Source organism: Tachyglossus aculeatus, chromosome 3 (genome assembly GCF_015852505.1).
Source record: "Tachyglossus aculeatus isolate mTacAcu1 chromosome 3, mTacAcu1.pri, whole genome shotgun sequence".
NCBI lineage: Eukaryota > Metazoa > Chordata > Mammalia > Monotremata > Tachyglossidae > Tachyglossus > Tachyglossus aculeatus.
In genome coordinates, this window is record NC_052068.1 from 107,770,658 (window position 1) to 107,842,746 (window position 72,089).

Below are 72,089 nucleotides of genomic sequence, written 5' to 3' on the forward strand. Positions count from 1 at the left end.
ACTCCAAGACTTAGTACAATGCTTGAAACATAGTATGCGCTTAATACCACAATTATGGTTATTATACTAGCTATATCATAAATTAATATATGTATATTCTTATTATAGAACTTATAAAATACTCTAGGTAGCTTACTGATGTGCAAATTGTAAAGTAAGGAAGAGGGGCAGATTTGAGCCTAGGGTGAGGGATAGAAATAAGTTAAACTGGTCTCTAGACTGAGAACTCATTGTGGGTAGGGAAAACATCAACCAATTCTGTTGCATTGTCCTCTCCCAAGCGCTTAGTACAGTGCTCTGCACACACTAAGTACTAAAAAAATACCATCAACTGATTGAATGTGGGCAGGGAATGCGTCTACCAACTCCGGTGTATTGTATTCTCCCAGCCACTTATTTCAGTGCTCTGCACACAGTAAGCACTCAATAAATACCATTGATTGAATAATTGTTTGATTGTTGAGCAGGGAAGTTGTCTGCCAACCATGTTGTATTGTACTCTCCCAAGTGCTTAGTACAGTGTTCTGCACGGTAAATGCTCAATAAGTATCACTGATTGATTAAGGTTGTCTTGTGGTTTGAGACGGGTTTAGGGATAAGGAAGAAGTCATAATCAAGTGTTGTCCTATGGCGAGCATAAGACCAGTATTCACACATTCCCTGCCCACAAGGAACGTAGACTCTGATCAATCCATGAATCAATGGTATCTATTGAGTGCTGACTGGGTGCAGAGCACTGTTCTGAGCACTTGGGAGAATACAATAGAGCAGAGCTGGTAAGCATGTTCCCTGCTCGCAAGCTTACAGTCAAAAGGGGGAGACAGACATTACTAAAAACAAAGCAAAGGGGAGACAGACAGAAACATTTACAGCTGAGCAATCTAGACAGGTGGCTGTGCAATGGAATAAAAGAATACACACGGCAAGAAGGAGTATCAGTCGGTCCATGATGGGTACAGATGGTGGATGGGTTTTTCTGCCTGAGAGTTAACTGGGAAAAGCTTATTGGAGGTGGCTTTTGTGAGGGAATTGGAATATTGAAGAAGTGTGGTCTGTCAGGAGGAGTAGCATGGTCGAGTGGATAAACCACGGGTCTGGTAGTTAGAAGGTCATGGGTTCTAATCCTGGATCTTCTACCTGTCTGCTATGTGACCTTGGGCATGTCACTTCACTTCTCTGGGCCTCTGTTATCTCATCTGTAAAATGGAGGTTGAGACAGTGAGCCCCGCATGGGACCAACCCTATTTGTCTGAATCTGCCCCAGCCCTTAGTACAGTGACTCGTCCATAGTAAGTGCTTAACGCATACCGTAATTATTATTTCAAGGAGTGGGAGTTCTAAGATGGGGGAACAGCCTGAGAGTGGGGAGAGATGTGGGAGTAATGAGAGGGAGGCAGAGCTGAAGATTGGCCATGGATGAATTAACAGAATATGTTGGGGAATAGAAGGTGAAGCGAATAGATATGAAAGGTTAAAGAGCTATTGAATAGGAATAAAGGGATAGGAAGGGATTTGACTAGTTCATAATTAAAAATAACAATGATATTTGTTAAGCACGTACTAAGTGGCAAGCATTGTACTAAGTTAACCACGCCGGTCATGGATCTCACAGTCTAAATAGGAGGGAGAACAGGCACTGAATCTCCATTTTGCAAATGCAAGAACTGAGGCCCAGAGAAGGGAAGTGACTTGCCCAAGGTCACACAGCAGGTAAATGGCAGAGTGGGGATTAAAAGCCAGGTTCTCTGATTTCCAGGTCCGAGCTCTTTCCTCTAGGTTGCACGGCTTCTCAAATCATGTGGAATTAAGTGACTACAATCTTTGCCGATATTTGCAAATGGAACAGACACCTAGGAGTTGAATGGAATGGTTTCTGTGCTGGCCTGAACAGGGCAGGTGAACTGAGGGAGATGAACAGCATGATTAGCTTGCAGTTATCCTAGTGCTTAATATAGTGCTTGGTACATAGTAAGAATTTAACAAACATCACAATAAAACAAAAATCTGAGATTTCCCTCCAACTCAAGATTTCCCTTCCTCCTCCTCTGTGCACTTTTCTCTGAATTATTATTCTCGTCCCTAATTGAAAATACTTCTCTTTTCTAAAGGTCTTTAGGCAGTCAATGTCAATTCCCAGAAAATGGCCAATGTAACCCTGAAGACAGAATTCCTCCTGCTGAGATTCTCGGAGGTTCGGGACCTGCATCTGGTCCACGCCATGCGTTCATCCTGGTCTACATGGCGGCCCTAATGGGGAATCTCCTCATCGTGGCCTTCACCATCGTCGACCTGCGCCTCCACACCCCCATGTACTTCTTCCTCAAAACCTGTGCGTCCTCGAACTCGGCCTCATCTCCATCAGGGTCCACAGCTCCGTCCACAACTCCTTGACCAATAATAACTCCATCTCCTTCCTAGGCTGCATCGCTCAACTATTTCTGTGGATCTTGATTGCGGTTGCTGAGTATTTCTTCCTCACGGCCATCTCCTACCACCGCTATGCCACCATCTGCATCCCCCTGCGCCACAACGTCATCATAGACCGAGGGGCCTGTGGGAAGATGGCCGCCACCTCCTGGCTCAGCGGAGGACCGATTGGTCTTGTTTTCAGCTTCGACCTTCTCCATGCCCTTCTGCGGGTACAACGTCGTCCTCCAGTTCTTCTGTGACACCCAAATCTACATCTTTGCCCCTACTCTCTCTCCCTCCCTTCAGGCTCGTGTCTCCTCCTGCCTTCAGGACATCTCCATCTGGATGTCTGCTAGCCTTCTAAAGCTCAGTAGGTCCAAGACTGAACTCCTTATCTTCCCTCTAAAACCCTGTCCTCTCCCTGACTTTCCTGTCACTGTAGACAGCACTACCGTCCTTCCCATCTCACAAGCCCATAAACTTGATGTCATCCTCGACTCCGCTTTCTCGTTCACCGCTCACATCCAATCCATCACCAAAACCTGCCGGTCTCACCTCCATAACATCGCGAAGATCAGCCCTTTCCTCTCCATCCAAACCGCTACCCTGCCTGTTCAATCTCTCATCCTATCCCGACTGGATTACTGCATCAGCCTTCTCTCTGATCTCCCATCCTCCTGTCTCTCCCCACTTCAGTCTATAATTCATGCTGATGCCCGGATCATCTCTGTGCAGAAACGCTCTGGTCATGTTACTCCCCTCCTCAAAAATCTCCAGTGGCTGCCAGTCAACCTACGCAACAAGCACAAACTGCTTACGCCTTCCTCCTCCCTCCTCCCTCCTCACTCCTCAAAAACTCTTCATTCATAGCTTCAAGGCTCTCCATCACCTCGCCCCCTCCTACCTCACCTCCCTTCTCTCCTTCTACAGCCCAGTCCACACCCTCCGCTACTCTGCTGCTAACCTCCTCACTGTACCTCGTTCTCACCTGTCCTGACGTCGAATCCCGGCTCACGTCCTCCCCCTGGCCTGGAATGCCCTCTCTCCGCACATCCACCAAGCTTGCTCTCTTCTTCCCTTCAAAGCCCTACTGAGAGCTCACCTCCTCTAAGAGGCCGTCCCAGACTGAACTCCCTTTTTCCTCTTCTCCTCCCCATCCCCCCAGCCCTACCTCCTTCCCTCCCCACAGCACCTGTATATATGTTTGTGCAGATTTATTGCTTGTACATAGTTACCATTCTATGGATTTTGTTAATGATGTGCATCTAGCTTTATTTCTAGTTATTCTGACGACTTGACACCTGTCCACATGTTTTGTTTTGTTGTCTGTCTCCCCCTTCTAGAGGGTGAGCCCGTTGTTGGGTAGGGACCGTCTCTGTATATTGACAACTTGTACGTCCCAAGAGCTTAATACAGTGCTCTGCACACAGTAAGCGCTCAATAAATACGATTGACTAAATCCCTGCTCTGCTGAAGATCTCCTGCTTCGAGGACCACGTCGCCACGAACATGGGCATGACCACAAGGATAGTGTTAGCCATCGTCTGCTTCATGCTCATCATTGTCTCGTACATCCACATATTCTGGGCCGTGCTGAGGATGTCGGCCACCGAGGGCTGGGCCAAAGCCTTCTCCACCTGCCTGCCCCACCTCACCGTTGTCATCGCTTTTTTCTCTACCGGGACTTTCGCCTACCTCTAACCGTCCTCGGACTCCCCCTCAACACTGGGACTGCTGCCGTCCGTGTTCTACACCGTGGTGCCCCACACCCTCAACACCCTCTCATCTACAGCCTGAGGAATAAGGATGTGAAATCTGCCCTGGGGAGGGTCCTAAAGGGTACACTTTCCCAGCTCCCTTTCTGTTATAAAACGTGTGTTCCTCTGTGCCAATGATCCCAGCCATTTTAAGAGGGATTGTCCACGGATTTGTCCAGATTTACAGTCGTCCTCTGGATCTAAAGATAGGAAGGTTTTTTTGTGTGTGCTGCTGTGGCTGAGAAGGCCCTTCTTCATAATCAGAAGATATAGATCTTTCTTTGATCCCTCTTAGAGGAAAAATAAAATGCAGGTTTGGGAAAGCAATAATGATAGGTATATAAGAACAGTGAGGGAGATAGTATCCAAGTGCTTAGGATGACAGGGAAGTACCGATGTGGTAGTTGGGGGTAGGGGTGTGGCAGGAAAAAGGGAGTGTGTAGGAAAGCAACTGGTAATGAAAGAGATGAGAATGTCACAGTGAGCAGATTAAATTGAGAATAATAAAGTGTGGTTGTTGGGATGTAGTGGGGGAGGCAGAGGATGAATTGTGGAGTAAGAACCGATTGAGTGCCCTAAGCTAATGATCAGAAGTTCCTGCCGACGGGAATGGACAACCAATGAGAAGTTTACAGGGGTGTAGAGATATATGCAATACGATGTTTTAGAAAAATGATACAGGCAACAGGGTTTACTATGAACTGGAGAGGAGAGAGACTGGTGGCATGGAGGTTGGCCAGGAGGCTGATGCAGTAGTCGAGAGGGGACATGATCAGTGCTTGCACTGATGGAGAAGGAAGGGCAGATTATGGAGATGCTGTTGGGGAAGAATTGGGAGGGGAGAGAGAGAAAGAGAGCTAGAGAAATTGGGAGGAAATCAATCAACCAGTCACTAAAGAAGGGGTCCCAGAACTGAACCCTAAGGGATTCCCAAGGTTACATGATGGGAGGCCGAGGAGGACCCAGCCAACAAAGTTGGAGAAGAATTGAGGGGCGGGGGTACTGAGGATTCTTTTCCACTTTCCCAGCTTCCTCTCTAGGACATGGCTGGTGTCATCAGGTCAGTGATAGACATCCCATGAAAACAGCTGGTATGCCTGGGACCCCAGCTTCATTATTCTCCTCATGGAGAAGCAGTGTGGCTTAGTGGAACGAACACGAACTTGGGAGTCAGAGTTCTAGGGTTCTTTATCCCGGCTCTGCCACTTGTCAGCTGTGTGACTTTGGGCAAGTCATTTAACTTCTTTGGCCCTCAGTTGCCTCATCCGTAAAATGGGGATGAAGACTGTGAGCTCTATGTGGGATAACCCAATTACCTTTTATCTACCCCAGCGCTTAGAACAGTGCTTGGCACATAGTAAGCGCTTAACAAGTACTATCATTATCATTATTATTATCAGTTATCATTCAGATCCACCTGTGGAGTGATCATTAGTCCGTGTACGTCATTTCAGGAAGGAGTCCCAGAGTGGGAACCACATCGGAATGGGTAGTAATTTAGGTTGTTAGGGCCGGGACCAAAGACAGCCAATCATCCGGGTCTTCCAAGATTCCCGATGGTCACCTGTCTCAGTGGAGCCCCGGGCCCCACCTCCCACGGGGGATCCCCCAGGAAATAACCCTGCTATCTTCTGAGGGGACGGCTCAGCCAGCTGGAGAGCCGAGACAGGGAGGGAGGATCCTGACAGCTCTCACCCTTCGCCCAGACCTTTCTGTCACCGCCACCCACGTCCAGGATGGACGAGATGGAGTGAGCCTCTCTCTAAGCAGAGGTCGATGCTCCCCAGCCCGCTGACTCCGGAGAGGAGCAGGGGAAAGTTGAGGGGCAGGGAAGGGAAATTTCAATATAAGCCCAGGATATAACAGGAATTTTCCTGTTCTTCTTTAATAATAAGAATTGTGCTATTTGTTAAGCGCTTACCATGTACCTAACACCATACCCAGTGCTGGAGAAGATATGATATAATCAGATTGGACACTGTCCCTGTCCCACATGGGGCTCATCGTCTTAATTACTATTTTAGAGATGAGGAAACCAAGGAACAGAAAAGTTAAATGATTTGTCCCAAGTCGCCCAGCAGGTAAGTGGCAGCCGAGATTAAGACCAAGGTCACCTAGACTCCCAGGACCATGCTCTTTCCACAAGGCTGAGTTGATTCTCCGATTATGTAAAATTGTGTGACCACAATCCTGGCAAATCTTTGCAAATGGAATAGACTTCTAGGACTCAGGAATGGTTGCCCCTTTCTCTATCTCACTTTTTGTGGGGGAACACCACGATTCAGGCCACCGCCATCTTCTGCCTGCTTTGCTGTGGATACTGGCGACTTCCCCACTTCCTCTGTGAGATGACCACCATGCTCAAGCTGGCATATGTGGATGTCCGGGCCAATGAGATCCATCTCTTACTGGACACTTTGGTCCTGATTCTCCTGCCCTTGAGCCTTATCACAGTTTCCTATGGATCCATTGCCCGGGCCATGCTGAGGATCAAGTCGCCGCTGGACTGGAGGAAGTCCCTGGGCACCTGTGGGTCCCACCGCCTGGTGGTCACTCCCTTCTACGGGACCAACACCGTGGTCTACATCTGGCCTTACAGCTCCTTCTCTGGGACTTTCGACAAGTTTCTGACCCTATTCTACACTGTGGTCACCCCCACCCTCAACCCGCTGATCTACACCCTGAGGAGCAAGGACGTGAAGGGGGTGGTGAGGAGAATTCTGGGAAAAGACCCGAGTTCAGAAAAGGGCTAACATCTTTAATCAAACTGTTCTAGAGTTCTTGAGAAGGGCGGGAAAAGTAGCAGCTAAAACAGAAAACTCTCCACCAAAAGATAATAGATATCTGGACAAAAATCAGGTAATGAACATAATTGTGGTATTTGTTAAGCACTTACCATGTGCCTAGCACTGAACTAAGTGCTGGGTTAGGTGCAAGACAAGCAGGTCCCACATGGTGCTTACAGTGTAAGTAAGAGGAAGAACAGATATTGAGGGAACTGAGGCGCATAGAAGTTAAGTGAGTTGCCTAAGGTCACACTGCCAGCAAGTGGCAGAGACAGGATTAGAACCCAGATCCTCTGGCTCCCAGGCCCATGGTCTCTCCATTAGGCCAAGCTACTTCTCTAGTACTTTTTTTTTGAAGGTCACTTAGTGTAGGTGGATTTTAATTAGAAGCAGCTTGTGCTCAGAGTTTGAATACAAAGAAAGAACAATATTCTGATGTGTCTTTTTTTGTTGTCATCAATCACAACTAGTTTCCCCTTCCAATGGGCCTTAGGAATGATGCCTCTAAAATTGCGGGTCACAATTCACACAAAATGTCAGTCACAAGTCACCAAATGTCTGATTCATTGTGCTTTGGTTATTGAAGCATGACACAGGCCACCCCGTGATCTTTCCTTTGCAGACTTAAACCCATATAATCGGAAAGAGAGATTCGACTTGCTTTAGGACATTCTTGCATGTCTCAGTGAATGACAGGGAAAATGTAAGTCAAATTTGAAATTATCAAAATTAAATTTCTTTGAATATATTTGAATTATCACACATTTCCAACATAATTACAGAAGAGGTGGAAAAATAAGTCATATCACTTTATCAATAGCCCAAATATCTGTTTTACAATTAAAGTACAACTAGGAATTAGCCTGTATTTCTCAAATTTAATCTTGATAAAATAGCCCTGTTTTCTCCTTCAGTTATTTCATTTTCCTAAGATCTGTTTCAAAGATATCCTTAACAACGTTGATTAAACGAGTGGATTTACTTCTTAAAATAATGTTCATTTGTGTGAATTCTGGAGTCTATAAAAATCACTTCTCACTGGGCAAATCATTTTATTTCCTTTACTAAGAGTATGATTTGCTCAATTACCAAAGAATAGTACCGCAGTTGCTTTTAGGCTTGTTAAGCAGAAATATATTTTTGCAATAAAAAACAATAAAACAAAATATATTTTTGGTGGGAAGTATTTCTAAAGAATACCTTCCTTTCAATGCAGGTGCTTCCATTTTAATTAGCTGTCTTGTTCACAACTACCTAACAGATATTTGTTGTTTTAAAGATATGCTAATAATGCCTCAAATTTAGTTCCTTTTATGCTGTGGGGGGCAAAAAGAAATATGTTGATAACATGTACACATAATTGCGCTTGAACAATTAAATCCTATTTCTACAATGGTACATCTCAAACTTCAAAATACAATAAAAACATAGTAAAAAGTAAAAGTAACAAGTAAAAACATAGAATGAGGTATCTTCTAAATGTCCAAGAGAACTGACAGTTGAACTTCAGTATAGGAAACAAGCGATCACAATTTCAGATTTCACTTGGTGTCATCCTCGATTCCTCTCTCTCATTCACCCCACACATCCAATCTGTCACCAAAGCCTGCCGGTCTCACCTTCACAACATCGCCCAGATCTGCCCTTTCCTCTCCATCCAAACCGCTACCTTGCTGGTTCATTCATTCATTCATTCATTCAATCGTATTTATTGAGCACTTACTGTGTGCAGAGTACTGTACTAAGCGCTTGGGAAGTACAAGTTGGCAACATATAGAGACGGTCCCTACCCAACAGTATATAATAGATATGTACAAGTAAAATAAATAAATAGAGTAATAAATACGTACAAACATATATACATATATACAGGTGCTGTGGGGAAGGGAAGGAGGTAAGGTGGGGGGATGGAGACGGGGACGAGGGGGAGAGGAAGGAGGGGGCTCAGTCTGGGAAGGGCTCCTGGAGGAGGTGAGTTCTCAGTAGGGCCTTGAAGGGTGGAAGAGAGATAGCTTGGCGGATGTGGGGAGGGAGGGCTTTCCAGGCCAGGGGGATAACGTGGGCCGGGGGTCGACGGCGGGACAGGCGAGAACGAGGCACAGTGAGGGGATTAGTGTCAGAGGAGCAGAGGGTGCAGGCTGGGCGGTAGAAGGAGAGAAGAGAGGTGAGGTAGGAGGGGGCGAGGTGATGGAGAGCCTTGAAGCCGAGGGTGAGGAGTTCAATCTCTCATCCTATACCAACTGGATTACTGCATCAGCCTCCTTTCTGATGTCTCTGTCTCTCCCCACTTAAGTCTATACTTCAATCTGCTGCCCGGATTATCTTTCTACAGAAACACTCTGGGCATGTCACTCCCCTCCTCAAAAATCTCCAGTGGTTGCCTACCAACTTTTGAATCAAGCAAAAACTCCACATTCTTGGCTTCAAAGCTCTTCATCGACTCACCCCCTCCTACCTCACCTCCCTTCTTTCCTCCTACATCCCAGCCCACACCTTCCATTCCTCTGCCGCTAACCTCCTCACTGGACATCGTTCTTGCCTGTCCCGCCGTCGACCCCCGGCCCACGTCCTTCCCCTGGCCTGGAATGCCCTCGCTCTCCACATCCGCCAAGCTAGCTCTCTTCCTCCCTTTAAGGCCCTACTGAGAGCTCACCTCCTCCAGGAGGCCTTCCCAGAATGAGCTCCCCATAGTTCCTCTCCTCCACCTCCTCCCCCCTCCACTGCCCCCTCTCCCTCTCTCTGCCCTACTCCCTTCCCCTCCCCACAGCACTTGTACTTATTTGTACATATTTATTACTCTATTTTATTTGTACATATTCCTTACTCTATTTTATTAATGATGTGTATATGGTTATAATTCTATTTATTCTGATGGCATTGACACCTGTCTTCTTGTTTTGTTTTGTTGTCTGTCTCCCCCTTCTAGACTGTGAGCCCGTTGTTGGGTAGGGATCATCTCTGCATGTTGCTGATTTGTACTTTCCAAGCACTTAGTACAGTGCTCTGCACACACTAAACGCTCAATAAATATGATTGAATTAATGAATAATAAAATACCCACGGGGGCACCCATCGATGGAATCCTAAGCTTCATACCCTGGATAACACTCAGAGAGGTATGTATCAATTGATGGGATACTCTATAATACACAATGTGTGTTAATCAACTTTCCCACCTTCACTATGATTTATGCCTGCTTTCTCATATAGACTGCAAGCTCCTTGTGGGCAGAAAACCTGTCTGTTATATTGTATTCTCTCAAGTGCTTAGTACAGTGCTTTGCACACAGTAATCATTCAATAAATACCACTGATGGACACATTAATGTCTGTGTCCCCCTTTTATTGTATGTTTGGTGTGGGCAGGGAATATGTCTACCGACTCTGTTTTATTGTACTCTCCCAAGCGCTTAGTACAATATTCTGAACACAGTAAACGCTCAACAAATACCAATGATAGATTGATTGATGTGTGTTTTCCCCTCTAGGCTGTGAGCTTCTTGGTAGGCAGTGGACATGTCTACCAATTCTGTTTTATTGTACTCTCTCATGTGCTTAGTACAGTGCTCTACACAGAGAAAGCGCTCAATAAATACAATTAAGTGTTTAATTGATACTGATCTCAGCCCCTCAGTACTTACTGAAAATATTCTTAATCCTCTACTATTTCCCCTTTCTGCAGTCTATTCTTATATCTATCTTCCCATGAATATTCTTAGCTCGTTGTGGGCAAGGAAAGTGTCTACCATCTCTATTGTAGTGTACTTTCCCAAGTGCTTAGTACAGTGCTCTGCGCACAATAAGTGCTCAATAAATAACATTGATGGTTGATTTATTACAGTACGTATACCCGGATTGAGGTTATTATATGCCATAATTTGTTAAAAATGTAGCTATCAAGGTGAATACCCTGGAAATACCCGCTGGGGGTGAGACTCAATGAAAGGGCAGAAAAACCCAAGACAGAATAGTAGGAATTCTGTTCCATCGGACATTCCCAAGTAATAAGTGCAGTGCACTGTGCACAGTAAGTGCTCAATAAATACCATTGATTCATTGATTGATTGATAGTGTGCCTAGTGGCCATGAGATTCAGGAGAACCTTGTTCAAGTCTCTGGTCTATTGTGCGACCTTAGGAATGCCAATTTCCCTTACTGAGCAACAGTTTCTTCATCTGTAAAATGGGGTTAAGATAGATTTTGTGAACCCTGTGTGAGCCAGGGACTGTTTCCAATCTCATAACCTTGTATCTACCCCAGAGCTTAGCATACAGTAAATTCCAGATAATTATTTTAATGGAATTTGTTGACTTATTATGTGTCAAGCACTATTATAAGCACTAATAAATAGTAAATATTACTATTCTTATTATTAATGATGATGATAATATTAATCTTAGGACCAATATTAATATTCATAGGACCAACCTGTTCCATTTGTAGGACCAACCTTTTCCTGTTTCATGTGCCTTATTTGCAGGTGATTTGATTAATGTACTGAATTTTCAGTGACGGAGAGTGAGCAGTTCATTTGCACACTTAATCTGTTCTCAATCCTGAAAATTGAAAACAGTTGAAATTTTGATTTCAGCCCTAACTCAATGCATTCTTTTGAAATAAATCTTTGAGTGGCTAGAAATGTTTCCTAGTAGGTAGACCCAAATGACTCCTGTTTGAATGGGGATTTAATAGTCATTGCCTTTTGTGAGGTTTTACCATGAGAATCAGCATGGCCTAGTGGAATAAGCCCAGGCATGGGAGATGGAGGACATGTTTTCTCATCCCAGCTCGACCACTTGTCTGCTATGTTACCTTAGGCAAGTCACTTCACTTCTCTATGTTTTATTTCTCCTGTTATGCCTCCTATTTATACTGTGAGCCCCATGTGGAATGAGATTCATTCTTTCAGTCAATCACATTTATTGAGCACTTACTGTGTGCACAGCACTGTACTAAGCGCTTGGAAAGTACAAGTCGGCAACTTTTAGAGACGGTCCCTACCCTACATTGGGCTTGTCCAACCTAATTGACTCCTATCTATTCCAGCTGTAAGACGAGTGTATGACACATAGTAAGCATCTAAGAAAGAATATTTAAAAAATCCCTGCCTCTGTCCCCCAAGAATGTGTGACCCATTGGTAAGAGGTGGAATGTGGGAGGTCAGCAAAAGGTTAATGATTATGAGTCATAATAATGGTAATAATAATTATTATGGTATTTGATAAGAGCTTACTATGTGCCAGGCACTGTACTAAGTTCTGGGGTGGATTCAAGCAAATCAGGTTAGACACAGTCCCTGTCCCATGGATCACAGTCTTAATCCCCACTATACAGATGAGGTAACAGGGGCACAGAGAAGTGAAGTGATTTGCCCAAGGTCACACAGCAGACGAGTGGAGGAGACAGGATTAGAACCCATGACCTTCCAGGCATGGGCTCTATCCACTAAACCATGCTGCTCCTGAATCATGAAGATTGGTTAGCAACAGACTAGGACAACAAGGTTTTGATTTCAGGGAAGGTAATAAAATGCATTTGATAAGCACTTACTCTGAGCCAACTATGCTGAGCACTGGGGTAGATACACGGTAATCAGGTCAAACACCGTCCATCTCCCCCTACAGGACACTCACAGTCTAAGCGGGATGGAGGAGAGGCATTGAATCCCTGTTCTACAAGTGAGGAAACCGAGGCACAAAGAAGTTAAGTGACTTCCCCAAGACCACCCAGCAGACAAGTGGTGGAGCCAGAATTAGGATGCAGGTCTGGCAGGGAAAGTGGGTTTTTTGCTGTTATACTGTTCTCTTCCAAGCGCTTAGCATAATGCTCTGCACACAGTGACCACTCAATAAATCCTACTGATTGATTCTGACTCTGAGGCCTATATTTGTTCCACTAGGCTCTTGTTTGTGGGAAGGAAACATATCTATCAACTCTGTCATATTGTACTCTTCCAAGCGCTTAGTTGAGTGCAGCAAGCACTCTATAAATGCAATTTGATTAACTGATGGATTGCTGCTTTTCCAGCCCATGAACAATTCCTCTCCCTTCCTGATTCTCTCTGAAGCCTGCGGCCATGCAAGACTGTGATTCTTCCCACAGTATTGGAATTTCCACCTTTCGTAGGAATTCACAAAGCCTTCAGAAAACAGAGAAGACATCTCAGTGTCTGTTCCCTGCTCAATAATGCCCTGATGGTTTAGTGTGCAAAAGGTACTTTTAATGTGCAATATATTTTTAATGGTATTTGTAAGTGCTTACTATGTGCCAGGCATGGTACTAAGTGCTATGATATATACAAGATGATTCGGTTGGACACATTCCATGTCCCATTTGGGGCTCACCATTTTCATTCGCATTTTACAGATGAGATAACTGCGGCATGGAGGAGTGAAGTCACTTGTCTAAGGTTCATCAAGACTCCCTGGCAATCTATTGATTTGAGCTCGTTGTTGGGCAGGGATTGTCTCTATTTGTTGCCAAATTGTACTTTCCAAGTGCTGAGTACAGTGCTCTGCACACAGTAAGCGCTCAATAAATACGATTGAATGAATGAATTTCATGAGAAGCAATGTGGATTAGCTGAAAAAGTACGGGTTTGGGAGTCAGAGGACGTGGGTTCTAATCCCGACACCGCTACTTTGCTGTGTAACCTTGGGCAATCCACGTAACTTCTCTGTGACACAGTTACCTCATGTAAAATGGATTAAAATTGTGAGCCCCACGTAGGACAACTTGATTACCTTGTATCTACCTCAGCGCTTAGAACAGTGCTTGGCATACAGTAAGCGCTTAAAAAATACTGTAATTATTAATTATTATTTTTTTTAATTTCAGGGCATCGGTCATCGACAACACTCTTGCTCCCAAGGAGATGCCAATCTAAAGGAATCCCAGGGGCAGCTTCTGCCTTAAAAGTTTTTACATCATAGCCTTCATGTCCGGGTTCCTCAGGCTGTAGATGAGGGGGTTCAGGATGGGGGTCATCACAGAGTAGAACATGGACAGCATCAGTTGGAGCACTGAGGGGGAGTATAATATCGGCTTCAAGTAGGCAGAGGAGCCAGAAGTGATGAAAAGGGTGACGATGGCAAGGTGAGGCACACAGGTGGAGAAGGCTGTGGCCAGGCCCTCCGCAGCCAGCATCCTCAGCATGGCCTGGAAGATTAGCACGTAAGAGACCATGATGAGCACGAAGCAGAAGAAGGGTAAGCCAAAGGTCGTGACTAAACTCAGGTTTTCATGCCATGGCTAGAGGAGCACGGGAGCCTCAGTAACTGGGGACCGTTGCAGAAGAACTGGTGGACAATGCTGGGACCACAGAAGGACAGGGTGAAGACGCTGGTCGTTTAGAGGGCAGTGTTCGGAGCGCTGCTGAGCCAGGCAGGGCCAGCATGGAGGCACAGGCTCTGTGGTGCATGATTGTGTCAAAGTGTAGGGGGCGGCAGATGGCCACGAAGCGGGCATGGGGCATGATGGTCAACAGGGCCGTCTCCGTTCCTGCCAAGAAAATCACGAGAAAATTACGAGAAGTGCCAGCCGGCAGGGAGATGGATTTCACGTTCAAGAGGGTGTTGAGGTTGGATTTGGGGACGTGAAGGAGACGTAGAGCCCCGTTCCTGAGGAAGAAGTACATGGGTGCGTGGAGGCGCCGGTCGAGGGCGATGACGGCAACAATGAAGAGTTTCCCCATCAGGGCCGCCAGGTAGAGCAGGAGGAACAGCGTGGTGTGGACCAGCTGCAACTCCCGGGCCTCTGAGAATCCCAGAAGCAGGAATCACGTCACTGCCGTGCGGTTGGCCATGTCGTCTGACATCTGCCCGGAAGTCCATTCTGAGAACCTGAGCATCACCCCAAGGACGGCACTGTCAGAAATATTAAATTGCTGGGTTGGAAGGAGCACCTCAGATTCCTTTTCCCTCTACCTCTTGCCCTGAGTGGGATTCGGTCACCGTGCAGACGTGGAACATGGCTGGGAAAGGCAGGGAGCTTCCTCTGGATGGAGAATTGTCAGGACAAAGGGACCACAGCCCGAGCTAAGCTCCTTGCAGATAGGGAACCCGTCTACTGACTCTGCTACAGTGCACTCTCCCAAGGGCTCAGTACAGTGCTTTGCATCCAGTAAGCGCTCAATTAAAAAGATTGACTGAGCCATCATTTCTATTTGTCTACTACTAATAATAGTATTTGTTAAGTACGTAGTATGCTTACTTGAAGAGCAGCGTGGCTTGATTCTCTGTCTAGACTGTAAGCTCTTTGTGGGCAGGGAATGTTATACTGTGGTATTGTAATAATGATAATGGTGTCTGTTAAGGCCTTATCATGTGCCAAGCATTCATTCATTCATTGATTCAATCGTATTTACTGAGCGCTTACTGTGTGCAGAGCACTCTACTAAGCGCTTGGGAAGTACAAATTGGCAACATGTAGAGATGGTCCATACCCAACAACGGGCTCACAGTCTAGAAGGGAGAGACAGACAACAAAACAAAACAAAGCACTGTTCTAAGCACTGGGATAGATAAAAGAAGCAGCTTGGCTCAGTGGAAAGAGCACAGACTTTAGAGTCAGAGGTCATGGGTTCGAATCCCGACTCCACCATATGTCTGCTGTGTGACCTTGGGCAAGTCACTTAACTTTTCTGAGCCTCAGTTACCTCATCTGTAAAATGGGGATTAAGACTGGGAGCCCCACATAGGGCAACTTGATCACCTTGTATCCCCCCAGTGTTTAGAGTAGTGCTTTGCATATAGTAAGCACTTAACAAATGCCATTATTATTATTATTATTATTATCTTCTAGCCCGTGAGCCCGCTGTAGGGTAGGGACCGTCTCTATATATTGGAAACTTGTACTTCCCAAGAGCTTAGTACAGTGCTCTGCGCACAGTAAGTGCTCAATAAATACGATTGAATGAATGAATGAATGAATAAAAGGTAACCAATTTGTCCCACTTGGGGCTCACAGTCTTCATCCGCATTTTAGAGATGAGGTAACTGAGGTGCAAAGAAGTTAGGTGACTTGCCCAAAGTCACACAACTGATAAGTGGCAGAGCTGGGATTAGACCTGTGACTCCCAAACCCGGGCTCTTTCCAGTAAGCCATGCTGCTCCCGCAGAGAATATTGTACTCTCCCTAGCACTTAGGACAGTGCTCTGCACACAGTAAGCACTCAGTAAGTATGACTGACTGACTGGTGAAAAGAGCTCAGGCCTAGGAGTCAGAGTACTTGGGTTTTAATCCAGGCTCCACCACTTGTCTGCTGTCTGACCTTGGGTAAATCACTTAATTTATCTGTGCCTCAGTTCCCTCATCTGTAAAATGAGCATTAAGACTGTGAGCCCCATGTGGGACAGGGACTGTCCCCAACATGATTACCTTGTGCCTACCTCAGTGCTTAGTACTGTGTCTGGCACATAGTAAGCACTTAACAATTGCAATTATGTTTCACGCACTGTTCTAAGCGCTGCGGTTGATACACGTTTAACAGGTTGGATGCAGTCCCTGTCCCACATAGGGCTGACGGTAGAATTCCTCATCTACCTTCCGAGTCGCACCTCTCCTGGCTTCAAATTCCTTCCCTTGGATATCCAGATACCTCCTAAATGACGGGTTTTTTTAGAGGCATTTGTTAAGTGCTTACTATGTGTCAGATGCTTTTCTAAACACTGGGGCAAGTACAAATTAATTAAGTTGGACACAGTCCTTGTCCCACAAGGGGCCCGCAGTCTAAATAGGAGGGACAACAGGAGAACTAAGGCACAGAGAAGTGAATGGACTTTCCCAAGGTCACACATTCAGCAACTGGAAGAGCCGGGTTAAGAACCCAGGTCCTCTGACACACAGGGCTCTTTCCACTAGGCCACGTTGCTTCTGGTTTAAAACCAAATACTCATCTTCCACCCTAAGTGCATCCACATATCTAACTTTCTGCTCTCTGAAAATGATACCCATTCTTGCTGTCCCAAAAATCTGGGGACCTCCTCTACTCCTCATTCAGGGTGGAAATTGAAAGACAATTTCCTGATAAATCTTGCCTATTCTTACTCTTCAGTAATTCCCAGAATCTCCCCCCCCCAAAGAATTACCTCCCTAACCCAAGCTCTCAATGTATAGCCACTACACTATTGTATCAGCCCTCCACCACATTGCTTCTGGACTGTGAGTTTGTTGTGGGCAGGGAATGTGTCTTGTATTGTTGTAGTGTACTCTCCCAAGCACTTAGTACAGTGCTTTGAACACGGTAAATGCTCAGTAAATGCGATTGAATGAATTACATCTATCCTCATCCTTTTCCATTGTTTTATAGATCTTTTTTTTGAAGTGTCCAACCCAATTAGGATGGTCACGTCCTGGGAGTCAGAGAACTGGCTCTGCCACTTGTTTGCTGTGTGACCTTGAACAACTCACTTATGTTCTCTGTACTTCAGTTTCCTCATCTGTAAAGTAGTGATCAATACCTGTTCTCCTTCCCTTTTGGGCTCTGAGCTCCATCTAGCATGGAGTCTGTCTGACCTGACCATCCTATGTCTACTGTAGTGCTTGGTACAGAGTAACCACTTAATACAAAACCACAATTATTATTACATATCATTTCTCTTCTCATTCTTTGTTCCATGCAAGCTAACTGCCTAATTGTACCTCCCCTTTAATCCTCTTTCCTTCATCTCCAGCCTCACAGTGTCCTTAATTTGAAAGTCCAGACCTTAAAAAATCCACCGAACTTAGTCTCCCTAAAATCTCACCTCCTCTAACAAGCCATCTTTTATCAACTGCCACATTCCTTCAAATCAACCCCAAACCACTTATACAGAAGAAGGAACCGAGGCACAGAGAAGTGAAGTGACATGACTTGCCCAAGGTCCCACAGCAGGTAAGTGGTGGAGGAGGGATTAGAATGCAAGTCTTTCAGCTTCCAGGCCTGGGCTCTTTCCACTGGGCCAGGCTGCTTGAATAACCACCCAGTATGATACATATCTTAACCAACTTATCAGCCTCTCTCACCCTCTAGATTGTAAGCTCGTTGTGGTCAGGGAATGTTTCTACCAACTCTGTTCCACTGTACTCTCCCAAGGGCTTAGTACAGTACTCTGCTCACACTAGGCGATCAATAAATACCATCAACGATGGTTAACCTTGCTTACCTGCTGTAGTTTGGAGTCCTCTGGTCTCTGCTGCTTTCTCCTTTACCTCGCTGATTGGTTGGTCTTAGGTCCATCAATCCTGGCTCCCTAAGGTGCAAGACCGGAAAATAACTCGGATTTTAACCACGGTGGACTCTACCCCAAGGGCAGTACTGTTCTCTGACTGGACCTGTCTTATCCACCGAACAGCTCCAGGGGTGGGGACCCTTGGGAGGCTCCCACAAACAGGGCCAGTCCTGAGCCTGCCCCAGGGAGCCTCATTAAAGCTCTGCAGATCTCCGGCTCCGGGCCAACTGGGCTACCTGCCTGTTTCAGGCCGCGGGTCCTCCCCAAACAGAGAAGGAGCAGAGTCGCCTGGTGGTTAGAGCCCACACCTGCGACTCAGAAAGACCTGAGTTCTAATCCCGGATCTGCCACTTGTCTGCGGTGTGACCTTAGGCTAGCCGCTTTACTTCCCTGGGCATCTATTTACCTCATCTATAAAATGGGGATTAAGACCATGAGCCCTATGTGGTATGTGAACTTGGTCCAACCAGCTTGTTTCTACCTCAGTGCTTAGTACAGTGCCTTACACCTAGTGAGAACTTAAAAAATACCACAGCCTAGTAAGGCCTGTGACATTTCTGAAAATTGCAGGCTGCTCTTCCGATATTTCAATGTCTTGCCAAAGGCATCTTTTAATAATGATAATAATAATAATTATTATTATTATTATTATTATTGTTGTATTATTTAAGCGCTTCCTATGTGCCAAACACGGTTCTAAGCACTGGGGTAGATACAAGGTAATCAGGTTGTCCCATGTGGGGCTCACTGTCTTCATCCCCATTTAAAGATGGGGTAACTGAGGCCCAGGGAAGTTAAGGGACTTGCCCAAAGTCACACAGGTGATACGTGGCAGCTGTGATAAGTGATGTTTCACTTCTTGCCTCAGCTACCTCATCTGTAAAATGGGGATTAAAGCTGGAAGTCCTATGCGGGACAGGGACTGTGTCCAACCTGATTAACTGCTATGTACTTCACTTCCTTGAATGGTCCCTGGAAAATAGTAAATACTTATCACGTACCATTATGAAAAAAAATCAGGGAAGGTCCCGTGGATTTAACAGAGTTTCAGGAAGGAGTTTTGAAGATGGGAAGCCCTGTGGTATGGTGGATATGAAAGTAGAGGAAATTCCAAGCAGAGGAAAGGTGATGAGGTAGGGGTCAGAGTTGGAGGATCTGGGAACGAAGCACTGTGCAATGGTGAGTTTGGGAGGAATGAAGAATGTAGGTAGAAATTCAGTAGGGGAAAATGATGCATATCAACTGATCGATCATATTCATTGAGGGCTTACTATGTGAAGACCTTGGTACTAAGCGCTTGGGACAGTACGATTTTATAGTATAACAGGGTTTGTAGCCACATTCCCTGTCCATGATGAGCTTACAGTCTAGAGAGAAATGTCTAAGTTGGATTGCTGCAGTTTTCAGAAGGTCCCAAACCCTGGCATGGAATGAAGCTCCAAACCTCAGAGCTTAACCAGAACACTATTATTAATGACAGAAACGGAATAATGAATACAGGTCTTCTGAATCCTTGTCCTTCCTTGTATCTTGTAGATCACTCAGGATTAAATAGCGGAGAGAGAGAGATGCAGACAAATGTTAGGAAACAATGGTGCCAATTACACTCATTAAAAAAGACAAGAAATTCAGACATGATAGCCTAACGTATGGGCACAATAAAAAAAACTTATTTCTACCTAGTCCCAACCCAAAAAGAGCTGCTTTTTAATGGCTCGTTTTGGCCCACCTCAACTTGTTTCAGCCAGTCAGTCAATCGTATTTATTTAGCATTTACTGTGGACAGAGCACTATACTAATCTCTTGGGAGATTACAATATAGCAGCATAACAGACACATTTCCTGCCTACAACTAGCTTACACTCTAGAGCTATAGACTTGTTGCAGACTTCCAGAAACATTGCATAATCCTAGATGCTTTGTTAAGCTTTGTTTGATCCTTCAGTATGTTCTCCCATTGCTTCGGGCTTTCAGACATAGTGTCAGGGACTCCTTCCCTCCACCCTTTTAGGAATCCCTTTGACTGTAAACTCAGCTTATTGTTATATTGGACTCTCCCAATAACTCAGTACAGTGCTCTGCAAAGACTAAGCCCTCAATAAATACAATTAAATGGATGAATGAATTCAAACCCTAGCCTCAGTTTCCTGGAACTCAGCTGCCATTTCCAACCTCAGTTCAGTTTACCTCTGGGGCTGACTATTCTAGTCAAAGGCAAATTCCGATTATCCTCCATCTGGTTGTCAGAGAGTTTCTTTAGATCTACATCAGAAGATCAACTATGATGTTAAAGCAAAAATAATAACAATAATAATAATCGTGGCATGTATTGAGCACTTACTGTGAGCCAAACACTGTACCTAACCCTGAGGAAGATACGCGGTAGGTTGAACACAGACCCTGTCCCATATGGGGCTCACAGCCTAGGTAGGAGGTATTTAATCCTCACTTTTTAGCTGAAAATGCTGAGGCACAGAGAGATAACATGACTTACTTAGAGTCTCCCAGCAGGCACGTGGCCAAACTAGCATAAGAACCTAAGACTTCTTACTTCCAGGTCCGTGCTCTTTCCAATAAATCACTGCCTCACAGTTTGAAAACCCCTAAGAAAGTGATGCTTGGCTAAATGAGTACTTTCTTCCCTAGAAGCTCCCATTATCCACTACACTTGTCTGCTGAAAAGGAGATAAAGGAATTTTTGAGTAAAGACCCTTGGTAAAAAATCAGAACACAAAGGAAAAAAAGATTTGGATTTCTTACAGGCAAATAGAAAATAGACATCATCCATTGCAAGTGTCAGCCAAGGCCTCTAGGCTGTAAGCTCTTTTGGGACAGAGAATGTGTCTGTTTATTGCCATATTTTACTCTCCCAATTGCTCAGAACAGGGCTTCTGCACAAATTAGGTACTCAATAAATATGATTAACTGACTGACTGACAAAGCACTGGTGCATTTAGAAGAAAATAAAATCAGACACAATCCCTGTCCCACATACTGCTCACAGACTAATGGAAGAGAGAGGACATGTATTTTATCCCCATTTTACAGATGAGGAAACCGAGGCATTAAGAAGTATCTTGTCCAAAGTCACATAGCGGGCAAGTGGTAGAACTGGGATTTGAACCCAAGTCCCCTGACTTTCAGTCCTGTGCCATTCCCACTTAGTCCATGCTGATTCTCCATAATAATGCATCATCCATAGTATTAATTGATCAATCGATGATATATACTGTGTACTAACTGTGTTCAGAACACTGTATTAGGTGCTTGGGAAGGTTCAATACAAGAGAATTGGTAGATAATAATAATGATAATAATAATAATAATGGCATTTGTTAAGCACTTACAATGTGCAAGGCATTGGTCTAAGCGCTGGGGGAGGGGATACAAGGTGATCAGGTTTTCCTACCGGGTCCTCACAGTCTTAAGCCTCATTTTACAGATGAGGTAACTGAGGCCCAGAGAAGTTAAGTGACTTGCCCAGTCACACAGCTGACAAGTGGTGGAGCTGGGACTAGAACACATGACCTCTGGCTCCCAAGCCCGTGCTCTTTCCACTGAGCCACTCTGCTTCTCAGATACATTCCCTGCCCACAGTAAGTTTAGAGTCTTGTTGCGGGCACAGAATGTGCCTACGAACTCTGTTAAATTGTACTCTCCCAAGTGAGAACCAGCGTGGCTCATTGGAAAAAGCCCGGGCTTTGGAGCCAGAGATCATGGGTTCAAATCCCGGCTCTGCCACCTGTCAGCTGTGTGACTCTGGTCAAGTCATTTAACTTCTCTGTGCCTCAGTTCCCTCATCTGTAAAATGGGGATGAAGACTGTGAGCCCCACGTGGGACAATCTCATCACCCTGTAACTTTCCCAGCGCTTAGAGCAGTGCTTTACATTTAGTAAATGCTTAATAAATGCCATCCAAAATAGGTGCTCCACACAAAGTAAGTGTTCAACAAATACCACTGATCGAGAATGGGGGAAAGAGACAACAATAAACAGTTTATACCTGAGAACCCTAGTGGTCGATATGATGACCAAAGAAATAATGCCTGGCAGGTAGGCGTTCATCTTGGAATGCTTCTCAGAGGTGACTTAATAAGATAACTTGGAGGATGGAAAGGTATATGGTTCGTCAGAAGCAGAGATGAAACTTGGCTTAGTGGATGGAGCGTGGGCCTCGGGGTCAGAAGGGCATGTGTTTTAATCCTAGCCCCGCCACATGTCTGCTGTATGACCTTGGAGAAGTCACTTCACTTCTCTGGGCCTCATTTACCTTATTGTAAAATGGGGATTAAAAAAGTGTGATCCCCATATGGATAGGGGCTGTGTCCAACCTGCTTAATTTGTTTCTACCCTAGTGCTTAGAACAGTGCTTGACACATAGCAAGCACTTAATAAGTACCATAATTATTCTTATCATTATTTAAATGGAGATGGAGTTCCACGCAGAAAAAAGAGTGTGAGCAACATGTTAAATACGGGAGAGTCCCAGGTGTGGTCCCATAATCTTGGAAAAAATGCATAGTGTTAATTGGGTTGTAGTGGGAGAAGAGAGAGGATAGAGAAGCAGCGTGGCTCAGTGGAAAGAGTACGGGTTTTGTAGTCAGAGGTCATGGGTTCAAATCCTGACTCTGCCAATTGTCAGCTGTGTGACTTTGGGTGAGTCACTTCACTTCTCTGGGCCTAAATTACCTCATCTGTAAAAGGAGGATTAAGACTGTTAGCCCCACCTGGGACAACCTCCCCAGCGCTTAGAACAGTGCTTTGCACATAGTAAGCACTTAATAAATCTATTATTATTATTATTATTATAGAGTTACAACAGGTATAGGGCCATAACTCCAACTGATGGGAGTTTGTGTTTATATAGTATAGTATACTCTCTCTCTCTCTCTCTCTCTCTCTCTCTCTCTCTCTCTCTCTCTCTCTCTCTCTCTGTCTCTCTCTCTCCTTATATGTATAAATTTTTATGGTGTCTGATAGGCTCTTATTATGGTCCAGGCACTGTATAAAGTTCTGGGGTAGACAGAAGCTAATAATAATAATAATAATGGTATTTATTAAGCACTTACTATGTGCAAAGCACTGTTCTAATCCGGTTGGACATAGTCCTTGTTCCATATGGGGCTCACAGTCTTAATCCTCATTTTACAAATGAAGTAACTAAGGCAGGCAGAAGTAAAGTGCATTTCCCAAGGTCACACAGCAGACAGGTGGCAGAGCCAGGAATAGAACCCAGGTCCTTCTGACTCCAGGGCCTGTGTTCTTTCCACTAGGGCACATGGCTTCTCCTGGATACTATATATCTCTGTCCCATGGTGAGTTCAGGGGCTATGGTTGGGGTTGGTGGCACTGTGGGGAAAAGTCCAAGTAAAGTACTGCATTAATGTTACTCGATTTAGTTTTCAGGGCACACCCAGTGTGAATAATACAAAACAGGGATCATTTTTTATTTGTTTGGATTTGATTTTACCCATTCTGTTTGAGCTCTAATTGCACTAGAAGTTTTCATCAGGAATCAGTAGTTCCTGAGAATAGAAATCCAGCTCCAAAATGCCCCTCATGTCTGAAGTTGGTGTATTGTTTATTTTAGAGAATCATTTTGATCAGCATTCTCACAAGCTCAAAGCCTAAGCTGATTATTACCTGTCTAGTGGAATCCAATTCCTGTGAATTTTTAAGTGGTGATGCAGTCAGGTTTCATAGACTTTTCTTTCACTGCACGGGTTTCTCCAGATTTCATTAGGGAGTAGTAGTTTCTCCTTATAGAGAGCTGTTAAGGCCACTTTGGTCTAGCACGGTGGGAAAAAAATAGAGATAGAAATTGCAGTACATGCTAATAAATACCATTCGTGCCCTAGACATTGTGTTAGGTTTCATCAAAGTGAAGTAGCCTTAATTCTCAACATACTTGCAAACTATTTTATTGTTTGAGAATTTCTTTGGGCATTTCTATGCTCCATGCCTATGTTTTTGTTCATAGTTTTGAAAGAAAATCTGATTTTTCCTCCTGATGGAAGCTTCATGGATCACTTTTCTAAAAAAAAGTCTAGTCCATGTCTCTCCACTCCTCAAGACTTCTAATGGTTATCCATCCACCTCGGCATCAAATAGGAACTCCTTAACATTGGCTTTAAAGCTCTGAATTGGCTCATCCATTCCTTCCAGTGCCTGGCATGTAGTAAGCACTTAACAAATACCACAATTATTATTACTATTTTTATTATGGCATTTATTAAGTGCTTACTATGTGCAAAGCACTGTTCTAAGAGCTGGGGAGGTTACAAAGTGATCAGGTTGTCCCACCTGGGGCTCAGAGTCTTCTTCCCCATTTTACAGATGAGGGAAATGAGACACAGAGAAGTTCAGTGACTTGCCCAAAGTCACACAGCTGACAAGTGGCTGAGCCTCTAGGCAAGAGAAGTCCCTCCCCCTCCATATTCACCAGGCCACCACTCTCCCAGCCTACAAAGCATTATTAAGGTCACATCACCTTCAAGAGGGCTTCCCCAAATAAGCGCTCTTTTCTTCAGCTCCCTCTCCCTTCTATTATTATTATTATGTTATTTGTTAAGCACTTACTATGTACCAGGCACTGTTCTAGTGCTGGAGTGGATACAAGCCAATCGGTTTGGACATAGTCTCTGTCCCAAGTGGGGCTCACAGTCTCAACCCCCGTTTTACAGATGAGATAACTGAGGCACAGAGAAGTTAAGTGACTTTTCAAGGTCACACAGCAGATAAGTGGCAGAGCCGGGATTAGAAAACATGACCCTCCGACTCTCAGGACTGTACTCCACCCACTATGCCATGCTGCTTCTTGTCTGCTTCTGCATCACCTATACACTTGGATCTGTCCACTGTTGGGTAGGGACTGTCTCTATATGTTGCCAGCTTGTACTTTCAAAGCGCTTAGTACAGTGCTCTGCACAGAGTAAGCGTTCAATAAATACAATTGATGATGATGTAATATTTGGACAACTAATATCTGCCCTACCCTAAACCCTGTAGCATTTATGTACATATCTTTCAATAATATATTATAAACTATTTATGTATATTATTGTCTGTCTCCCCCGTAGACTGTAAGCTTATTGTGGGCAGGGAACATGTCTGCCAATTCTGTTGTTGTGTACTTTCCCAAGTGTTTACTAGGGTGTTCTTTACAGAGTAAGCCTTCAATAAATACCACTGATGATGATGATGATTCATTCATTCAATCGTATTTATTGAGTGCTTACTGTGTACAGACCACTGTACTAAGCGCTTGGGAAGTACAGGTGGCAACATATAGAGATGGTCCCTACCCAGCAACGGGCTCACAGTCTAGAAGGAGGAGACAAACAACAAAACAGAACATGTGGACAGGTGTAAAGTCATCAGGATAAATAGAGGTAAAGCTAAATACACATCATTAACAAAATAAATAGAATAGTAAATATGTACAAGTAAAATAAATAGAGTAATAAATCTGTACAAGCATATATACAGGTGCTGTGGGGAGGGGAAGGAGGTAGGGCGGGGGGGATGGGGCGGAGGCTGCGCACAGTAAGCACTCAATAAATACGATTGAATGAATGAATGAGGAGAGGAAAAATGATGATGATGATGATGATGATGAAAGGTGGAATCAGGTTTTTCCATCAGCTTGCTCCTCTAACTTATTTGCCTTAACGTTTTGTTTTTCTGCAGTCTTCAATCAATCAACAATATATACTGAGCACTTAGCTATGTGCAGAACACTGTACTACATAGGGAGACTGATATTAAAATAAATTACAGATGGGGAAATAATGGAGTTTAAAGGATATGTACCTAAGTGTTGTGGGGCTAGGGTGAGTAAGTACTCAGTCATATTTATTGAGTGCTTATTGTGTGTAGAGCACTGAAATAAGTTGTGGGGAGAGTACACTACAATAAACAGACCCAGTTCCTGCCCACAGTGTGCTTATTCCTTCAAAGAAACTTCTCCCACTGGCACTTGCTCTTACCAATCCTGCCTCCAGTCCCTTTCTCAAGACTGCTTGGCATTTCCTCTCCTTTAAAATGTGCTGGACCACAGATCTTCCCATCTTCCAATCTCCTTTGACATCCCACCCCCTCCAGTAAGACTTTCCTGATTTATTTTCTTCTCCCCAGAATCATTTTCTTCCAAGCACTACCTCAGCACTTCACTCTCAATCAATCAATCAATCAATCGTGTTTATTGAGCGCTTACTGTGTCTGTGTCACATCCTCCTGCTTCAGCACTCACTTATTCACCTTTCCAATCTCTTTTCTTCTTATCTAATTATTTTTCTTTCTGTCTTCCAACAGACTGTAAGGACCCAAAAGCCAAAAGTGGATTTTACATCTTTTGGATCTCCCAAGTGCTTACTGCACTGTTGTGCATACAATCTTTGCTCAGTAAACACTATTGATTAGTTGCTTGATCAAAAACCATGAAAAAGTTTCCACTCAATTCTAGGCTACGTCTGTAAAGGGAAAGTGCTTTTAAAAAGAAATTTGTGGGGGAAAATTCTCATTTTTGGGGGTTAAATGAATTAGCCTTCCCTCCTACTTTGCACCCTGTGGGACAGGGGCTGTGTCCAGCCTGGATATCTTGTATCTGAATATCCTGAGGGGCACGGTGGCTTAGTGGTTAGAGCACAGGCCTGGGATTCAGAAGGTCATGGGTTCTAATCCTGGTTACACCACTTGTCTGCTGTGTGACCTGGGTCAAGTCACGTCACTTATCTGGACCTCAGTTACCTCATCTGAAAATGGGGAATAAGATTGTGAGCCCCATGGGGGACAAGGACTGTGTCCCACCTGATTAGCTTGTACTTACCCCAGCACTAAGAACAGAGTTTGGCAAATAGCAAGCACTTAACAAATACCATATTTATTATTAACTATCATTACTATTATTATTATCATTATATCTTCTTCAAATGACGTTGAATCATTTCCAATTCATAGGGAATCCATGGACACATTTTTTCCAGAAACGTCCTATCGTCTGCCAGGTATTCTGGGCTATACATCCATGGAGTTTTCTTGGTAAAAAATACAGAAGTGGTTTATCATTGCCTTTTTCCCTGAAGTAAAAGCTTAAGTCTCTGCCAGTGTCTTCGATCAATATTTTGATCACTCGATCACCCGCCTTTGACTCTTTCCCATCAATCAATCAATCAATCAATCGTATTTATTGAGCACTTACTCTGTGCAGAACACTGTACTAAGCGCTTGGGAAGTACAAGCTGGCAACATATAGAGACGGTCCCTACCCAACAGTGGGCTCACAGTCTAGAAGTGGGAGACAACAAAACAAAACATATTAACAAAATAAAATAAATAGAATAGATATGTACAAGTAAAATAAATAAATAAATAGAGTAATCAATACATACAAACATATATACATATATACAGGTATATATATGTACATATATCGTCTTCCTGCCCAGCACAGGTGAATCAACTCTGACGCTATGGCTTAGACCTTGCCATTATGGGTAACTCTGATGAGAGAGTATCTCTCAATGGCATAGCATAGTGGCATAGCTTATTGTCGTACGCAAACTCTCCTGCCACGGTAAAACGTCAATTTATAGGAAATAGGTTTTATCTACCCCAGTGCTTAACATAGTGCTTTGCACAGATTAAGCGATTAACAAATACCATAATAAAAACAACTCAAAAAAGGAACAGAAAACATGATTGGGGGCCTTATTGTATTGTCACACCCTTAGAAACAGTAGCCAAACTTGGCTTCACTGATACTGTCCTCTCCTTGTTCACCTCCTATTTCTCTGACCTTTCATTCTCAGTCCCTTCCATGATGATGATGATGATGATGATGATGATGATGATGATGATGATGGCATTTATTAAGCGTTTACTATGTGTAAAGCACTGTTCTAACCGCTGGGGAGGTTACAAGGCGATCAGGTTGTCCCACGGGGGGCTCACTGTCTTAATCCCCATTTTACAGATGAGGTCAGTGAAGCACAGAGAAGTTAAGTGACTTGCCCAAATTCACACAGCTGACAGTTGGCGGAGCAGGGATTTGAACCCCTGACTTCTGACTCCAAAGCCCGCAATCTTTCCATTGAGCCACGCTGCTTCTCATAAGTTCCTCCCCTGCCTCCCACCACCTAACTGTGGGAGTCATTTAATATTCATTTCTGCATCCTCGTCTGCTTTCCATCTACAACTACTCCCTTGGAGAACTCATCCCCTTCCATGCTTCAGCTACCCTCTCTTTGCGAATGATTCTCAAATCCAAATCTCCAGCCCTCATCTCTCTCCTTCGCTACGGTCATTCATTAATTCATTCAATCATATTTATTGAGTGCTTACCGTGTGCACAGGACTGTACTAAGCGCTTGGGAAGTACAAGTTGGCAAAATATAGAGAGGGTCCCTACCCAACAACAGGCTCACAGTCTGGAAGGGGGAGACAGACAACAAAACAAAACATGTGGGCAGATGTCAGGTCGTCAGAACAAATAGAATTAAAGCTAAATACTCATCATTAACAAAATAAATAGAATAGTAAATATGTACAAGTAAAATAAATAGAGTAATAAATCTGTACAAATATATATACGGGTACTGTTGGGTTGGGAAGGAGGTAGGGCATGGGGTATGGGGAGGAGGAGTAGAAAAGGAGGCTCAGTCTGGGAAGGCCTCCTGGAGGAGGTGAACTCTCAGTAGGGCTTTGAAGGGAGGTAGGGAGCTAGCTTAGCAGATGTGCAGAGGGAGGGCATTCCAGGCCAGGGGGAGGATGTGGGTCGGGGTCAACGGCGGGACAGGTGAGAAGGAGGTACAGTGAGGAGGTTAGTGGTAGAAGAGGTTAGTGGCAGAGGAGTGGAGGGTTTGGATGCTGGGCTGTAGAAGGAGAGAAGGCAGGTGAGGTAGGAGGGGGCAAGGTGATGGAGAGCCTTGAAGACAAGAGGAGTTTTTGTTTTGATGCGTAGGTTGACAGGCAGCCATTGGAGATTTTTGAGGAGGGGAGTAACATGCTATTCCAAGGTGACTCTGGGGTACTGGCCATCTCATGGTCAAAGGCTATCCCGTGACCACCTGAACCAGCAGGCAGAACTTGGAAGTGAGAGTGGGATACCGATCCCCACAACCAAATCTGCTAGATTGACAACCCAATCCAGGAATACAGAAGGTGTCCCTCGCCCCCGTGCCAATCAAATTATGTACGGAGGAGGGGGGAGTGCAGAGATTGGGTAGACTGAGCCCGGAAGGTGGAATGGCCTATGAGCGCAGGTGATAAATACCTGTCGACTCTGACCTTCGGGGCCAGAACACCAAGACAGGCAGCTGCAGGAGGAGCAGCCGCTGCAGCAGCAGCAGCCCATGTGTCTTTCTCTGCCCAGAAGGCCAGATGCCCTCTCTGCAACCAGAACCAACACACGGAGGCAAGAGCCGCGGGACGGGTGAGCAGGGTGCCCCGCTGCTGATGGGAATCATGAGTGGATTCCTCCCATGTCGGGAGAGCACATAGTGAGAGCTAGCCGCCCACCACATGTGCGGGTAAAGGAATGGCATCTTCCCGTGTGGGAAAGTAAGTGGTTTCGTCCCGAGTGGGAAGTGCACATGGGTGAGAGCTAGCCACCTCACCCAAGTGCGATTAACATATGATTGTGTTCCTCCCGTTAGGGAAGCTCAAATACTGCTAATTAATAATAATAATAATAATAATAATAATAATAGCATTTATTTAGCACTTACTATGTGGAAAGCACTGTTCCAAGCGCTGGGGAAGTTACAAGGTTATAAGGTTGTCCCACGGGGGACTCACAGTCTTAATCCCCATTTTACAGATGAGGTAACTGAAGCACAGAGAAGTTGTGACTTGCCCGAAGTCACACAGCTGACAATTGCCAGAGTCGGGATTTGAACCCAAGACCTCTGACTCCAAAACCCATGCTCTTTCCACTGAGCCACGCTGCTTCTCTTGATTACATTCCTCCCGAAAGGGAAGCTCAATCCATTGCGCCTAAACAACTAAATAATTCAATTCTCCTCGCGGAATAAATTTTCTATAAAGCTCAAGCTTTCCGTCCCCGGTATCCCCCCCCCCCTCTCTCTCTCTCTCTCTCTCTCTCTCTCTCTCTCGCGCCTTGCCTATTACTGAACGAACCCACCCCTGACGACGGGTGGGATCGGCGATAGGTGACAGAGAGCCGAGAGGGCTGTTGGAATTCCTTGCGGATCAGGGATGGAAAACCCCGAGATGGGGCAGCCGCTGGGTGGAGGAGCACTGGGAGGATCTGGACAATCTGGTCAGGGAATTTTGTGATTGGCGGCGGGAGGCTACCCAAATCAGGAAAAGGAATGGAAGGGCCGCCCTCCTCGGTCTCCTAGCAACGGCGCTGCAGGCCGCCGCCCGGGACCGTCGGCGGTGGCGTCAGGAAAGAGACGCCCTAGAGGCAAAACTAAAGGAACGTGACACGAAATGCCTCCTATTGCAGACAGCGGCAGAGGTAAAAATGCAACAGGTGATCCTTTTAGAGCAGAAATTGGCACCCCTGGTGGTTAAGGAGTTAGAAGAGCGGAGGAAACTTCCTGTAACTGAGCAGGAGATCAAGTGGGTGATGTACTCAGAGCTGGGTGGGAAGAATTCCTCTAGGGAGGAGAACGAGGATCCCGATCCCTTACCACAACCGGAACCGCCCTCTTCTCCGCGGGAATGGGAGGTGCCCCCGCAGAACCCCGAGGGGCAGCCCCAGCCCCTCTATTCTATTGTCAAGGAAAAGTGGAACCTCCAGGGAAAGGTCACCACCCAAACTACAGGCTTCCCAGCCACTGAGTTCAGGCAGCCCTCTAAGAAATTTTCCCCAGATCCCGAGGAACCGGTGATAGGCTGGCTGGCCAGGGGATGGAAAGTAGCGGCCGCCCAGGTGGACCTCAGCCCAAATGAAAGCAGCCGCCTCGATTTGGGCCCAGGGGTGGATGTGACCCACACTCACACTCAAGGTCGTACCCTCTGTGCCCTCGCGGTACATTGGACTCGGACAGCCCCCCAAAGTGATCAGGGAAGGGCCGGCACCCTCCGGTGGACTGACCCAGCTACATTAAACCGGCAACTCCTGCTGCTTGGAACTGAACAACTCCAGGATGAGAGGGAGAAAACTCAGGAACCTAGCCCCTGGTCCCTCCCCGCTCATGAGGGACTACTTCGTGCAATAGTAATGGGTGCACTCTCAGCGCCGGAGCGTGGCCTGGCCCACTGTTTGAGGGATAGGGCAACTGGGGTACAAACCTGGAGCACTTTGGCCAACGCTGTCAACAGCGACTGGGCCCTATTCCAGTCCCCTGAGGTGCCGATTACCCGGCGTGTAGCAGCCATGATAAGCGCTTAATACAGTGCTCTGCACATAGTAATCACTCAATAAATACGGTTGAATGAATGAATTAGGAAAGGCCTGGGGTTCAGGAGGGCAAAGCTGGTTCCAACGAATAGCAAAAGGGACCCCACCGACCCCCACAGCGGGTCGGTTCAGCAAAACTAAACACCCACCGACCCCCACGGCAGGTCAGCTCAGGAAGATTGGGCCTAGGGGAATGGGTGGCCATATGGTGGGAGTTAAGGGAGTGGGGCTTTCCTATGGACGAGCCGGATGGGTTGCTCACGCATATCCTGAAGCTGCTCACTCAGTAAGGTAGACCAACGGCCCCAACCACCACGGAGCTGGGAAACTAGAGGGGGGATCCGGTGGGCCGGGCCGTTGGATGGCGGCCACGGCCCTCTCACAAGCCGGGTGCTCCCTGCATATGACCGTCCTAGTAAATGATCGTCAGGAAGTCTCCTTACCGGTAGACACCAGGGCCCGGATATCCATGATGAGGAAGGATGCTTGGCAAGGAGGCCAACCATCAGTTACATTAAATGTTGCTGTAATTGGTGTCCCTGAGAAACGGGGGACCTTCCCATTCACACCAGCACCCAGCTACTCACAAGAAATTTGCAAGCTAAGGCATGGGGATAGGAAATTTAACCACTTTGCCTTCAGGGTGAGAGCTATCAGATTGGGAGATCAAAAGGGAATTTCTTTGCGAGAAGGCACCTCCCTCCTGCAAAGAGTTGCCTCCCTCTCAGTGAATGGCTGCCTTCCTCAATCTAAGGTACCTCCCCCTAGAAACTACAATGGCGGTAATTAGGAGTGAATTTTGTGTGAACTTGCCATTGTTCTCCCAGCCTAGGAACAACTGGAGGGGTGGTGATTCAATCAGGGTGGTGATTTAGTCATTATTTCTGAAATGCTGCTACATAAAATTTCACTAAATTAGTAAAAGGTAAAAGCAAATCAAATACAAAATTCATCTTGATATATTTGAAATGATATATGAACCTGACTGGGCAAACCTGTACAGTTAATACCAAATGAGAGCTGCCCACTAACTTTGGTAGAGTCTTGGAGATCCTTCAAGACCTAGAGGGCCACACCACGCTTGGGAGAGGGGGAATGACAACACATCGCTCTATGAAACTGCTCGGCCTGCTCGTCACTTAACGTGTTACATATTATTAGCACACGCAAAGTCCACCTGCCTTGAGGACATTTTTACTTAATAATAATAATAATAATGATAATAATAATAATAATAATAATAATAGAGTCACAATAGTGGGTGCAACGAAAGCTGATAACCCGAGAGGGAGTCGTGGGTGCCTTGGAAACCGATAACACGAAAGGGAGTCTAGGGCACAGAGGGTACAGTGAAAGCTGATAACACAAGAGGGAGTCGTGGGTACAGCAGAAGCTGATAAACAAGATGGAGTCAGCACATCTCGGATGACCATGCGACTACTGAGTCACTGCAAAGATAACCAGTCAGGTTTCTGCCCCGCCTTTCTGTGGCAACCGATAACCAATCGGGAGTGACCAACGAAAAGAAAAACTATAAAAATGCCTGCACGTGGACTCTCGGGACTTCCTCCTCCCATAAAGAGAGGAGCCTGCCAGGAGTGTGATCCCATTTGGCTAATACTTGCATTAAAGACTTAAGGTGGGAATAAAATCTCCCTGACCCCCCTCATGAATCGCAATTATTTGCATCGCGAGTCGGCCCTGCACGTCAGTTGGGTGAGTGGGAAGACCCTCACGCCTCACGCCGCCAAGAATGGTATTTATTAAGTGCTTACTATGTGCAAAACACTGTTTTAAGCACTGGGAAAGTTACAAGGTCATCAGGATGTCCCACAGAGTGTTCACAGTCTTAATCCCCATTTTACAGATGAGGTAACTGAGGCACAGAGAAGTTAAGTGAATTGCCTAAAGTCACACAGCTGACAACTGGCGGATCCGGGATTTGAACCCATGACCTCTAACTCCAAAGCCCAGGCTCTTTCCACTGAGTCATTCTACTAGACTGTGACTACAACACAACACATTTATCCAGTCCAAAACAGAATTCCACATCTTCTCAACCAAACCCTGTCCTCCCTCTGACTTTCCTACCTCTATAAACAGCACCACTATCCTCACTGTCTCACAAGCCCATATCTTTGGCAATATCCTTGACTCATCCCTCTCATTCAACATGCATATTCAATCTGCCACCAAATCCTGTGAGTTCAACCTTCACAGCATAGCTAAAATCTGCCCTTTCCTCTCCATGCAAACTGCTACCATGTTAATCCAAGCATTTATCCTATTCCACCTTGATTACTGCATCAGCCTCTTTGCTGACCTTCCGCCTCCTGTCTCTCTCCACTTCAGCCCATACCTCACTCTGTTGTCTGAATCATTTTTCGACAGAAACTTTGAGTCAGTGTTTCCCCACTCCTCAAGAAAACTCCGTTGGCTGTTCATCTACCTCCACTTCAAACAAAAACTCTTTATCAACGGCTTTGAAGCACTCAACCACCTTCCCCCTAATCTACCTTACATTCCTGAGTTCCCACTACAACCCAGCCACATACTTAGCTTCTCTAATGCCAACCTACTCACTGTACCTTGATCTTGTCTTTCTCACTGTTTCACCCTCACTAACTCATCCTGCCTCTAGCCTGGAAAACTCCCTCCTCCTGCATATCAGAGAGATGATCACTCTCCCCAACTTCAAAACCTTATTAAAAACACATTTCCAAGAGGTCTTTCTCAAGTAAGCCCTATTTCCTCTTCTTCCACTCCCTTCTGCATCACCTTTGGATGTAACTGGACTGAAAACTATATTAATTCCACCTTCAGCCCTCAGCACTTACGTACATATCTGTAGTTTATTTATTTATCAATAAATCAATCAATGGTATTTGTTGAGCACTTACTATGTACAGAGCACTGTAATACGTGTTTGGGAGAGTACACTACAACTGAATTGACAAAGATGCTCCCTGCCCACAAGGTGCTTAAGGTCTAGAAGTGGATAGAGCACAGGCCTGAGAGTCAGAAGTTCATGGTTCTAGTTCCTGCTCTGCCACCTGTCTGCTGTGCGGCCTTGGGCAAGTCACTTTTACTTACCTGTGCCTCAGTTACCTCATCTTTAAAATGGTGATTAAGACTGTGAGCTCTATATGGGATAGAGGCCGTGTTGAATGTAATCTGCTTGTAGCCACCCCAGTGCTTAGTACAGTGCCTGGCACACAGAAAGAGCTTAACAAATACCATTAATTGTTATTATTATTAATAAGTAAAAATACATATATGTAAAATTGAGGAGCCCCTGCCTGCAGGCTCTTTAAGGAAACTTTGCCAGTCATCAACTGGTCTGTCTTGTGCATATTCACTATTCTATTTATTTTGTTAATGATGTGCATTTAGATATAATTGTCCTTGTTCTGACTATTTTGACACCTGTCTACATGTTTTATTTTGTTGTCTGTCTCCCCCTTGTAGACTGTGAGCCCATTGTTGGGTAGGGACCGTCTCTATATGTTGCCGACTTGTACTTCCCAAGCGCTTAGTACAATGCTCTGCACACAGTAAGTGCTCAGTAAATACGATTGAATGAATGAATGGATTAGTTCCATGTGGTCCACATTGGAGGAATTAGGCCCAGGGAGCCAGCTACCTCAAAGGAAACTTCAGAATTAAAAGGGTCTTGGGCCAGCTGGCCATCCAAGAGATACCTTACTGGATAGGGAGGGACATTTCCTGGCCAGAAAACAATAGGAGTGAGAAGAATGTGAGGAATTCACATCATCCATGGGCTTGGCTGATCACAGAAGAGTTGGGGTTATCGGACAGTGAAAATCCAAGGAAGGCTGTGAAGTCCCAGCTTCAGGGAGACAGGAGAGAATGGCGAATTATGTGTGAGGTAACAGATGAGGGCCTCAGACATCTAGGCAGTCTTCAGAGAAAGCCCTGTGCTTCTGTTATTGGGAAAAGTCATTCTTTCTTCCCATCAGTTTCATCAGTCAATTGTATTTATTGAGCACGTACTGTGTGCTTAAGAGTATGATATAATAGAGTTGAGAAGCAGCGTGGCTTAGTGGAAAGATCATGGGCTTGGGAGTCGGAAGATGTGGGTTCTAATCCTGTCTCTGCCACTTGGAACCTGTGTGAACTTGCCTTCTCTGTGCTTCAGACTGTGCTTCATCTGTCAAATGGGGATTAAAACTGTGAGCCCCGCGTAGGACGACGTGAGTACCTTGTATCTACTACAATGCTTAGAACAGTGCTTGGCACAGAGTAAGAGCTTAACAAATACCATAATAATTATGATTATCATTAGTATTAGACACGATCTTACAAGGAGCTTACAGTGTAGTTTACAGTGTGTTGCACCATGTGGGCACTAAATAAATACCATTAAAAATGAAGGGCCTATGATTAGGAAATATACTGAGCAATAACTCCGTGTTAGGTTTGAGGTAGATATAAAATAAACCAATTTGACAATCTAAGGGTGGAAGTGTGCATCAGTCATTCAGTCAATCAATCAATCAATCATGCATTAATTTTATCCCCATTTTACAGATGAGGTCCAGAAATGTTAAGTAAATGAACTTCTTAACTTGGACTAGCAGTGTGGTCTAGTGGAAACACCACTGATTTGGACACTATAAGAACCAGGTGGTAATCCCAGCTCTAATACTTGTCCATTGTGTAATTTCGGGCAAATTATTTGAATTCTCTCTCCCTCAATCTCCTTAGCTATAAAATGGGGAATAAGCACTTGTTCTTCCTTTCCCTCAGACAGTGAGCCCGTGAGGAAGCGGGTCTGTGTCTGATCTCTGAATCATTCATATTTATTGAGTGCTTACTTTGTGCAGAACACTGTACTAAACACTTGGGAGAATACAGTGTAACAGACCTGATAGATGTGTTCCTTGCCCACCACGAATTTAGTTCTCTTCTTTTTCACAGTATTTATTAAGTGCTTACTATGTGTCAAGCACTGTTCTAAGTGCCAGGATAGATGCAAGTTTATCAGATTGAACACAGTCCCTGTCCCACATGTTGCTCACCATCTAGGTTGGAAGGAGGAGCATTAAACCCCCACTATATAATTGAGGAAACTGAGGCACAGAGAAGTTAATTGATTTGCCCAAGGTCACACAGCAGACAAGTGGAGAACTGGGGATTAGAACCCAGGTCGTCGACACCCATGCTCTTTCGACTAGGGCACACTGCTTCTCAGTGAAGAGGGACTTAATGCATAGCTCCTAACAAACACTGCTATGATTATTATTACGTGCCTAAACTCACACAGCCAGCCAGTGACAGGTCTGAGACTAGACTTGACCTCACTAGCCTTCATTGTTGCTGCAAATGCTAAGTATCATGTCTGCCTACTCTATTCTATCATTCCATCAGGGAAGCAGCATGGCTCAGTGGAAAGACCCCGGGCTTTGGAGTCAGGGGTCATGGGTTCAAATCCTGGCTCCGCCAATTGCCAGCTTTGTGACTTTGGGCAAGTTACTTCACTTTTCTGTGCCTCAGTTACCTCATCTGTAAAATGGGGATTAAGACTGCGAGCCCCCGTGGGGCAACCCGATCACCTTGTAGCCTCCCCAGTGCTTAGAACAGTGTTTTCAACATAGTAAGCACTTAATAAATGCCATTATTATGAAACTTTACCTAGCACTTAGAACAGTACTCGGCACACAGGAAGTGCTCAATAAATACGATTGATTAAATTTTATCTTTTGGAGCTTTGAATTCCTGCCTCAGTAAGTACTATTAAATGATTGATTGACTAATACTTGGCCGGGGTAACCATTGTTATCTGGCCTGATCAGAGCAGGAAAAGAAATTTCCATGTTGCTTCATGATAGAGATGTTCCAACAAAGCAGTAAGTTTTGCAGAAGATCCTATTGTAAAGTAGCATTGAAGAGTACAATTTTGATTTTTCTTTCTGTAACTTTACCTGTCAGCTCAGACTGAATTCAGTGGTCCACAAACACTTTGATACTGTTTTCCAACTAAACATGCACCCAAAAAAATCAGGTCAGGTTGTTTCTGCATTTTAAAATAATAATAATAATTATTATTATTATTATTACTATTATGTACTAACTATTTTTCAGTGGTATTGTTAAATGCTTACTATATGCCAGACATTGTTCTAAACATGCCTCTGCTTTTGAAATTATTATCATTACTATTATGTATTTACTATTTTTCCAATTGTATTTAAGTACTTACTATGTGTCAGGTAGATACAATGTAATCAGGTTGGAAACAGCCCATGTCCCTCATGGGGCTCCCAGTCTTAATCTTCATTTTATAGATGAGGTAACTGGGGCACAGAGAGGTGAGGTGACTTGCCCAAGGTCAGACAGCCGACAGGTGGAAGAGCCAGGATTAAAACCCAGATCGTTCTGTCTTCCAGGCCCATGTTCTGCTGGCTATAATAATGTGATAATAATGGCATTTATTAAGTGCTTACTATGTGCAAAGCACTGTTCTAAGCGCTGGGGAGGCTACAAGGTAATCAGGTTGTCCCACAGGGGGCTCACAGTCTTAATCCTCATTTTTCAGATGAAGTAACTGAGGCACAGAGAAGTTAAGTGACTTACCCAAAGTCACACAGCTGACAATTGCCAAAGCTGAGATTTGAACCCATGACCTCTGACTCCAAATTCATTCATTCATTCATTCAATCATATTTATTGAGCGCTTACTGTGTGCAGAACACTGTACTAAGTGCTTGCGAAGTACAAGTTGGCAACATATAGAGAAGGTCCCTACCCAACAATAGGCCCACAGTCTAGAAAGGGGAGACAGAGAACAAAACAAAACATGTGGACAGGTGTCAAGTCAAGCGCTTAGAACAGTGCTTTTCCCATAGGAAACACTTAACAAGTCCCATGATGGTGATGATGAGGATGATGATGATTAGTGGAAAGAGCACGGGCTCCAAAGCCCGTGCTCTTTCCACTGAGCCACGGCTAGACCGCACTGCTCCTCACAGTGTGTCATGCACGGTTCTAAGCGGTGGGGTAGATATGAGTCAATCAGGATGTTCGCAGTCCCTGTCCCACGTGCAGCATACAGTCTAAGTGCTTGGAAAAGAATAGAGAAGAAAGCAATGTTTTCTTTTGTTTGACCCAGAAGAGGAGGGAGACTCAATTACCTTAAGGCATGGAATTCCTACCAAGCTAATGTCTTTTCAAAGAGAGGAACCACTCAACTTTTGAAATGGTTAGAGTGGGAAAGATACTTCAGGTTAGAGATCATGTTTAGTTACTCCACTGTACTCTTCCCTGCTCTTAGGACAGTGCTGTAACGGCAGTAAATGCTCACTAATTACCACTGGATGACTGACTGACTGAAGCATGAGTGGGATAGGTGACAGACGTCTTGGTAGCTATAATAATAATAATAATTGTGGTATCTGTTAAGTGCTTACTACGTTTCAGGCACCGTACTAAGTACTGCGGTGGATGCAAGCAAATCGGGTTGGAAACAGCCCTGTCTCCCATGGGGCTCATACTCTTGATCCCCATTTTGCAGATGAGGGAACTGAGACACGGAGAAGGGAAGGGACTTGCCCAAGATCTGACACCAGACATGTGTCAGAGCTGGAATTAGAACCCTTTACCTTCTGTCTCCCAGGCCTGTGCTCTGTCAGCTATGCCATGCTGCTTCTAAGAGCGTTAGTGTGACCTAGTAGAACGAGCTCAGAGATCTGAGAGTCTGAGAACTTGGATTCTAATCCAAGGTTTTCCACGGATCTGCTGTGTGACCTTGGGCAAGGCACTTAACTTCTCTGCAGCTCATGTAAAATGGGGATTCAATGCCTCTTTCATTCATTCATTCATTCATTCAGTCATTCATCCGCATTTATTGAGCGCTTACTGTGTGCAGAGCACTGTACTAAGCGCTTGGAAAGTACAATTTAGCAACATATAGAGACGGTCCCTACCCAGCAGCGGGCTCACAATCTAGAAGGGGGAGACAGACAACAAAGCAAAACATATTAACAAAATAAAATAAATAGAATAAATATGTACAAGTAAAATAAATAAATAAATAGAGTAATAAATATGTACAAACATATATATATATATATATATATATATATATATATATATATATATATATATATATATATACAGGTGCTGTGTGAAGGGGAAGGTGGTAAGACTGGGGATGGGGAGGGGGAGAAGGGGGCTTAGTCTGGGGGGCCTCCTGGAGGAGGTGAGCTCTCAGTAGGGCTTTGAAGGGAGGAAGAGAGCTAGCTTGGCAGATGTGTGGAGGGAGGGCATTCCATGCCAGAGGGACGATGTAGGCCGGGGGTCGACGGCATGCCAGGCGAGAACGAGGCACAGTGAGGAGGCTAGCGGCAGAGGAGCGGAGTTTGCGGGCTTGGCTGTAGAAGGAAAGAAGGGAGGTGAGGTAGGAGGTGGCGAGGTGATGGAGAGCCTTGAAGCCGAGATTGAGGAGTATTTGCCTGATGTGTAGGTTGATTGGTAGCCACTGGAGATTTTTGAGGAGGGGAGTAACATGCCCAGAGCGTTTCTGCACAAAGACGATCCGGGCAGCAGCATGACGTATAGGTTGAAGTGGGAAGAGACAGGAGGATGGGAGATCAGAGAGGAGGCTGATGCAGTAATACAGTTGGGATAGGATGAGAGATTGAACGAGCAGGTTAGCAGTTTGGATGGAGAAGAAAGGGCGGATCTTGGCAATGTTGCAGAGGTGAGACCTGCAGGTTTTGGTGATAGATTGGATGTGAGTGGTGAACGAGAGAGCAGAATCGAGGATGACACCAAGGTTGTGGGCTTGTGAGATTGGAAAGATGGTAGTGCCATCAACAGTGATGGGAAAGTCAGGGAGAGGGCAGGGTTTGGGAAGGAAGATAAGGAGTTCAGTCTTGGACATATTAAGTTTTAGATGGAGGGCAGACATCCAGATAGAGATGTCCTGAAGGCAGGAAGAGATACGAGCCTGGAGGGAGGGAGAGAGAGCATGGGCAGAGATGTAGATTTCGGTGTCATCAGTGTAGAGATGATAGTTGAAGCCGTGGGAGCGAATGAGTTCACTAAGGGAGTGAGTGTAGACAGAGAACAGAAGGGGACCAAGAACTGACCCTTGAGGAACCCCTACAGTAAGGGGATGGGAGGGGGAAGAGGAACCTGCAAAAGAGACTGAGAATAAACGGCTGGAGAGATAAGAGGAGAACCAGGAGAGGACGGAGTCTCTGAAGCCAAAGTTGGATAGTGTCTTGATGAGAAGCGGGTGGTCCACAGTGTTGAAGGCAGCGGAGAGGTCGAGGAGGATTAGGATAGAGTAGGAGCCATTGGATTTGGCAGGCAAGAAGTCATTGGTGACCTTTGAAAGGGCAGTTTCCATGAAATGTAAGGAACAGAAGCCAGATTGGAGGGGGTCGAGGAGAGAGTTGGTGTTGAGGAATTCGAGGCAGCATGTGTAGACGATGCGTTCAAGGATTTTGGAAAGGAATGGTAGGAGGGAGATAGGGCGATAACTAGAAGGTGAGGTGGGGTCAAGAGAGGGTTTTTTTAGGATGGGAGAGACGTGCACATTTTTGAAGGCAGAGGGGAAGGAACCAGTGGAGATTGAGCAGTTGAAGATGAAAGTTAAGGAGGGGAGGAGGGACAGAGCGAAAGATTTCATAAAATGAGAGGGAATGGGGTCAGAAGCACAGATGGCTGGAGTAGCACTTGAGAGGAGGGAGGAGATCTCATCTGAGGATACCGCTGGCAAGGATGGGAGAGTAGCAGAGAGGGTTGAGAGACGGGCGGTTGGAGAAAGGGGAGGAGTGACTTTGGGGAGCTCAGACCTGATGGATTTAATTTTATTAATGAAGTAGGAGGCCGGATCGTTGGAGCTGAGGGAAGGAGGAGGGGAAGGAAAGGGGACCTGAGAAGGGAGTTAAATGTATAGAGTAGCTGACGGGGATGATGGGCATGGGTGTCAATAAGGGAGGAGAAGTAGTTTTGTCTGGCAGAGGAAAGGGCACTGTTAAGGCAGGACCACTATTCTCCTCTGCTTCAAAGCTCTTCTGAAATCACATCTCCTCCTGGAGGTCTTCCCTGATTAATCCATTTACCCCTCCTCTTCCCCTCCCTCCATTTCCCCCTCTACTGCCACTTCAGCACTTCTGCATCACCTGAATCCTTGGGTCCTGTTTACTTCAACACCCTCTCCACTCCACAGCACTTACCTGCATACCTTTACTCTCTGATGTTTCTTTTGCATGTGATTTTATTTAGTGTCTTCTCCCCAACTTAACTATAAACACCTTGAGAGCAAAGAGCATGTCAACTGACTCTATGGAACTCTCCCAGAGTAATTATTCAATAAATACTACTGAGTGATTGATTAGTTTGGACAAGAAGGAATGTACCTAGGATAGCAGAAAGAAGGTGGCATTTGGCTAAGGAGGGGTGGCCTGAGAACACGTTTTTAAAAAAAGCACTGACTAATCCCTCGTCTTCCTGGTCATGACCCCATATTTCCTACTTTAGCAATCGTTTATATTTATATCAATTTTCTTTGGTTTCCATGTTTGAATTAGATCGTTGGTAGTTTATATCCTCTTCCCCTCTCAAGATAGCACCTGGAGAGTTTCCAGTCCTCTACAAGTCTTGGCTACGGGAGGGAGAGCCAAGCAGAGGCCTACCCATTCCATTCCTAGCTTGGCCAGTGGCTAGGGAGTGGGAGTCAATCTGCTACAAGTCAAAACTCACTTGTGCTGGGAGAGAGTCGAGCATGGAGTCTAAACACCATGACAACCTCGTTCACTTCAAGTTTATCCTTTCCTGCCTTAACTCAGCCCTTTCCTCTGCCAGACAAAACTATTTCTCCTCCCTTATTGACACCCAAGCCCATCACCCCCGACAGCTCTTCTGTACATTCAACTCCCTTCTCAGGCCCCCGGTTCCTCCCCCTCCTCCTTCCCTCACCTCCAACGATCTGGCCTCCTACTTCATTAACAAAATTAAATCCATCAGGTCCGACCTCCCCAAAGTCAATTCCCCCACTTCTCCAGCCCCCCGGCTCCCAACGCTCTCTGCTACTCTCCCATCCTTCCCAGCAGTATCCTCAGAGGAGCTCTCCTCCCTCCTCTCAAGTGCTACTCCGGCCACCTGTGCTTCTGACCCCATTCCCTCTCATCTCATGAAATCTCTCGCTCCATCCCTTCTCCCCTCCTTAACTTCCATCTTCAACTGCTCACTCTCCACTGGTTCCTTCCCCTCTGCCTTCAAATATGCCCATGTCTCTCCCATCCTAAAAAAACCCCTCTCTTGACCCCACCTCACCTTCTAGTTATCGCCCCATATCCCTCCAACCATTCCTTTCCAAAGTCCTTGTATGAGTTGTCTACACACGCTGCCTAGAATTCCTCAACAACAACTCTCTCCTCGACCCCCACCAGTCTGGCTTCCGTCCCCTACATTCCACGGAAACTGCCCTCTCAAAGGTCACCAATGACTTCCTGCTTGCCAAATCCAACGGCTCATACTCTGTCCTAATCCTCCTCGACCTCTCAGCTGCCTTCGACACTGTCGACCACCCCCTTCTCCTCAACATGCTATCCAACCTTGGCTTCACAGACTCCGTCCTCTCCTGGTTCTCCTCATCCCTCCGGTCGTTCATTCTCAGTCTCTTTTGCAGGCTCCTCCTCCCCCTCCCATCCCCTTACTGTGGGGGTTCCCCAAGGTTCAGTGCTTGGTCCCCTTCTGTTCTCGATCTACACGCACTCCCTTGGTGACCTCATTCGCTCCCATGGCTTCAACTATCATCTCTACGCTGATGACACCCAGATCTACATCTCTGCCCCTGCTCTCTCCCCCTCCCTCCAGGCTCGCATCTCCTCCTGCCTTCAGGGCATCTCCATCTGGATGTCTGCCCGCCACCTCAAACTCAACATGTCCAAGACTGAACTCCTTGTCTTCCCTCCCAAACCCTGCCCTCTCCCTGACTTTCCCATCTCTGTTGACGGCACTACCATCCTTCCTGTCTCGCAAGCCTGCAACCTTGGTGTCATCCTCGACTCCGCTCTCTCATTCACCCCTCACATTCAAGCCGTCACCAAAACCTGCCGGTTTCAGCTCCACAATATTGCCAAGATCTGCCCTTTCCTCTCCATCCATACCGCTACCCTGCTCGTTCAAGCTCTCATCCTCTCCCGTCTGGATTACTGCATCAGCCTTCTCTCTGATCTCCCATCCTCTTGTCTCTCCCCACTTCAATCCATACTTCATGCTGCTGCCCAGATTGTCTTCGTCCAGAAACGCTCTGGGCATGTTACTCCCCTCCTCAAAAATCTCCAGTGGCTACCAATCAATCTGCACATCAGGCAGAAACTCCTCACCCTGGGCTTCAAGGCTCTCCATCACCTCGTCCCCTCTTACCTCACCTCCCTTCTCTCCTTCTACAGCCCACCCTGCACCCTCTGCTCATCTGCTGCTAATCTCCTCACCGTACCTCGTTCTTGTTTGTCCCGCCATCGACCCCCTGCCCATGTCATCCGCCTGGCCTGGAATGTCTTCCCTCTGCCTATCCACCAAGCTAGCTCTCTTCCTCCCTTCAAGGCCCTACTGAGAGCTCACCTCCTCCAAGAGGCCTTCCCAGACTGAGCCTCTTCCTTCCTTTTCCCCTTGTGCCCCTCTCCATCCCCCCATCTTACCTCCTTCTCTTCCCCACAGTATCTGTATATGTGTTTGTACATATTTATTACTCTATTTATTTATTCATTTTACTTATACATATCGATTCTATTTATTTTATTTTGTTAGTATGTTTGGTTTTGTTCTCTGTCTCCCCCTTTTAGACTGTGAGCCCACTGTTGGGTAGGGACTGTCTCTATATGCTGCCAACTTGCACTTCCCAAGCGCTTAGTACAGTGCTCTGCGCACAGTAAGCGCTCAATAAATGCGATTGATTGATTGATTGTCTTTTCAATCAATCATTCATATTCACTGAGCTCCTACTGCGTGAAGAACACTATACTGAGGTCTTGGGAGAGTACAATATTAGAGTTGGTAGACAAGTTCCTTGCCTGCAGCAAGCTTACAGTCTAGAGGGGGTGACATATTAATATAGATGAAATGTGGATAGGTACATAATTGCTGTGGGGCTGAGGGATGGAAGAATAAAGGGTGCAATTCCAAGTGCAACGGTGAGACCAAGTTCACAACTGCGAGTTTCACTCACACACTTTGTACATGAAAATGCAGTAGTGTAGCTGCTTGTGGGTCTGGCCATCCAGGGATTGAATGAATGAATGAATAAGGGAGAAAAGAAGTCTGGCCAGGATCCCAGTGGGAACTCTACTGAAAACCTGGAGAATGGGACTGAAATTGAAAATCTTGATCAGGGAAGTAGTGAAAGGGAAGAGAGGAAGGCTGTCTGTTTCCTGAAAATGTGATATATTTTCTCTTTCAGGATTGAAGGCCAAGAGTCACCACTCTCCCAAGTGGCCGAGTGCAGAACTGAGAGTGTGCAAGTTTGAGCAAACTCGTGCTGCCTAGGACGTTCACAAGAAGGGGACTGAAAGGAAAGGGTAGTAGAGAGAGAAGGAAGAATTGAGGTAGAGCACAGAAAGAATTAGGCTGAAAGTCATGTAGAGAAATTCACTAGTAAGAACCATGCTGGTATCCTTTTCCCCTGAACAGCCAGCATGGCCTACTTGAAAGAGCACGGGCCTGGGAGTCAGAGGACCTGGATTCTAATCCCAGCTCTGCCACTTGTCTGCTGTATATCACTTAACAACTTCATCTGGAATATGGAAATTAAGACTGTTAGCCCTATTTGGGTCGTGGACTGTGTCCAACACAATTGCCTTGTACCTACCTCAGCACTTAGTCCAGTCCTTGGAAAATAGTAAGTGCTTAACAAATGCCATAAAAAAAGGAAAATGGCAAAGAAGGCCCAGGAGAAAAACCACACAGCCTCGGTAATTACTGCAACTTATTTTTTTTTTATACCGGAACAGCCAAGCGCTGTTCTGAGGCATAGAGTAGATACAAAATGAGACACAGTTCCTGTCCCAAGTGGGACATACAGTAGCAACATGGTCTAGTGGATAGATCGTGGGCCTAGAAGTCAGAAGGTCATGGTTTCTAATCCCAGCTCCCCCACATGCCCGCTGTGAGCCTTGGACACATCACTTGATTTATCTGGACGACAGTTCCCTCATCTGAAAAATGGAGATTAATAGTGTGAGCAATATGTGGAATGGGGACTGTGTCCAACCCTACTGCCTTGTAACTACCCCAGCGCTTAAAACAGGGCTTTGCACATAGTAAGCACTTAGCAAGTACCATAATTATCATTATTAAGGAGTGGGGAGAAAAGGTATTGAATTCCCATTTTGCAGTTTGTAGTTCAGGAAACTAAGGCACAGAGAATTTCAGTGACTTTCCCTGGGTCACATAGAAGGCGAGCACCAGAACTACTTCAATACCTTCAATATTAAATTTGGCTTCATTCATTGTCAGCCCATCTTTGAAGGCAGTCCAAGGCAACGGACAAAATAATGGGAAACTTTTTTTTTAGCGCTTGGAGTCACGGATTTTTGTCAGTTCAGTAACATTTCAGGTAGATCCAGGACTCTGGGAAAGAACATAAAATATGAAAACGCTACTGTGAGTGAGGTGCAGTAAATCCTAATGCTAATCGTGCAATCTGTGGTATATCTTCAAATCAGTGTCTAAAACTGAATTTGGCAAAAAGCCACAAGAGACCAGGCTTGCTGTGCTCTGGGGTGTCCCACTGTGAACAATAATGTTGGTTTTTTCCAGGATCCAGTCTCCAGGGCCCCAGAGTGAAGCATAAAAACACCTGCATTTTCCAGAAGAGCAGTATTCCAAATCAGAGAACTGACTGAATGCTTTCCATTCAGATTTTTATGTTTCAAGCAATGGGAATGAAAGTGACTTTCCCAGGATAAGGCAATCCTTTAATTCTTGTCTCCAGGTAGATGGAGTGGATCTGTGAATCTGGGACCACTGGGTTTCTCCTCCTTCTTGTGCCTGAACTCACCCTGGCTCCTTCTTCCTCCTGGTAGTGGGGCGATAAAGTGGGGTGTGTATGTAGTTGAAATTGTCTCCGTGGAGAAGCCATAATGTCTGGTGGATAGAGCAAGGGCCTGGAAGTCAGAAGGACCTGGGTTCTAATCTGGATCTACCATGTGTCCACTTGTGACCTTGGACAAGTCACTTAAATTCTCTGTGCCTCAGTTACCTCATCTATAAAATGGAGGTTACACTGTGAACCCCACGTGGCATAAGGACTGTGTGAAACCTGATTTGCTTCTATTAGTTCAATTATGTTAATTGAACACGCAGTGGGTATACAGCACTGTGTTAATCTCTTGGAAAGAAAAATACAGCAATAAAGAGAGACAATCCCTGCCCACTACAGGCTTACAGTGTGGGTGGTGGGGGTAGGGAGGGAGAGAAAGACATCTAAACAACTAAACAGGCAACAATATAAGTAGAATATAAAATATGAATAAATATAATATTTATAAAATATATATATGCCTAAGTGCTGTGGGGCAGGGAGAGGGGGAAGACCAAAAGGAGAGAGTCGAGGTGATGTGGAAGGGAAGGGGAGCTGAGGAAAAGGGAACTTAGTCTGGGAAGACATCTTGGAGGAAGTACACCTTTAGTAGGGCTTAGAAGGTAGGAAGATTGATTGGAAGGTAGGAAGAACGATATCGTAACCGGCTCGCATCTCCTCCTGCCTTCAGGACATTTCCATCTGGATGTCTGCCCGCCACCTAAAACTCAACATGTCCAAGACTGAACTTCTTGTCTTCCCTCCCAAACCCTGTCCGCTCCCTGACTTTCCCATCTCTGTTGATGGCACTACCATCCTTCCCGTCTCACAAGCCTGCAACCTTGGTGTCATCCTAGACTCCGCTCTCTCATTCACCCCTCACATCCAAGCCGTCACCAAAACCTGCCAGTCTCAGCTCCGCAACATTGCCAAGAACCGCCCTATCCTCTCCATCCAAACCGCTACCCTGCTCATTCAATCTCTCATCCTATCCCTTCTGGACTACTGCATCAGCCTTCTCTCTGATCTCCCATCCTCGTGTCTCTCCCGACTTCAATCAATACTTCATGCTGCTTCCCGGATTGTCTTTGTCCAGAAACGCTCTGGGAATGCTACTCCCCTCTTCAAAAATCTCCAGTGGCAACCAATCAATCTGCACGTCAGGCAGAAACTCCTCACACTGGGCCTCAAGGCTCTCCATCACCTCGCCCCCTCCTACTTCACCTCCCTTCTCTCCTTCTACAGCCCGGCCTGCACCCTCCGCTCCACTGCCACTTATCTCCTCACCATTCGTCGTTGTCGCTTGTCCCGCCATCGACCCCCGGCCCACGTCATCCCCCTGGCTTGGAACGCCCTCCCTCTGTCCATCCGCCAAGATAGCTCTCTTCCTCCCTTCAAGGCCCTACTTAGAGCTCACCTCCTCCAGGAGGCCTTCCCAGACTGAGTCCCTTCCTTCCTCTACCCCTCCCTCTCCATCCCCCCAACTTACCTCCTTCCCTTCCCCACATCACGTGTATATACGTATATATGTTTGCACATATTTATTACTCTATTTATTTATTTATTTTACTTGTACATATCTATTCTATTCATTTTATTTTGTTAGTATGTTTGGTTTTGTTCTCTGTCTCCCCCTTCTAGACTGTGAGCCCACTGTTGGATAGGGACTATCTCTACATGTTGCCAACTTGCACTTCCCAAGCGCTTAGTACAGTGCTCTGCACACAGTAAGTGCTCAATAAATACGATTGATTGATTGATTGATTGATTGGTGGATTTGAGGACGGAGGGTGCAGAGGTATGACGTGGGCCAGGGGCCGGCAGCAAGACAGGAGAGATCAAGGAACAGTGAACAGGTTAGCACCATTCATTCATTCATTCATTCATTCAATTGTATTCATTGAGCGCTTACTGTGTGGAGAGCACTGTACTAAGCGCTTGGGAAGTACAATTTGGTAACAAATAGAGATGGTCCCTACCCAACAGTGGGCTCACAGTCTAGAAGGGGGAGACAGAGAACAAAACAAAACATGTTAACAGAATAAAATAAATAGAATAAATATGTAAAAGTAAAATAAATAAATAAATGGAGTAATAATCACGTACAAACATATATACATATATACAGGTGCTATGGGGAAGGGAAGGAGGTAAGGCGGGGGGATGGAGAGGGGGAGGAGGGGGAGAGGAAGGAGGGGGCTTAGTCTGGGAAGGCATCCTGGAGGAGGTGATCTCTCAGTAGGGCCTTGAAGGGACGAAGAGAGCTAGCTTGGTGGATGTGGGGAGGGAGGGCATTCCAGGCCAGGGGGAATGACGTGGGCCGGAGGTCGATGGCAGGATAGGCGAGAATGAGGCATGGTGAGGAGATTAGCGGCAGAGGAGTGGAGGGTGCGGGCTGGGCTATAGAAGGACAGAAGAGAGGTGAGGTAGGAGGAGACGAAGTGATGGAGAGCCTTGAAGCCAAGGGTGAGGAGTTTCTGCCTGATGCGCAGGTTGATTGGTAATCACTGGAGATTTTTGAGGAGCCACTGGAGATTTTTGAGGAGTGGAGTGTGGCGGCTGAGATGTAGAAGGAGAGAAGGGAGGTGAGGTAAGAAGGGGCAAGGTGATGGAGAACTTTGAATACAATAGTGAGGAGATTTTGTGGAATACGGAGGTTGATAGGCAACCACTGGAGATTTTTGAGGTTGGGGGGGTGACATGCCCTGAACGTTTCCGTAGAAATTTAATCCGGGCAATGGACAGGGGTGGAGGCAGGAGGTTGGGATGTCAGAACGGAAGCTGATGAAGTAATCCATTTGGGGTTGGATGAGTGATTGTACTACCATGGTAGCGTTATTTACCCCAGTACTCCTAAGCTGGGCACAAAATCTGATGACTGAAAAGAGAGCCTCCATATTGACAAAGGAGTCAGGTACCATTTTTACTTCTGAACTATGTTTTATTCAGAGTCCACTGTTGAACTACAGTGCCTCAAAGACAAATGTCAAAGAGATTTAATAACTCTCCAAAAATAGCTCCCAAATTGCAGTGTCAGCTCACCCAGCATTTCCAGTAGGCCTGAATGCTTTTTTTATGGCATTTGTTAAGTGCTTACTATGTGTAAGGCACTGTTATAAGTGCTGGAATAAATACAAGCTTATCACTCTGGAAAGAGTTCCTGAGCCCATGGGGCTCACAGTGTATGTTGGAGGGGAGAGCATTAATCCCCATTTTCCAGTTGAGGTAAGAGTTAAGTGACTTGCCCAAGGTTGCATATTGTTCTTTCCACTCTAAGTGGGCCTCTGAAAAGCACCTTGCCTCTGCCTACTAATTCTACCAGTGAAGTTGAAAGTAGAAGGGGCTTTGAAAAATTTTAGTCATTAGAGTAAATCCCTAAGAGATTTTTCCCTCTGGGATCAAGCCCTTGGGAAAATACTCAGGATTGAGGAAAACAAACATCTAATGAGATTTCTCAGAAGGCAGGTTTCCGGAAATACTTACCTCCTATCTGTTTTAGTTTGGTTGACACATCCTGAAATCTTCTGTATTGTTGGGTTTAATTTCCCCATCTGTTTAGGGAACAAATATCTATTTAATGGGAAAGGATGGGAGAAGTTTCTTCCTTGAAACTTCACTTCCTCTAGTTTTCTTTTCTATTAGTTTCAGGTGCTTTCAAAACCATGGGTTTCTTGTTTCTACTCAGTACATCAAAACCCCTGATAATCATATGATGATAAGAAGCAGCATGGCGTAGTGGATAGAACAGATGTCTGGAAGTCAGAAGGTCATGGGTTACTATTCTATTTATTTTGTTAATGAAGTGCATTTAGCTTTAATTCAATTTTTTTCTGACGACTTTACACCTGTCCACATGTTTTGTTTATTGTCTGTCTCCCATTTCTAGACTGTGAGCCCATTATTGGGTAGCGACCATCTCTATATGATGTCAACTTGTACTTCCCAAGCGCTTAGTACAGTGCTCTGCACACAGTAAGTGCTCAATAAATATGATTGAGTGAATGAATGAATGGGTTGCAATCCTGGCTCAGCCACTGGTCTGCTATGTGACCTTAATCAAGTCACTTCACTTCTCTGTGCCTTATTTCCTCATCTGGAAAATGGGGATTGAGACTGTGAGCCTCACATGGGACAGGAACTCTGTCCAACTCGATTTCTTTGTATCCACTCCACTGTTTATAAAGTGCCTGGCACATAGCAAGCGCTTAACAAATACCATCATTATTATTCTATGCCTCAAGGGCAATATGTCAAATATAATTTTCATGTTGCAGCGTGGCTCAGTGGAAAGAGCACGGGTTTTGGAGTCAGAAGTCAGAGGTTCAAATCCCGGCTCCACCAATTGTCAGCTGTGTGACTTTGGGCAAGTCACCTAACTTCTCTGTGCCTCAGTTACCTCATCTGTAAAATGGGGATTAAGAGTGTGAGCCCCCGTGGAACAACCTGATCACCTTGTAACCTCCCCAGTACTTAGAAGAGTGTTCTGCACATTGTAAGCACTTAACAAATGCCATTATTATTATTATTATTATTATTATTATTATTATTATTATTATTATTATGTTTGCTTCCTAGGAAAGGATAAGAAGCGATTCTTTGTTCATCCATCCCTAAATCCGTGACTTGGTTCATCCACTTTCAAGTGCACCAGTGAAATGGAGAAGGAAAATTGCACTATGGTGACTGAATTCATTCTCCTTGGATTCTCAGATCACCCTTAATTGCAGCTCTTCCTCTTCCTGGAATTCTTGGTCATGTATGGGATCACGGTGGTGTGGAATCTGGGCATAATTGTTCTGATCGAGATCTGATCAAGCTTCCAACTTCATACACCCATGTACTTTTTCCTCAGTCATCTGCCCTTTGTGGATCTCTGCTATTCCACCACTATCGTGCCCCAGATACTGACCAACATCTTAACACAGGACCACGCCATTTCCTACCCAGGATGTTTGGTACAGTTTTACTTGTTCTTCTCTTGTGTGGTTACCAAGGTCATCTTTGGTTGGTTTTATTTTTCAATGGTATTTATTAGGCTCTCTCTGTGCACCAAGCACCGTGTTAAGAACTAGGAGAAATACAACGTAATCATACCAGACACAGCATGGTGTAGTGGATAGAGCACAGGCCTGGGATGCAGAAGGTCATGGGTTCTAATCCTGACTCTGCCAGTTTTCTGCTGTGTGACCATGGGCAAGTCAGTTAACTTCTCTGTGCCTCAGTAACCTCATCTGTAAAATGAAGATTGAGATTGTGAGCCCCACGTGGAAGAACAGGAAACTGTTTCCAACCCAATTTGCTTGTATCCATCCCAATGCTTAGTACACTGCCTGGTACATAGTAAGCACTTAACAAATTACATTATTATTATTATTATTATTATTACATGGGGCTCACAGTTAAGAAGAAATGATACCATGCATTTTATCCCCACTTTACAGACGAGGGAACTGATACTCATAGAAATAAAGTAACTTGTCCAACAACACATAGCGGTCAAGTGGCAGAGATAAGATGAGAATTAATCAATCAAGCATAATTACCAAGCTCTTACTGGGTGCTGAGCACCGTAGTAACTACTTGAGAGAGTACAATACAACAGAGTTGGTCGACACATTCCATTCATACATTAATTCAATTATATTTATTGAGCACTTACTAGGTACAAAGCACTCCACTAAGCGATTGGGAGAATACAATATAAAAATAAACAGACACGTTCCCCAACCACAATGAGATTACACTGTAGACTCTAGAACCCACGTGTTCAGTTCTCTTTCTACTAAACCACATTTTGTGTAGGGAAGCAGGCTGATGAAGTGGATAAAGCACAGGTCTGGGAGTCAGAAGGTCATGGGCACTAATCCTGGCCCTGCCACATGTCTGCTGTATGCCCTTGGGCAAGTCACTTAACTGTCATGTGCCTCAGTTACCTCATCTGTAAAATAGAGATGGAGACTGTGAGCCCCACGTGGGATGGGGGACTGTGTCCAACCTGATTTGCTTATATCCATCCCAGCACTTAGACCAGTGCTTGACACATAGTAAGCATTTAACAAATACCATAATTATTATTCTTATTATTTGGGTTTCCTGTGTGTACAGTGATGCATAGCCTTGCTTGTCTTCAGGCTAACAATCAGTCCATAGCACTGGGCCAACTCTCCAAATTGATTCTGCTGTGCACTAACTCATAGTCTATTATCACCTTGGCCAGTTCAGAACTTTCAGAATGATATTGTTTCCAGTTATAGGCAGTAGGGCTGGTGTACTGTAGCTGCTTCCTTTTAAATTGCCTCATCAAAGCCTCCATTTGCTCTCTCCTGCCCACTCTGAGTGCTAACACGGCATTACAAAAAAATTAGGTTTTCGCCTATTAAATCAATGATACCATGAGTAAGAGAGTAAAGGCAATATTTCTAATGCCCTTGCAAATAAAAGAAAGTTAGTTTAGAGGAACAATTAGGCATTCTAAAACTGTAGAGGTTTTCTATCTCATACCTACTTGTGATCAGCTTCTCCGAGAACATCAATATCATCAGTAACGTTGAATCAATAAACAAGTCAATCCCTCGGTTGTTCTTTTGCAAAACATCGTGTTTTCCCAAACCATCACCATTAACAGGGTGCCTCTGGTTGTATTTCGGGGTCTTTTCCAGAGGAAGTCTCAGATTACAGAATGAAAAAATGTCTAGAATACATTCCCTATACTCATCATCGGGACATCACGGATGAGTCAGATCAGCATCTAGACCAAGGCACCAGTTTTCACTCCAGGATTCTTCTCGGGGCATTTTTTACCTCCCGGTTCTGCAGGCTATAGATTAGAGGGTTCAACATGGGGATCACGGACACCACCGGTTCCTGATCCAGCACAGAGCTGGAGCTGGGGCTCAAGTACATGAAGATCAGCATACCGTACAATAGAACGACGACTATCAGGTGGGAGGTTCAGGTGGACAAGGCTTTGTGTCTGCCCTCGGCCGAGTGGATCCTCAGGATGGTTACGAGGATGAGCAAGTAAGAGAAGAAGATGGTCAAAAGTGAGACTACCAATTCCAAACTCCCTAGAGCAAAAATCAGGATTTCGATGACTCGGTGTTAGAGGAGAAGAGGGCTAATAGAGGAGGAATATCACAGACGTAATGGTGGATGATGTTGGAGTGACAGAAAGATAGCTGGAAGATAAAGTTGGTGTGGATCAGAGAACAAAGACTCCCTCCTAAAAAGGAATCCGCCACTGGTAGGAAGCATGTCTTCCTCGACACCATCACTGGGTTAAGCAGAGGGTTGCAGATGGCGATGTCATGGTCATAAGCCATGACAGCCAGTTGCAGGATACCTGTTGTGGTGAAAATGATGAAGGAACAGAGCTCGGTAGCAAATCCACTGAATGAAATGGTTTCCTTTTCCACTAAGAACTTCACCAGCATCTTGGGGGAGATGGTCAAGGAGTAGCAGGCATCCGCAAAGGATAAGTTACTGAGGAAGACGTACAATGGGCTGTGGAGTTGGGGTTCCACTCTGACTAATCCCATCATCCCCAGATTGCCCAATAATGTGGTGAGATTGATCCCGAGAAATAGCACAAAAAGTATTCTCTTGAGCATCAGGGACTCGGTGAATCCCACAAGAATGAACTCCTTCACAACTGTGTGATTGTCCTCAGACATTCAGAAGCTGCGATCTGTTGGAACAAATTTAAAGGTAATAATAATAATTATGGTGTTTGTTAAGCGCTTACTATATGCCAAGCTCTGTTCTAAACACTGGGGTAGATGCAGGGTAATCAGTTTGTCCCACGTTGGGCTCACAGTTTTAATCCCTATTTTACAGATGAAGTAACAGGTACAGAGAAGTTTAGTGACTTGCCCAAGGTCACAGAGCAGAAGATTGCCACCAGGTTGAAATATATTATATTGTTGTGTTGTACTCTCTCAAGGGCTTAGTGCAGTGCCCTGCTCACAGTAAGTGCTCAATAAATTCCATTGATTGATTAATCGAAATACAAATTGAGATTCTATAAAGGTGAGAAAGGAGGAATGTCCCAACGGAAAAGTAAAAGAAGTGGCAAAACCTCTATTTTATTCATGCAGGACCTGGACCTGGGTTCTAATGCTGACTCTGCCACCTGACTGCTGTATGACCTTGGGTAACTCACTTAACTTCTCTGCCACAGTTACCTCATCTGTATAATGGAGATTAAGACTGTAAACCCCATGTAGGACATGAACTGTGGCCAATCTGATAGCTTGCATCTACTCCAGCGCTAAGTATAGTGCCTGGCAGATATTAAGAGCTTAACAAATTCCATAAATAAGACAATGATAAAATGTCTAATTCAGTGATTCAATAATTATTGAGCATTTACTATTGAGCGCTTGGGAGTGTACAATACAAAAGAGTTGGGAGTTACCTTCCCTGCCCATTACAAGCTTACAGTCTAGTGTCTCTGTCCCTGCTTATTCTAGAAACAAGAAAACACCTAGAAATTTGCTTTTCACTACAAAATAGAGAAGCATCATGACCTAGTGGAAAGACCACTGGCCTAGGAGCAGAGAAACTGGGTTCTAATCCCATCTCTTCCACTTTCTGCTGTGTGACCTTGGGTGAGTCACTTAACATCTCTGTGCCTCAGTTTCCTCAACTGTAAAATGGAGATTCAATGCTTAGACTGAGGGCCCCATGTGGGGCAGGGACTGTGTCTGAGCTGATTACCTTGTATCTACCCCAGGGCTTAGTACAGTGGCTGGCACATAGCACTTAACAAATGCAAAAAAACAGGAAGACAGTTCAGCTATTTTTCATGAAAGAAGGGTGACAGATTTATTACAGAACATTAGCCTTAAGTCTCATTATGACTGTTCTACTTTTGTTCGGCCCCACAAGCCAATAGCACTTTCTTTAATTCTGGAAATTTTCTTTTAAGGAACTGATTCAGTTACAGTCTGTCAACATCTTCTATTGAGCAACAAATGGGCATAGGGATTCAAAAATAATCGGAGAGGTATTCCAAAAGACATTTAAGGCATGGTTCCTGCCCTTGAGAAACTTTGTCTTCCTGTAGTTTTTTGTTGGTTTTTAATGCAACTGGACATATTTGAAATGGAACATATCTTAGAAGTGTCATTCTTTTGACTCTATCAAATTAGTTTGCCAATTAAGATGTGAAGACTTGACAGGTTCAGTTTGAATTTTCACTTAGAAAATATTTCTGCAAGAGCCCTTCAATTTCCTGACCTGTCACTTATAGATGATCTTAGGCGACCGTCCAAGAATAATTGATTCTAAATAACGCCAAGATTCATTATACAATATATGGTGTTGTTTATAGACATTTTTTCCAAAGTTTTTAGACACATTCCCTCACCCATAATGAATTTGCAACTGACAGTACTGAAACTAAAAGCTACATGCAGGAGCATCTGAGATCCATTACACATGATTTCAATTTGCCAACTGATTAAGGAGATGAGTCACCATTAGAATTGAAAATGGCTTCTCCTATTACCTCAATGGAAAGAATGTCTTGTCTTTGTCACACACAAAAAGAAATTTTCTTCCTTAGGAAATATTTGAGGATTCCTCCATTTCTGTTCATTCCATATACAGGTCTCACGTACTTTTTCCAAGCTCTTTTCACCTCATTTTTCAAATCCTCGTCATTTAAATAAGGCTATGTCACTAAATTTTCCAAATTGCCAAATCACAGAAAGTGATAGTAATGTTTAATGATTTGAAATCGTGAATTTCACAATTGTTTCATTTAAATGGGATATATTGAACTTATAATCATATTTTGTGCCTGAATCCCTGATGTTTGTGTTAGTTTAGTTTTCACTTGCAGGTTCTGTGGGCAGGGAATGTATCTACCAATTCAATTCTTTCTCAAGCACTTAGTAAAATGCTCTGCACATAGTAATCACTGAGTAAATACTTTCTGATTGATTGATTGACTGATTTGCTATTACCTCTTCAGTCTGTCTGACTTTTGAAAGTTAGATAGCAGTAGGATCATCCAGCACATGCATCTGACAAGAAGCAAGAAAACACTGAAACTTTTAAATGAATTTTAGTTCGTCTTTTGTTCATGGCTTCTTCAGCAATAAATAAATGGGACTCAAACACAAAACTGGAGAAATTTTATTAAGGTTAAGGTATTTAAATAGTAAAATCATTTTGAAAGTAAGGGGGTGTGAATACCATCCTTCTATCAAATCCTCTTAGAGTCAACATTGGAATGTGCATCGGTTCTCATATCAATCAATAGTATTTACTGAGTGCTTACCATCCTAAGCACTTGGGAGAGTGCAAAAAGAGGTGGTAAACATGTTCCCTGCCCACAATGAGCTAACATGCTACTAGAACTGTACAATTAGAACTACCCAGTCAAGAAGGCTATGCATAAAATCTGCTTATCTGTCCACCCTGGCACTGCATCCTTTCCTAACCATTTGAGTAGCTAAGAATTTATTGTTTAAAAAAAACCCCACCAAATACGTCCTGGTGCTGAATCGCTACCCTGGAGAATTATCCAAAGAATCCCTTTAACGTCTGTAGTGAAAAGGACCGCAAAATTTACTTACTCCTATTAATCCCTCTGGATTCTTTGGTCTCAGTCTCATCAACTTGCCTGACAAATCCATTCTTACTCCTGGACATTCGGGAATTTCTCTCCCCACTTCAGTGTAGGAGTAATAATGGGAATCGATGTACCTCCCACAGCATCTCAATCTAGTCTGTGTTTCTAATTATATGAAAAGCACATAACATAGAAGCAGCGTTGCCTAGCGGGTAGACCACAGGCCTGGAAGTCAGAAGGATCTGGGTTCTAATATCAGCTTCATTACTTGTCTGCTGTGTGACCTGGGGAAAGTCACTTAACTTCTCTGGGGCTCAGTTACCTCATCTGTGAAATGGGGATTAAGGCTGTGAGCCTCATGAGGGATGGGGATGTTATTCAATTTGATTAGCCTGTATCTAACCCAGTGCTTAGTACAGTGCCTGGCACATACTGAGAGTTTAACAACTACTATAAAAAGCACCATGGCTCAGTGGAAAGAGCCCAGATTTAGGAGTCAGAGGTCATGGGTTCTAATCCCAACTCCACCACTTCTCAGCAGTGTGACTTTGGACAAGTCACTTCACTTCTATGGGCCTCGGTTGCCCCACCTGTAAAATGGGGATGAAGCCTGTCAGCCCTACGTGGGACACCCTGATTACTTTGTAACCTCCTCAGCGTTTAGAACAGTGATTTGCATATCACTTAATAAATACCATTATTATTATTATTATTATTAATTTGAGACAACTGGGACAAAATGTCAGTCTATTTTACTCTAAAAGTATCGAGCTTTTCAAATTTCCTGGACTTGGACAGCTGTGATCAATTGACCTATTAATCCATAAATATCGCAAATTCACTGTAACAAGGAAAATGTTAAATAAAATAGCAGTTACAGAAATGCAAAGACATTTTCACCTCATATATTTTTCTCAACCACCATATTTTCCATGCAAAGGATTGTACTCACCCAAGCTCTTAGTACAGTGCCCTGCACACAGAAGTACTCAGTAAATACCCTTGATAGGTAAGGGTATTATTTCCATCCCTTTCCATTAAACCTCAGTCTGGCATAAATTAAAGAAGAGTAGGAGGTTTCTTGTTACTTGTTTTTGCTCAATATAAGTCCACAATGATAGGCATGTCACATTGTCATTTCCATGATATATTTGCATCAGGCAAAGGAGTCCAAGCTGTAGAGCAGGAAGTAATATTGTTCCCTCTCAGGATAATCTGTTCCCTAATTAATAACGAGATCGAATGGATCTAGGCAAGGAGGAATTCAGGGTAGAGGTGGTAGAGCTTTTGTGGATCGCAGTTTCCCTAGGGCATTTTTGCAACCACCTTGCCATACTTACCTGGAAATGGAGTGACACGTTTTTGTATTAGGCAAAAGTTGGAGGCCACATTTGGGGACCACACAGAGGCTTCTAGACACCCTTCTCCAAAGGACTTACTCCATCTCAAATCTCGCTGTGGCAAACCTATTGAGAGAATGAGATATTTTTACAATATCTGGGCATATCCATATAGTGTCATTTGTATATTCCTTTGAACATTCAGAGAATTATCATGGCCTAATGGATAGAGCACAGGCCTGGGAGTCAGAAGGACCTGGATTCGATTCCTAGCTCTGCCATTTGTCTGCCGGATGACACTGGGCAAATCACTTCGTTTTCTCTGTTCCTCAGTTACCACATCTGTAAAAGGGGTATTAAGACTGTGAGCCTTATCCAACCAGAATTTAGTACCGTACCTGGAACGTAGTGAGCGCTTAACAAATGCCATAAAAACAACCAAATAAAACAAAATTCAATATATTTAGATTCAATTTATTTCCTTTGAATCTCCATCTCCTCCATTAAAGTGTTAGCTCCTCGTGGACAGGGACTTTGTCTTATGCTTCTGGTATGCTTTCCCAAGGGCTTAGTACAGTGTATTGTCCTCAGTAGACTCTTAATAAATACCATTATTACTCCTTCTAAGAATAATAATAACAACAACAATTATAATAATAATAATTGTGCATTCATTAAGCACTTACTACATATAAGGCTCAGTACTAAGTGTTGGGGTAAATATAAGATACTGTAAATATCTTATATGTAAATATAAGATAATCAGGTTGGACACAGTCCCTGTCTTATATGGGGATCACAGCCTAAGTAGGAGGGAGCACAGGCACTGAATCCCCATTTTACAGGTGAAGATACTGAGGCACAGAGACATTAAGTGACTTGACCTGGCTCATATAGCAGGCAAGTGGCACAGCCTGGATTAGAACCCATGTCCTCTGATTCCCAGGCCCATATTCTTCCCACTAGATCATGCCGCTTTTCAAAGTGCGACTGAGGGCAGTCAACTTTCATCCTAATATAAAAATCTATAGTAACTATAGATAAAAAACCATATGCTTAAACTAGTATAGTATACTATAGTATGCTAGTATTGAATACTATAGTATACAATATAGCATACTAGTAAAGTATAGTAAAACTATAGTAACTGACCAACTCTTTATGTAGTTATAAGACACTATCCTACTAGAGGAGGTCCACACAGCTTCTCGAGCAGTTTTCAGAGCATTATATGAGCCATAGCCAAATGGAAAAAGGTGGTCCTGAGCACAGAGATCCTGAAACACAATCAGCAACAGCCCTGAGGCAGGGCTCATCATCAGGAAAATGATTTATTGAGTGCATATTCTGCAGAGAGTGCTGAAGTAGACACATGGGGATACAGCAAAAGTGACTAAGCACTGGCCCATCCTTAAGGAGTTCACAGTCTGGCAGAGAAAGCCAGAATAAAAATAACAGTGCCACATTAAAAATTCAACCCTAATCAATGTGAGACACAAATTTCACCTAGTGAAGCCCTTCAGTAGAACACTTTGAGACTATCCCTTTTTCTCCACCGGCATTTCCATTATCACAGTCCAGTGAATGGTACAGAATCCCAACTTAAAAAAGTTTATGAGCTTTCTGCCCCTTCAGGGAGTTGGGGTTTGAGTAAGATAACTAACATTCAGAAAGGCATTAGGTTGAGGCAGGTATGTGCTACAGTCCTATTGTGAAACATATTACTTTATCAATGGGTAAGCCTTTTGAAATTTGACTTGTTGGGGAAGATAATCGTCTGAGCGGTAAAGCACTTCTGAAGGTGAAGACAACTAATTTAGGTAACGGTCTTCCTCCTGAGCAGAAAATTCAGTCATTCAGTCGTGTTTACTGAACACTTCCTGTGTGCACAGCACTGTACTAAGTGCTTGGGAGAGTATAACATAACAATAAAATCCAATCATACCACTTTAGCACCAAAGTAGAATTTCCCCAAGTGAATGAGAATCACACAGAATATAACACACACCAGATAATAGTCCAAGAGATTCATCGCATTCCCCAAGTCAATCAATAGATGGTATTTATTCATTCATTCAATCGTATTTATTGAGTGCTTACTGTGTGCAGTGCACTGTATTAAGCCCTTGAGAGAGTACAACAAAGTTGATAGACATGTTCAGTGCCCACAAAGAGCCTACGGTCTAAAGATGAAGGCAAATCCACTTTCACTTCTCATTAAGGATCAATAAAAAGCAAATCAGTCATATATGGAATACACGGAGTCTGGGGACCTTGTTTCCACTGAGTATTGTCGATTCCACCTACTGGACATTGAAGGGGTGGTTCATCCTGTTAATTAGGTTCAGTCACAATTCGCTTTCCCTTCCTCGGAGTGGACTCCCAGTGAAGGAATGTCGCTAACTGTTTCCCTTCTGAAGACACCTTTCTACACCAGACCTTTCTCATGGCATTTTTCATCTCTGTGTTTCTCAGTGAGTAAATTAAAGGAATGAACATGGGCGAGATGATAGTGTAAAAGAGGGAAAACACATTTTCCTCAGAGTAGCTGGAGGGGGGCTGCAGGTAGGTGAAGATGAAAGGCATGAAGAATAAGACCACCACTGCGATGTGAGACCCGCAGTTGGAGAAGGCTTTGCGGTGCCCTTCTGCTAAATGGGTATTTGGGGAAAACAATGTGATGACATAGGAAACCAACAAGATGATGAAAGTGACCAAGGGCACCATCCCTGAATTTGCCACGACCAGGGAGCCCAAAAGGTAGGTATCCACGCAGTCGGGAGAAGGGAGAAATATCACAGAAGTAGTGGTCACCCTCATTAAGACCACAGGTGGGCAACTGGAAAACGATGAACAATCAGGGAAAGGTGTGGACGGACCAACCCACCCAGGAAACCAAGATCAGGAGTTTGCACTTCTTCCTACTCATGATGACCATATAGTGTAGAGGTCTGCAGTTGTCCACATATCAGTCAAAGGCCCTTGCCGTAAGAATGAAGACCTCGATGCACCTAAAGAAGGGTGTGTTTAAGAGTTGCAATGTGCCATTGCCGAAAGTAATGACTTTTGTTTGCGCAAGTCCTGGATCAGTATGGGGGTAACAGTAAAAGTATAGCACACGTCTATAGAAGACGTGTTCAGGAAATAATACATATGTTCTAATCCCAGCTCCGCCACTTGTCAGCTGTGTGATTTTGGGCAAGTCACTTAACATCTCTGTGACCTCATTTACCTCATCTGTAAAATTCGGATTAAGATTGTGAGTCTCGCACAGGACAACCTGATCACCTTGTATCCCCCCAGCGCTTAGAACAGTGCTTTGCACATAGGAAGCCCTTAACAAAAACCATCATGGTGATGATGATATGTTGGTTGATAAGATGGCTACATCTAACGGTGATGAGAATGAGAAGATTTCCCATTACGAGTATAATGTAACAGAACGAAAACAGCACAAAGCAAAATATCTGAATGTTCTGATCTTGCGAAAGTCCCAAGAGAATGAATTCTGTGATGTTTTTCTTATCTCCCATTCAGTTTTTTCAGGTGGTGAAAACAAGTCAAGAGCTCTGTGCCTGAAATGATACAAAAAAGGTTTATTGGGATTTAACTATATTGATCCAAGAGCTCAGCCTCTCTAAACATTAACTTGGTTGATCAGTAAAAAGAGTTGAAGGGCTCTGAAATACCAACTCCAGATTCTGTTTCCCTCAAGAGTTGTCTCTACCCTTCCCAAAATCCATATTCATTAGGGTTGTTGGGGAAAACCAGAAAAATAGGGATAAAATTGAAGAACCGTGGGTCCAGAGTTGCCTTGAGAAAAGGTTTAATTTATTTTGAACATCTCCATCCAGGTAAATGTTCACAATTGTGCCTCCCCTTTCCCAGGTAGTGTACCTGGAAAGATTAACTCTCTGACAGAGGTGATCAGTGTAGTCGATCGGAATTGTAAAAGCTCTGTTTTCAACCAAAGTCTTATTAAATCTTGATTATTATGGTATTTTCCATTGGGGTCATCTTGAAATTAAGAAATGTAGATACATAGAATTAATATGAAAAGAGAGAGGCAGAAAGACAGAGTGGGGTGCACATCCTTCGACTTTTCTAAGTTTTCACAACTGACAGAAGATAGTAGATGTTTCCTAATTTTTATTTTGCTGAGTGCACTTGATTTCTTCCATTGCTATTTCAATTCAGGTTCCTTCCATCTTCTCCGAGAAAAGCACTGTGTTAACTACCACCTACCCTCCCTCCCCCGTGGGTCCCTGTTCCCAGCCTGATCTGTGCACCAGGATAAAAGCGACTCCTGCATTCTCTCAGATCCCTCCATCACTACTGGGAAAAGCAGATGGTAACCACCACCTTCTCTCCCTCCACCGAGGGTCCTTACTCTCAGCATTATCTTCACGCACCAGGATGGGGATAAAAGCTTCCCCTGCTTGCACCCCATTCCTCCATTGCCACAGAGAAAAGCTTCCAGGGTAACTACTACTTTCCCTCCCACCATCCAGTGTCCTGACTCCTGGCATATTCCATACACACTGGGCCAGGGATAAAAGCTGCTCCCTCCATTGCCTCCAGGACTTGGAGATTATTTTGTTCATCCTTTTATGTTGTGTTTTAATGTATCTTCACTGCTGGTGTTTCTGTCTCCAATACCTTCTCCCCATTTATACTGTTAACAATAATAATAATGATAATAATGTTGGTATTTTTTAGTCGCTTACTATGTGCCAAACACTTTTAAGCACTGGGGTAGATACAAGGTAATCAGGTTGTCCCACGTGGGGCTCTCGCAGTCTTCATCCCCATATTACAGATGAGATAACTGAGGCACAGAGAAATTAAGTGATTTACACATGGTCACACAGCTGACAAGTGGCAGAGCCGGGATTAGAACCCACAACCTCTGACTTCCAAGCCTGAGCTCTGTGAGGTCTACGAGGGATAGGCACCATGTTTAATTTCCTCTGGTGTATTCTTTCCCTGCCCTCAGTCCAGTGATCTGCACATAATAAGCACTTAATAAATATTTTAATCTACAAGAATTCTTAAGAGTGTTTCTCAGAGATTGGATGTCACGGTTTCCGCATTGGATGATGTTATCGGGAGTAATCAAATTCAGATGCTATACAGGGAAATTATAAAATATTTTTTCACATACAACACCCACCTATAAAAACTAGATATAGAAAAATACAGCCAGCCAGTGTTAAACTTACCCCCAAGTTACAACCTAGAAATGATTGGAGAGGAGCACAGTACAACCCACTCCAAATTGCACCCTCTCCGGATCACCCCAAAGAACGGGGGGAGGTCACCACTGTGAAAAAATTGAGAACACAATGCATCTCAACTGAGAAAAAAAATGCCTTCTAATGTGGAGCATCTTGGTCTGGTGGATAAAGCACTGTCTGGAACTCAGTGGAACCCAGTTCAAATTCTGTCTCTATCACCTGTCTTCTCTATGGCCTTGGGAAAGTCACTTAACTGCTCTGTGCCTCAATTTCTTCATCTTTAAAATGGGAATTCAATGCCTGTTCACCTTCCTAACAAAACTGGAGTCTTATAGGATAGAGTGACTATGTTTGACATGACGATTTAGTATCTACCCCATCACATAGAATAGTGCTTGACACATGGAAGCTCACCGTGGGATGCAAATGTATTTATTTATTGTAATATCGAACTCTCCCAATTATCTACAATTCTATTTATCTATTCTGATGCTATTGATGCCTGTCTACTTGTTTTGTATTGTTATCTGTCTCCCGTAGCTCCCCCACCATTGTTGGGAAGGGATTGTCTCTATCTGCTGCAAAATTGTACTTTCCAAGCGCTTAGTAGAGTGCTCTGCACACATTAAGCCCTCAATAATATTTATCTATTTTGATGTTATTGATGTTATTCTTTTGTTGTCTGTCTCCCTCTTCTAGACTGTGAGCCCATTGTTGGGTAGGGATTGTCACTGTTGCCATGCTGTACTTTCCAAGCGCTTAGTGCAGTGCTCTGCACACAGTAAACCCTCAATATATATGATTGAATGAATAAATGTGATTGAAAGAATTAATGAATGAATATAATACACTGCTTTGTATACAGTAAAGGCTCAATAAATTTGATTGAATGAATGAATAGCAAGCACTTCCAGGGCTTAGAACCGTGCTGGGCACATGTCAGCGCTTAACAAATGCCATCATTATTATTAACAAATACCATAATAACAATCAAGAGTGGGGAGGGAAATAGCTGTTACTGGAGGACAACTAGTGAATCCAAACAAATCGAGGTGAAGTATCAGAACTGAGGAAGGAGGGAAAGAGTTAAAAGGCAAGAATAAATGCGAAGAGTAAGGGAATGGATGAAAATGAAGAATTTGAGGAATGAATAAATATCAAGAAAAGGAGAGTAACTGACAGTATCCAAAGTGCTGAGAAGCGAATGACTTAGTGGAAGGAGCTTGGGCCTGGGAGTCAAAGGATGTGGGTTTTAATCCCCCCTGCCGCGTGACCTTGGGCAAGTCAATCAATCAATCAATCAATCAATCAATTGTATTTATTGAGCACTTACTGTGTGCAGAGCACTGTACTAAGCGCTTGGGAAGTAAAAGTTGTCAACATATAGAGACAGTCCCTACCCAACAGTGGGCTCACAGTCTAGAAGGGGGAGACAGAGAACAAAACCAAACATATTAACAAAATAAAATAAATAGAATAGATATGTACAAGTAAAATAAATAAATAGAGTAATAAATATGTACAAATATCTATACATATATACAGGTGCTGTGGGGAAGGGAAGGAGGTAAGACGGGGGATTGTCAGAAATTAAGTCACTTAATTTCTGTTACCTCAACTATAAAATGGGGGTTAAATCTTACTCCCTCCTACTTAGAGTGTGAGTCCTATCTGGGACAGGGACTGTGCCCAACTTGATTATTTAGCCCAGCACTTAGTACAATGCTTGACACATAATAAGTACTTTCATTAATTCATTCAATCATTTATTGAGCACTTACTGTGTGCAGAGCACTGTACTAAGTGCTTGGGAAGTACAAGTTGGTAACATACAGAGACGGTCCCTACCCATACTTAACAAGTACTATTTTTTAAAAGGGTGCTTTTTTTTCAATTCGTCTGCCCACTCTGCTGCTGATGTTGGAAAGGAATCAGAGAGTAAGATCCCAGGAGACAAGGTGTGGGGAAAGAGAGCAACTAAAAAAAATGGATAACTAGAAGGTCTAGGGCTATAAGAGCAAAAACTAGAGTGAAAGCAGAAGGAGGGAAATAAATGGAGGAGAAAGATGGGTATGTGAAAAAGCAGGAAAGACAAGTTAAAGTACAAAATACTGCGAAAACATTGGAGAAATAAGTTGAGAAGAAAGGAAAATGACTTGAAAAAAGAGAGAAGCAGAGGAAAAAGGTTAGTCAGATATATCTGAAAACAAAGAAAAAATGTTTGCAAATGTCCCCTTGACTTTGTGGAAGAACTTTGGAAGAAGCCAGTTGTGGGCAGGGATTGTCTCTTTTTATTGTTGTATTGTACTTTCCAAGTGCTTAGTACGGTGCTCTGCACACAGTACGCATTCAGTAAATATGATTGAATGAATGAATGAATGAATTTCTCAAGTATTTGGGAAGAATGAAAAAATGCTGGAATCAAAAGAGACACACATTAAAGGGAGTCGAATAACAATGACCAAAAAATAAACTCCTGCCCATAAATCAGAATGTGTTCTGAAAGGCATTAAAATGTAAAATGTAAAAGATAAAAAGAGGGGAGAGTCCACTAGAAGAAAAACATGAAGAAGAGAAGGGAAAACGAACAGGGTGAGAAATGAGTATCATTTGTGTAACCCAACCATAGAATGACAGAGTACATCTGTGTTTGTGTGTGTGTGTGTGTGTGTGCGCGCACACACACTCACATATAGGCTCATATTCCATTTTAGAACACCATCAAAATCCCCATCCCTAAATGTTTAGAAGAGTACACTCAAGCGTTGGCTGTGTAGAAACAAATAATAGTGGAAACTGAGGTAGTGGAGGAGCAATAACATACTCAACACCACACTGTAGATAAGCAGTGGGGACAAACAAAAATGAGACAGTTGTTACTACAGAAGTGTGCATATTTCCCAGCCTGATTTCCCCTTTTATCATCAATCGTATTTATTGAGTGCTTACTGTGTGCAGAGCACTGTACTAAGCGCTTGGGAAGTACAAGTTGGAAACATATAGAGACAGTTCCTACCCAGCAGTGGGCTCACAGTCTAAAAGGGGGAGACAGAGAACAAAACCAAACTTACTAACAAAATAAAATAAATAGAATAGATATGTACAAGTAAAATAAATAAATAAATAGAGTAATAAATATGTACAAACATATATACAGGTGCTGTGGGGAAGGGAAGGAGGTAAGATGGGGGGATGGAGAGGGGGACGAGGGGGGGAGGAAGGAAGGGGCTTATTCTGGGAAGGCCTCCTGGAGGAGCTGAGCTCTCAGTAGGGCCTTGAAGGGAGGAAGAGAGCTAGCTTGGCGGATGGGCAGAGGGAGGGCATTCCAGGCCCGGGGGATGACATGGGCCGGGAGTCGATGGCAGGACAGGCGAGAACGAGGTACGGTGAGGAGATTAGCGGCAGAGGAGCGGAGGGTGTGGGGTGGGCTGTAGAAGGAGAGAAGGGAGGTGAGGTAGGAGGGGGCGAGGTGATGGACAGCCTTGAAGCCCAGGGTGAGGAGTTTCTGCCTGATGCGCAGATTGATTGGTAGCCACTGGAGATTTTTGAGGAGGGGAGTAATATGCCCAGAGCGTTTCTGGACAAAGATAATCCGGGCAGCAGCATGAAGTATGGATTGAAGTGGGGAGAGACAGGAGGATGGGAGATCAGAGAGAAGGCTGATGCAGTAGTCCAGATGGGATAGGATGAGAGCTTGAATGAGCAGGGTAGCAGTATGGATGGAGAGGCAAGGGCGGATCTTGGCAATGTCTTTTAGACTAGTTGATGACCACCTCTACAGTGGCCTGAAGTTTTACAAACATTACTTCCACTCCCCTTTCTCTTCAGCCCAATTGTAACAGGGACTAACCTGAAAAGATTCAGTCTCCAGATGCTGAAACGCTGAAAAGTGTATGGATGGTGATTGATGGATCCAATATATTTCATGGATCCAGTGGAGTTCTAGCATCCAGTGGGGTAAAACAATTCCAACCATCCCGACAAGTAAAGTTCTTCAGTCGTGCCTGATTCCAACCATCTTAATTTGCTAAGTTTGGATCTCACACACTCCTAGCCTCAAGTTAAACTTCTCTTCTGTCTGATGAATCCAAAACGATTCCCAGATTTACTGAGATTTGTTTGTCTGCTGGAGTCTCAAGATCTAAGCCATCTTTTCATCCACAGCGCAGGAGACCACAAAAAATAAATCTGTCACTGCAAGCACGACAAAGAAACACATTCAGTTAATCTCTCTTAAAATACGAAAGAAATGCAGGAAATGCTGTGTTGAAAAGGATTGAGCAGAGAGTAGGAAGATTTATGGGCCTTACAGCGAGCTGGGGAATGATTCTTCAGAGGCATTTTAAACAGATTCCCTCCAAAATGTCACAAACAAAGAACCAGCTTTCATTTCCATTTCTCCCTGGCCAGGAAAGGAGCTCAAATGTTGCATCAGGTGAATTGCTTTACTTTTCTTCTCAGCTTGTCTCTAGGACTAGGCTCAGGGAGTTTTGCTACTAAATGTACAGTACATTTGCTCTAGGTTATGGACAGAATCCAGAAGCCTGCAGAAGCCAAATTCCAGATTCTCACCTGGTCATAGTACATGTGCCCTGAACGTAGCCCATCCCTTGATGTTCCATTGGCCAAGCCCATTTGCACACCACCTGACTTCCAGAAATGAGAGTGTGTTCCTAACGAGCATACTAATGATACACAAGTTCAATAGCCTCAGCAGTACTGTAAGCTCTAGACTGTAAGCTTGCTATGGACGGGGAACATGTCTGCTAAGTCTGTTATATTGTACTCTCCCAAGCACTTGGGACAATGCTCTGCACATAGTAAATGTTCAATAAATATGGTTGCTTGATTGACTGATAGGATAACACAGACTTCTCACGTGCATGAATTACCATCAGTGTGTCATTTTCGGTGACCATATTTTCTAAAGAACAGTGGTGTAGGATCAATAAAATTATACTTATAGAATATCCTGGGTGCTTAATGTATTAAACGCTTGAATGTGTACATTGTAGCGGAGTAGGTTGACACATACCTTGCCTTCCAAAGGAACTAATAACAGTCTACAGCACTAGGGGTGGGGCCACTATGTGTTATTCACGTTCAGTGATCTGCACACGGAAGGTGCCTCCATAAATACTGATAGTGTTGAATCCTGACAATTAAAAAATATGTAAAAATACATTCGTATTATCCTATCAGTGGCCTTGATCTCTGATTTTGTTTTCGGTGGAGGACTATGTCAGTGGGGTGTTGTGAAAGCAGCGAAGCCTAGTGGAAAGGCCACAGTACTGGGATCCAGAGGACCTGGATTCTAATTACTGCTTTGCCAATTGCTTGTTGGGTAATCTTGGGAAAACCACTTAATCTCTCTGTGCCTCAGTTTACTCAACTGTAAAATAGGGATTCAATATTTGTTCTCCCTCCTACTTAGAATGTGAGACAGGGACTGTTCCACCGATTAACCTGTATCTACATCAGTGCTTAGAGCAGTGTTTGGCACATAGTAAGCATTAAAAAGGAATTTCAAAGACCCTTCTTGATTTTCTGGATTGAACAACTGGCCCACATTCCAACAAATGTCAGATTGCAGGGCAGCACTGAAGGGTGCTGGTTAGAGCTCTTGATTGAAGACAATGGACTCTAGTCTGAGCATCCTTTTCCCTCGAAAGTTCTCAGTCCTCTGGAGGGAACAATGTCCTCTGGAGGGAACAATCAAGCAATCTATGAATGGTATTTATTGAGCACTTATTGGGTGCAGAGCACTGTACTAAGAACTTGGAAGAGTACAATATAACAGAGTTGGTGACTGACTTGTTCCCTGCCAACAGTGAACTTCCAGTCTAGAAGCAGAGCTTACATAGACCATGAGATGAGGGTGTTCCTGGTGCAGAAGACTAGTCCCTCCAGAGTGTAAACTCGTAGTGGGAAGGGAATGTGACCGTTTATTTTTATGTTGTACTCTCCCAAGAGCTTAGCACAGAGCTCAATACCCAACAAATGCATTCAATCATATTTACTGAGCACTTACTATATGCAAAGCACTGTATTAAGTGCTTGGGGCGGTACAATATAACAGACACATTCCTTACGATTGAATGAATTAATTAATGAAAACAGAGACCCCAGCTTAATATCTGCAGTGTTCAAATGCAATTGGCTTATGGTTCATTATAATAAGAATTTATAGGAATGTCTTTCTCTCACAGCTCAAAGCACTTTGCCAGTCTTGAAGAATTCTGGGTCCTAGGGCACAGAGAGGAGAAGAGACAATTTGGTTTCCATTTGTTTGTGAGTTTTCTTTGTTTGTTTTGGTATTTGTTAAGCATTTACTATGTCCTACTGTACTAGGTGCTGCAGTAGATACAAGTTAATCATTTTGGACACCATCCATGGCCCACAAGGGGCTCACAGTTATAATTTCCATTTTACAGCTGTGGTCACTGAAGCACAGAGAAGTAAAGTGACTTGCCAAAGGTCACATACTAGACACTGTGAATCCCTGCAGAGTTCAGGTCCTCTGACTCCCATGCTACTACTTGTTCATTTTCAAGAAGGCTGACCAGGGTGTGGTAAAGATGGGAGAAACGACTACCTCCCCTAACCAGGGAAACCTTGTTCAAATAGGGGATGCAAGCACGTGGAATTCATTACCCCAGGAAGCTGGGCCAGAAACCTCCAACAGGTCCAAGCTGGGGTAGAATAAATTCGAGAACGAGAGGGAAAGTTGGCAATGTGAAGGAGTAGGTTAGGGATGTTAAATGGCCCAGTACTAAGCATTAGTATGGATATAAAGAAGAGTGATCATTCCATGGAATCTCAAAGAACCTAGTACAGCTATATATAGTTTTTTTATTGTTTTTTAAGTTTTCAATAGTATTTGATAAGGACTTACTCTGTGCCCGGCACTGTACTAAGCGCTAGGGTACATACAACATAATCAGGTTTGAATCAATCATATTTATTCATTCATTCAAACATATTTATTGTGTGCTTACTGTATGCAGAGCACTGTACTAAGCACTTAGGAGAATATACTATTACTGAACTGGTAGACACATTTCCTGCCTTATTATGAATATTGTTATTAAGAGATTGAGTGGCTCACAAAGGTCACCCAGAAGTCCAGCAGACCAAGACTGAGCTGGGACTAGAACCCAGATCTTCCACTTGCAGTCCTATGATCTTCTTATTGGCCTAAGGTGACCAACAATAAATATATGCCTCTAGAGATAATATCTGTCACATGAGGAGTTTTCAGAATTCTAACAATCTGGTTTCCTGTGTCTAACAAAGCCCATCAGTCACGGGATTCCTTTAAGGACCACCTCATTAGGACCAAGGAATCCCATGAAAATGTTCATGCAGATATTTTTTAAACAGACTTTGAAGATCTGCCAAAAGAGATGTGACAGGTTAAGAAATGAGTCTGGTCTGTTTCACGTTATTTTAGAAGTAAGATTGTGATTTAAATGTTGACCAAAATTTACAATCCATGCTCAACTTTCCAAGGAGAGTCAGCCAATTTGAACTTAGGTCTTTGCAATATGGCTGTTTTGTATACTAAAATGACCAGGGACCTGCACAGGAAAAGTCCATGAACTAAAGCATGAGAACTGAGAGATCAAGAGAGAATGTGCATATTATAAAAAAGACCAAAAAATACTCCCTTGTTAGTCTTCCCACAGTGATGCAATTCTTTGTGCTTGGATCTTTATTTCCAATCATGAGAACCAAAAGGCTCTTCAGAGTTGCATCAGGATATAACTCAAATTTAGTTTTAAGTCCAACCTTCACAAAGGATGGTGACAGTTTCCAAGAAACTGGAATTTGTGAATCTCGAGTCATCTCTGGTTTCCCATGAGTTAAGTTTATTTCCTTGGGGCTGTCTGAGACATGCAACCTCAAACACCTATGTCTGAGCTCAGAATTAGAAGAATAGGAAACAACTACAAAGTTTTTCCCCTTCAACCCAGGAAATGTTTGGTGCACAACTATCTTTGGGAAAAGTTTTGCATAGACAATGCGGCTAGCTGTTTAAGGTTCAGGGACCCTACCAGACCCCAAAGTCCCTGAAGATCTTGCTTTGAGACTGTGAGCCCCACTAGGGACAAGGACTATGTCCTACCCAATTTGCTTATATCCACCACAGTGCTTAGTACAGTGCCTGGAACATAGTAAGCTCTAACAAATATTATAATTATTATTGTTATTATCAGAGGTGGTGGGAACAAAGCTAGGAACTTTTCTTCATCATGTTGAAAACAAGCTTCATGGGCACTGCTATCGATTCTTTAACTTTGCCCGTATTTTTGACTATAATTGAACTTTTTGCTGATCATTT

The 72,089-nt window shown here is 44.2% G+C and overlaps 3 protein-coding genes and 1 non-coding gene across 4 annotated transcripts; 2 read left to right on the top strand and 2 right to left on the bottom strand.

Annotated features, from left to right (window-relative positions):
* Positions 1-3,918: 3,918 nt before the first annotated feature.
* On the top strand, positions 3,919-6,919 carry LOC119925378 (putative olfactory receptor 2B8). Its single transcript, XM_038743455.1, has 2 exons — positions 3,919-4,010; positions 6,391-6,919. The coding sequence occupies exons 1-2, from the start codon at positions 3,919-3,921 to the stop codon at positions 6,917-6,919; spliced, it is 621 nt and encodes a 206-aa protein (XP_038599383.1).
* A 6,954-nt stretch (positions 6,920-13,873) lies between these two features.
* Positions 13,874-14,588, bottom strand: LOC119925379 (putative olfactory receptor 14L1). Its single transcript, XM_038743456.1, has 2 exons — positions 14,343-14,588; positions 13,874-14,203 (listed from the first exon to the last, which is right to left on the bottom strand). Exons 1-2 carry the CDS (start codon positions 14,586-14,588, stop codon positions 13,874-13,876), a joined length of 576 nt encoding a protein of 191 aa, XP_038599384.1.
* A 27,529-nt stretch (positions 14,589-42,117) lies between these two features.
* LOC119926276 lies at positions 42,118-42,255 on the top strand. The gene has a single exon (XR_005450164.1). It is a non-coding gene; the product is annotated as a small nucleolar RNA SNORA7 (small nucleolar RNA).
* An 11,282-nt stretch (positions 42,256-53,537) lies between these two features.
* Positions 53,538-54,259, bottom strand: LOC119925380 (olfactory receptor 1052-like). Its single transcript, XM_038743457.1, has 2 exons — positions 53,725-54,259; positions 53,538-53,653 (listed from the first exon to the last, which is right to left on the bottom strand). Exons 1-2 carry the CDS (start codon positions 54,257-54,259, stop codon positions 53,538-53,540), a joined length of 651 nt encoding a protein of 216 aa, XP_038599385.1.
* Positions 54,260-72,089: the final 17,830 nt, after the last annotated feature.

Excerpts from the sequence above, each read along its gene's own strand:
- LOC119925379 (XM_038743456.1), bottom strand. The coding sequence starts at position 14,588 with ATGTACTTCTTCCTCAGGAACGGGGCTCTACGTCTCCTTCACGTCCCC. Across the intron at positions 14,204-14,342 it reads GAGCCTGTGCCTCCATGCTG|CCATGGCATGAAAACCTGAG; the intron begins GCCCTGCCTGGC and ends GTGCTCCTCTAG.
- LOC119925378 (XM_038743455.1), top strand. The coding sequence starts at position 3,919 with ATGGGCATGACCACAAGGATAGTGTTAGCCATCGTCTGCTTCATGCTC. Across the intron at positions 4,011-6,390 it reads TTCTGGGCCGTGCTGAGGAT|GACTCAGGAATGGTTGCCCC; the intron begins GTCGGCCACCGA and ends ATAGACTTCTAG.
- LOC119925380 (XM_038743457.1), bottom strand. The coding sequence starts at position 54,259 with ATGTCTGAGGACAATCACACAGTTGTGAAGGAGTTCATTCTTGTGGGA. Across the intron at positions 53,654-53,724 it reads CATCATCCACCATTACGTCT|GGAGTTTGGAATTGGTAGTC; the intron begins GTGATATTCCTC and ends TTTTTGCTCTAG.